Source organism: Seriola aureovittata, chromosome 17 (genome assembly GCF_021018895.1).
Source record: "Seriola aureovittata isolate HTS-2021-v1 ecotype China chromosome 17, ASM2101889v1, whole genome shotgun sequence".
NCBI lineage: Eukaryota > Metazoa > Chordata > Actinopteri > Carangiformes > Carangidae > Seriola > Seriola aureovittata.
The window spans coordinates 10,693,905-10,764,541 of NC_079380.1; the positions used below are offsets into that span (position 1 = coordinate 10,693,905).

Here is a 70,637-nt window from a genome sequence, read left to right on the forward strand (position 1 = left end):
CATAAGTTTAACAACAGAAACTACCCAAATGACCCTGATCAAAAGTTTACATACCCTGGAGATTTTGGCCTGATAACATGCACACAAGTTGACACAAACAGGTTTGAATGGCTACTTAAGGTAACCATCCTCATCTGTGATCTGTTTGCTTGTAATCAGTGTGTGTGTATAAAAGGTCAGTGAGTTTCTGGGCTCCTGACAGACCCTTTCGTCCAGTGCTGCACTGACGTTTCTGGATTCTGAGTCATGGGGAAAGCAAAAGACTTGTCAAAGGATCTGCAGGAAAAGGTAGTTGAACTGGAAAAGGATATAAAAAGATATCCAAGGACTTCAGAATGCCAATCAGCAGTGTTCAAACTCTAATTAAGAAGTGGAAAATGGGATTCTGTTGAAACCACAAAAGTCAAGCTGTCATTGATGATAAAGGGGGCAATACACGGTATTAAGAACTGGGGTATGTAAACTTTTGATCAGGGTCATTTGGGTAGTTTCTGTTGTCATTATGATTTAAAAAGAGCAAACACAGTTGTTTGATAATAAATGGCTTCACCCAACCACTAACCATGAGTGAAAGAAAAGTTTTTGTGTTATCATTCATATTCTCTGAAAAATGGCCAAGAAATCAGAAATTCTGCCAGGGTATGTAAACTTATGAGCACAACTGTATGCATGACGGTATATATACATGTGCAAGTGAGGTATTCAATATTGGATACAACTCAGTCAACTTCTGTGAAACCACAAAAAAGGAGTGGTCTGTGAAAAGTCACACTTCCACCTCATCACGGACGGGCCTTCGACTGGTGTTTACCTCCGTCAGTAGCAGATAGGATAACCACTGCAGTACCACAGATAGCCTACTCAGGCACAATGGTATTTGGGTGTGACCATCACCACTCACAGCAGTTCATGCACATTTCTTGTAAGAGCCAGATCGCAATAGTGTCACACGCAGCAGAAAAGCCATTGCAGCACATTCTGCGGGGTGAAAGGAAAGTAATCTGTGTTTGATAATGCATGAAAAGTAAAACTAACGCCTAGCGTCATACTGACGTTATACTGAAGCTTCTGCTTTTGAATTTGCTGCAGACATATGAATTTGAACTACAGTTTTGATTCACGTCCTTCATGTATTTTACTTCTACTTCACCACATTTGAGAGGCAAATATATTTCCTACTCCTTTACAAATTTTACAAATAAAAACAGATTTTTACATGTGAAAAATATCAACTTACAAAATATGATGGCTCATTATGGAATAAAGTAGCACACAGTATATAAAATCAGCTTCTCCTCAGTCGCATTATTGTATCAATATTAATATTGCAATATCATATAATACAAAATTCTGAAAGTGACAGTCCTGCCCAGTGAGTACTTCTGCTTTTGATACTTTTTGGTGATAATGCTTTTATTTCCGTTAGAATTTTGAATAGAGTAATTGCAACACAGAATGTATGAATTATGAATACTACTACTTCAACCACTGCTTTAGTCAGATAAAGCTCTGTAAATGTGATAAAAGGCTGTGGCAGGAGAGCAGGTTGATGGCAGAGGGAGTAGACATCCTGGGACTCCTGCAATGAGCACCCAGATAAACAAGTACTGGGAGGCGGTGCCATTTGGGTGGTTTGTAATTAGTGTGTCCTTCTTTAGAGATCCTGGGACAGAATTCCAGGAGAAGAGTAGGTTGTCTAGCTATTGACTAAACTTTGATGTTACTCAGTTTTTTCCTTTTTTTTTCTTAAAATTAATTTGTGACCCCAATTTCTCTGCCTGCAGCTTCGCTTAAACATTTACAGAACACCACAGACGACTTTTTATTTTTATGTAACTGTGAATGATCTATGAACATGTGATTTTTAAAATGCGTTAGCATTGACTTTACATCTGTGGGTCCTGGAGGCTGCCGCTACACTTTGGAACAGAGCAAAGACGTTCAAAACACCTTCCAGCTGCCACAGTAAGTAGTGAATGGTCTTTTTCAAAAATCTCTACTTTTAGGTAGAGTTAAATGTACTTGCACTGGTTATGGCATCCAAGTTAAATCATTATAATACATTTTGTTAATTATTCCTTTTCCTGCAAATAGTAACAGAGCAATTCTGGTTTGTTAAAAAAAATTTGATGTGGATTTCTACTGTTGGTCTGGTTTTTCAGTGAGAAAGTTATACAGGAGATTTTTGTGTAAAATGTCAATATTGACTTATTTAGGTTAATACATTTATGGTGTTGACCATGGTTGTTGTGGTAGGATGTGGCGCTGGCCCGTCTGTTGACTGTGAGATAGAGATGTGTTGATTCTGGCTGGTTTGTGTTGACTGTTGTCCCATCAGTGTTGACCTGCTAATAAATTCCAGCCAGGGGGGACTGTGTGTACTTTCAATTTGCAAGGAAACATCTGGCAAACAGTCAAAACCCACAACACACTTTTCCTTGAATACAAAGTGTATGTCTTTGTGTCAACATGTCAGAAATGCTTCTGAATTATTACTTTTAAGTCCAGGATTATCAGGTGATATATACATGTTTTTGTTGCTGTGGTAATTCTAATTATGTCCTCTCCTCCACTACCAGCGTGTCCTCAGAAGTAGAACAAATTCATGGAGAAGAGACTGACAATAGGTCTGACTCTGTTCCTAACACTCTGCCTGGACATACCAGAGGTTGGAGGGCGGAAGGATGGAGCCAATGGAGAAAACACTCAGAAACGTTCATCACGATCTTCAGATACAAAAGGAGGTCGTTGCTCCTACACCTTCATTGTTCCACAGCAAAAACTGACAGGGGCGCTGTGTTTGAACACGCAGTCTGCTAGTACCAACCACTCTGAGGTGGCAGTGCTGCGGGCGGAGCTCAGACGACAGCAGGAACAGCTGGAGAAGCTCCGGGGCCAGATGGATCAGGAGGGGGCCCTTGCCTTGGAGGTAAGAGCACTGCGCAAAGAGAGTAATAGTATGAATTCTCGCTTTGCCCAGCTCTATGCCCAGCTGCTACACGAAGTCATACAAAAAAAAGACCAGGCTTTGGAGCAGCGAAGAGTGGAGAACCTCATGCTGAATGCTACGACACAGGTGAGCAGAGAACAGTCCTTGTTGATGTTTGATTCATGTCACCGCAAAGCTACATCTTATCCTAATCATCATCAAATTCATCCCATGTCTGCTATGGGTGGTGGGACATCTCAGGCACTGCAGGTGTCCAGTAATTACAGGGAGCTGGAGAAGAAATATGGAGCCCTTACCTCCATGATGAGCTCCCAGAATCAGTTTATTGCTCGTCTGGAGAAGCAGTGCCAGTGCAGGGACTCCACCCACCAGTCCTCTGTGGTAGGGAACAAACTGCGGTCTGCATGTTGCAAGTTTATGCTGGATTTGTACAAAGGAACTGAGAATAGTGTGTTATTTTTGTGTTGGTCTGGACAGGTGATGACTGAACCAGCAAAAAGCCACTCTAATGTGCATCCTAATTACAGCTCTGAAGCCAACGAAATGACCAATGACGTTCAAAGGGACCAAAGTGTTCCTCCACAACAGCAGGAAAAAACAGGGGGAGTTCATTCCCTCCCCACCACCACAGCTAACACTCCTACAGAGCCTCCTTTCATTAGTTACCCTGTCACAAAGACTCCAGGTACATCTATGTCAAACATGTCTTTTAGCAGAAGTGCTTGATTAGACTCAAACCTGTGTGTATGAGTGTGCCAATCTTCTGTCAGGGCTATTTAATTGCTTAGATAAGCAGCAGAAGCTGAGGGAGTCAGTGACCTGATGTGGGAGCTCTATCTCTCTGGGAATGCCTAAACAATGTCAAAAACAGCTAACAGCTCTTATCAGAACAGAGAGGGCTTTATAATGAAGACACATTTGTAAGCACAGACATATGAACTACAACATTTGTTGAAGCTTTAAATGTCACTGCGGCTGTAAACCTGCACAACTGGAATGTCTCAAGTGACAAAATAGATAATTTGAGCAGTCCTTCCAACAAGTCAGCAGAACCAGAGTGTGTGACTCAACATTTCCCAAAACATCTGATGAAAGACTGCATTGCGTGGTATTCTCAGAGTTGCCACATCTTGTTGATGTGAGCGGGGACAACCAGGCATTATCACTTGAGATTTTCCTCTATGTATACATTTTCTATGTGCACATTCCTGTGGTCAGCTTATCACCGTGACATGAGACACTGAACATGTGTTGGAAAAAATGCTCCAGCTCTAAACAGATAAGCCGCAGTGATGATGAGATCTTCCTGACGCTAAAACAAACAGAATTCCAAAACCCTGTGGCACTTTTTTTGTGTGTCCAATTATCACCACTAGGATAAAGTCTGTGCAGAAGCATATGTTTCACACAAAATAAATTCTCAAATGCTGGTAACTTAATTTCAAATGTTTACAAGGAAAGAAATATGACAGTTTGCAAAGATCCAGTCTGTCTCAATTTGACTAGGTCAGAACTACAACAGACATTAGCAGCAATGGCTGTTCAGTACCACATGATGCATAATAATATGACTTGATAGTAAAACTTTTAAATTGTTATATATAATATTACATTTGTGCATATTGATTTTCTTATTATGTCTGTCTTACCCTCACTTGATTGCATATTTTCTCAGGGCCATGGCGGGACTGCCAGCATGTGCTGGAATCAGGTGAGACCACCAGCGGGATCTACCTGCTCCGCCCGCAGAGTGCTAACCGCCTAATGCAGGCTTGGTGTGATCAGAGTCAGGCTCAAGGAGGGTGGACGGTCATCCAGCGAAGACAGGATGGGTCGGTCAACTTCTTCAGGACTTGGGAGCAATATAAGGTGATTTCATGTACCTTTAAATCTGCAGAACACACTAGTGTTCATTAATCTTTTTATGGTAGAAACAAGACTAAGAGTCTGTAACTGGGCTTCAGCATCTTAGTTTAGTGTGTTAGCATGCTAACATTTGCTAATTTGCACTAAACCCAATGTATTGCTGAGGCTGATGGGAATGTCATAAGTTTTGCACATATTGAAAAGTTGACGGATCACCAAGGTGATTACAGTTCATCCTGATAGTGCCATGAATGTTTTTACCAAATTTCCTGGCAATCCATCCAATAATTGTTGAGATATTTCATGTCAACCGAGAGGAAGAATCAGAAAATCACTTAACATTCATCCGCTGGGTACCATGAATGTTTGTGCCAATCCATCCAATTGATGTTGATCACTTAAGTAAAGTAACAACAACAACTTAAGTAACAACTTTGACCTGCTGGTTGTGCCAGAGGAAAACACAGGGAATCACCAACATTAGGATAAATCCTACAGGGACCATGAATGTCAGTACAAAATTTCATGGCAGTCCATCCAGTAGATGTTGAGATATTTCAATCTGGGACAAAGTGCTGCACCGATATTACCAAGCTTATAGCCAAACCATTAATATAAAATAGAGACATTGATGCAAATGAGCAACACCAAATAAATAATTTTCCTCAGATTAAACTTGTGTGTTGGTGTCTTACAGCAAGGCTTTGGGAACCTAGATGGGGAGTATTGGCTTGGCTTGGAACATCTCTACTGGCTGACTAAACAGGCCCAATATAAGCTACGGGTTGCTCTGGAGGACTGGCAGGGCCGGCAGGTGTTTGCTGAGTATGATAGCTTCCACCTGGAACCGGAGACTGACTGGTATCGACTGCGGTTAGGACAATACCTAGGCAATGCAGGGGACTCCCTCTCATGGCACAACAACAAGGCCTTCACCACTCTGGATCGAGACAAGGATAGCTATACAGGTTTGCTCTCTCCCCACTCCTGTGTGTCAGCTCTCTGTTGGAGTGATGACTCTTTCTGTTTGTAACTTTTACTGTTCTTCTGTTGTGTTATCAGGTAATTGTGCTCATTACCAGAAAGGAGGCTGGTGGTACCACATGTGTGCCCACTCCAATCTGAATGGTGTGTGGTATCGGGGGGGACACTATCGCAGCCGCTACCAGGACGGGGTCTACTGGGCAGAGTTCCACGGAGGGTCCTACTCCCTCAAACGAGTTTCAATGATGATCAAACCTAGATAACATTTGGGTTGAGGACATGTGAGAAAGAAACATGATGTGAATGATATTAGGATATTAAACAATGTGAAAGTGTCTGTTTAAGAAAATGTGTCTCCACATATGTAACTGAGTTTTTATAGCATGTGATTGCACATGCTATAAATAAACAAACATAGTTATGCACTGCAACTCAAGAGAACACATACAAATACACAAACGCGCTGCAAATTCAGAGATTATCTTCATCAGTTTGACAACACATGCCCTGCAAATTCAGTCAACACAACGATAGTGATTCAAGGGGACACTAAAAAATGATGAACCTGGCTGGGACTTGTTGTTCAAAGCCCATTTGTGACTTTTGAAGTTTAAACCCTTAAATAACAAGTGCATCTTAGCCATGTTCGTCTCTTTTTTTCTTTTTGATTTATTCTTTGCCCTAATTCCAGTGGGGGGGGGGGGGGGGGGGGGGGGGGGGGGGGTAAGACGCAGAGCACCACGGGTTGGACTCGAACCCGGGGTGCTGCGGTTAGGATTACGCCTTCATGGGTACCTCTTAAATTGCAGTGCATGAGGGATGTGCAGGTGGGGAGTTGCCGCGTGTGTGTGTATGTACACGGTATAAACATATATGTACACTGTGATTTGTGTAAATGTTAATGAGAAGAGTAATAAGTGGGTCGCTGTACTTTTTAGGTGCTGAAATGTCGAAATAATGTCATATGACACTCTCTAAGATAGCTAGTTAGCATCTGTGCTAAAAATAACTTGCGAGAGAGAGAGAGAGAGACACCTGCAGCGAGCCAGCTGTATGACTGGCCAGTGCATGTCCTTTTCCTGTTCAGACAATAAACGGCAGCATACAAATATAAGCAAGCCTCCTGCCCCTCATTCTCCACACACAACGCAGAATCCAGGGATTGCCCTGAGCCCGCCGTTACACTGAAATGCAGACTCACTGTAAACACATGTTTATTACAGGTAATTCAGTGACGTGTATAGACTGGGAATCACTGGATGATGGCTAACAGGAATGAGGAAAGTCTGTTGTTGGCCTGTTACAATTTCGTGCCAAATTTTGATAATTTCCAATTTGCAACCTGCTTTTCAGCAAAATTCTGGCAAATTAGTTCCTGTGTGAAAAGTGAGAGACAAAGGCAACAAATGGGAGGATGTCAACGGTTTCTGCATAAGCTGTGGTTGTGGCGTTTCCGTTTTGGCAGCTTCCTGTAAATTAAGGCGTTGAGCTTCCCCTTTACAATCCACGCCACACTTGTCTGCTGTAAGCCTCTGCAGTTGTAGGTAGTAAGTCATCATCATCATCTTCATTTTCATCAGGGCAAGCTCTGATCCAGGACCTGGAGCTGGGCATCCTCTGGACCATACTGAAACACACTTCCCCTCCACCATCCACATCCTTCCTCCCGTATGCTGATCTAGCATGATGCCTCTCAGCATGTTGGGCCTCCTCATGCTCATGCCCTTACTGTGTGGTGAGTGATAATGATGCGCTACAATATCTGTATGTGTGTCTTGAATTTTATATGTAACTTTAGGGAGAGATTAAAACATATTGAAGAGATTAATCATGTTCAATTACTGGGGTAATTTCTTGCTTGCTAAAGTTTCAGTAGCTCCATGTGTTAACAGTGATGGCGACAACTAAAAATGAACTGAAAAATGTACACCAGATGATTGTTCTTGAAAAAAAAAAATGTCTTTGTTGTGAGGTGCTGTAATTTTTAGGAAATTAGAAACAATTTTGTAGCCTTCGATATTTTAACAGAATAGAAAGAAAGTAACGTTTTTGAATAAAACTTGATCTTCTAACTGGGAGACGTAGGTGTGATAATGTTTGTGGTAAAAAACATCCGTTGTATCTGTGACAGTTGTGTAAACAGAGCTGACTGCACAGAGAGATGTGGTGGATAAACGTCTTTCCGTAGCTTCTCTCTTCTTTCAGTGTGTCATTTTGTGTTAAATAACTTTTCCTTTTGGTCAGGTATCCTAAAAAGAGATGTTATTTCAACAGACTATCCCACTACATTAAATATTACAAATGTTTGTCATATATTTTTTTTAATCATTAGGCCTACTATTATATATACTATTTTCACTGAACCGTGGTGATGTTCACATGGCTAAGACACAGATCTATGATTTAGCACTGTTTTTATAAACATGAAAGCATTCCTTGAGCTACAGAACTCAGCCTTACACAGAGTGATATGCATTGGTGACATGAGCCACCAGAGTGCAGCAAAGTCAACCATTAAAGTTCTAAAAGAGCATTATTGTTTTGTCTATCAGCAGATGCAGACAGCACATGTACAGATGACGTTCTTATCCTGAATCCATCTAAGGTTATAGTCGAATATGGAGGGGAGGTCATAGTAAACTGCACCAACCCAGAAGATGATCATGATGGGATATACTGGACAAATGGGACCACAGATGTTGAGAAAGAGGAATATAGGGCTTTTGTCTCGTTGACATTGACACCGTCAGACTGGGATGCAAGGGCCCAGTGCAAATTAATGCGGACTGGCAATGTTGATTGCACGAAAGACCTTGAAATCACTGTGTACAGTAAGTGTAATTTCAAATAGATACTATGTAGTGGAAAAAAGATTTAAAAAAAGAAAGAAAAAACAATATAGTAACTCCATTATCTAATTTTGTTTTGATAGAGAATCCAGACGGGGTCGACATGTTTCCTATAAAGCATGTGGAAGCAACGGTGGAAGGGATGCAGTACCAGCTGCAGTGTGATATCTCTGAGGTTGCCCCTGTTCAGAACCTCACTGTGAGGTGGTACAAAGACAATGAAATAATCATGATAGACTCTTTCACAAATACAAACAAACTACCAGTGAGTGAGTCTTCTATTTTGACAGTCAACATCAGCAGAAAAGACAATGGAGCTCAGTTTCGATGTGAGGCTCAGCTGGACTTTGAGCCTTCTGGACCGAAACTTCCTGCTTTTGTTGCCACACACAATGTTTCTGTACGCTGTAAGTTAACATTCCGCTTTTTCCAGATTATTTTATCATTTTTATTTTAAAATTAGACTAAAAAAAGCCAAAGTTAATATGGTTCTCTATCATGTAAATATTTGATTGATTTAAAAAGACTACATTTGCCTCTTCAGATGCCCCTGTGTTCACCAACGACATTCCTGAAGTCCACATTGTCGAAGAGGATAACAATGTCACCCTGGACTGTGAAGCTGAGGGTCACCCTCCTCCTCACTTTCAATGGACCCGTGATGGGGTGAATATGATGGAGTACACAGACAAGCTCATTATTACTCAAGTAAACACCAACACAATTTACACCTGCATAGCTGCCAATGATCTGGGAAGAATAACTAAGACAATCCATGTTAATGCGATGAGATATCCCCCGACGACACCTGCTGCGGCCAGAAACATGCCTGAGGCATCACCACTAGAGGGTATACTTCTGTCCTTTACATTAGTTTAGATATGGAATATGTATCACTAATATCTTCTTTTTTTATCAACCTGTGGATATTGTTGACAACTTATTATTTATTGTGCTCCAAAATCAAATGCTAATGGAATATGTTTACTTTTGAATGACAGATTGCCCCCTAACATTGACGCCTGCTGAACTTGTGGTTAGATTTGGTGATCCAGCTTCATCTAATTGCACCACATCAGTCACAGACGCTGCAGGAATGGGCTGGGAAGCTGCATATGGAGGCACAGGGTTTGAAAAACCACCTACTGTCACCTGGGCTGTAAAAAAACTAACATACTGGCATATTCAACCAAATTGCTACATTACAAGGATTAAACAGTGTAAAGTGTCACTAGCTGTCACTCTTTATAGTGAGTATGAGTCTACACACTACTATACATTATCTTCTGTCTATATCCTACAAATATTTTGATGATGTAAAGTAATGATGCCTTGCTTACAGAATCTCTTCATAGTTCATACAGTGCCACTTCAAAAGCAAAGTAAATATGGAAAATATAGCCTGAAATAGCATAGATCCAAATGTTTTAATCTGGAAATGAAATGGGCTCAACCATAAAACAAGCTGATGTTTTATGCAATTTACAGAGACTCCAAACACTGTGTCAGTCTCTGAGTTTCATCCTGGTCCAATGGAGGAGGGCAAAGAGCACCAGCTAAAGTGTGACATCATCAGTGTGGCTCCTGTGCAGAACCTCACGGTGAAGTGGTACCGAGGCAATGAAAGTGTGATGACAGAAACATTTAATGACACCACTGCGACCCCAGTTAATGTGTCCTCTACCTTAAGAGTGACTCCTAAGAGAGATTACAATCGAATACATTTCAGCTGCAGCGCTGAGCTGCACTTAGGACCGAATGGACCAGAACCTGTCCCTACTGTAATCTCAGAACCTTACACTGCTGATGTGCGCTGTAAGTTTTCCATTTATCTGTTTATCAAATACTTCCAATAACTATTGCTAATAACAATTTTGGTCAATTTTAATCCATGCTGATGTTTATTTGTAGATAAGCCACTGATACATGATTGTCCAACCCAATACACTGGTGTGGAGCATAACTTCAGCTTGAACATGTTACCCTGTAAAGTTGATGGGAACCCTCCACCTGTTGTTAATTGGACCTCTCAAGGAAAACACATCAATGCGTCTCAGTCTCTCACCAGGGGCCAGTCAGGAGTTTACATAGTGGAAGCTGTCAATGAACTCGGCGAGAGCAGTACCTCTGTTACTATCACAATCGAATGTGAGTACATCGGACCTGCTTGATTGTATATTTCATTACAACACAGATAAACACACTTTTTGCATTATTTATTCACAAAAGTATTTTGATTCACAGATAAGCCTTCATTTGCCTGTGAAGATAGCTATGAAGTTAAAGAGAATGATGACTCCTTTGCTGGTTGTGAACCAGAGGGAAAACCTTTACCCACCGTCACCTGGTATAAAGATGGAGTAATGGTGTCCAAACCCCCCTGGACAAAGCGTGATAGTGGAAAATATGTACTTCTAGCAAAAAACAAACATGGAACAGCCAATCACACACTCAGTCTTAATGTTCAGTGTAAGTTTTGATATTTGGAATTACAAAAATACTCTTTGTATGTTGTTTTGTTGCTTGTGAAAATAAGTGATTTGAGATTATAAATACAATTTGCAACGTATTATTTCTTCCTCTCAAATTCGACCCTTTTTCTGCACAGTTGCCCCTGAGTTCAAGGAGGCAAATGAATCCAAGGAGGTGACCCTGGGTCAGAATGTGACCGTTGACTGCAGTGCTGAGGGAAACCCTGGCCCTGTGATCCAGTGGAATTACACCCATGCAGTGAATGTGAGGGAGACCACTTGGGGGCGCCAGGCGACTATCATCATCACAGGAGCCACGTCTACCAATGCCGGTGTTTACATCTGTGTTGCCACGAATGAAGTTGGGAGTGTGTCAAGATATGTCACTCTGGCGATGAAAGGTTATTATTATTGACTGAATGGAGTGGTAACTGATGTCGATGTTATAATGCATAGGTTGCAATAAAAAGAAAAACATTTATTCATGGAGAAGTGAGAAGTACACTTTCAAATGATGTTGCTTTATCTCGTTTGTCTTATAGGTAAAACCGCTGGCTTTCCCTGGACAGTTATTTTGGGGGTGTGCCTTTTCTTAATCTTGACCATCTCAGTCATCATTTTATACCTGCGTTGGAAAAAACATGGACAATATAGCTTTGTTCCTGACAAAGCCAGGGATGGTTCAGAGATCCCTATGACTACAAAGTCTGATGGGGTGAAAGCTTAGGATATTTATGACTTGCTGAATAGGTAAGATTAAATTAGCATAAATCATGTTTTCAAAACATAATCAGATATGCCATTTATCTTACATGGAGAGAATGGAATGCAAATATTTATATTAATCTCTGCTTTTGTATGGTACTGTCCCAACTTTATGCCACTAATACTGTAAAATGTCTCTTGTACAAAAGTCTTATGACGGAGAGATTTTAATTAGGACCACAGGTGCATTGTAACATTGGTTTTTACCTGAAAGGTTTAACCTACCATTGATCTTTTTCTATTCTCAATAAAGTCAACCAATGTACCTCTTCTTTGCTTACTGCCTAAACTTTTCAATGAGCAAAACCAGTTATTTAATTTATGTCATCTTCATGGTTTCCCTTTTTTGCTTTCACAATGTAGCTTCGATTATTTTCAAAGTGTATTAGAGTTTACTTTCTACTCCCCTTGAAATGTTGGGCGTGCAAAACAAAGAAAAATAAAACAAAAAAATGAAATTTTGGTCACATTGAAAAGTGACCACAGGGGTGACTAGGATGAGTATTTTTTTTTATGTTTCCTAATTTCAGATAAATAATTCACGGTTTCAGAAGTCAGTTCACATGGATGTTAAAAAGGAAGAAGAAAAAAAGAAACAGACTTCATGTCTTAATTATAAGTCATTCATGTCCATGACTTGAATAACTCAGTGTGAATTGGTAAATTTGCCAGCATCAGTCAACTTGTTATATGATCAATTGATTCATGCTGGGGAATTTTAAGATGCTCTGTCAGGGCAGCACAAAAGCTCAGTAGCTTGGTCTAGGGCACTTCAGCGGGGTGACAGTATATACCAGGATGAATATAAATAACGTTGTTTAAACAAACAAAAATCTAATTTGAAAGAACACGGAGAATCAGGATGTGGCACACTTCTCTGGCTAGTTTCGTGTGTGGTTCAGTGCACTGCCCCTTTAAGATTTAGGATTTGGGAGTGACGCGGATATGAAAGCTAGTTTATCCCTCTTTGCTTCGCTATGAAAAATATTTGGACAAACTAGACTAACGACTGCCAGCCTTGGTTAATTAGTTCATTATGATGCTGGTTTACATTATTTGTTGAATGAAGCAAAACCGGAGTGCGTAGTGGTTACGACTGATTTATCACCTCGGGATTATACTTACCCGGGCCGTCCTCCGAGCTGCTGCTGGGATAACTTTGGAGAAGTTCTTTGTATTCGGGGTGGTCAGGCGGCTTGGCCAACAAGCTGAACATGGACTGGGGCACAGAGCTTTGGGTGAGTCCATCATCTGCTTGCTCTTGCTTCGATACTAATATTGTCAGGATGGCAATAATGCAGTTCCTTGAGCAGTGTTCACGGAAGAAGCGGGCAACACTTAAATCCTGAATGTGTGGAATAAATGTCCGAAAATTAAGCGGTGAAACTTCGGCTCTGCTCGCTGTGTTTGCAAAACGGTGCATTCACGAACACGGTTCTATTTTCGGACAGTTTTCTTTAGCATGAAGGAGTTCAGACAAAGAGTGGGTCAGTAGAAGCCCCTTTAGTAACATACTGCACTTGTGGAGAGTGGAGCACATAGTTAATCTGGGATCCATGTTTGCTAGTTTTTGGTTTTTTTACTGTGTTACTCCACAGTTGTTTTTTTTTTGTTTGTTTTTTTTTACAGGAACGATGTAACGTGATGTAGTGGGATGTCTGCAGTGCCCCAGGCAAAACTGCAAAGTTACTTAAATTAAAATATTATGTTTGTATAGTAAAGAAAGGAGTCATTTCCTACCTGTATTTACCCACTTTCAGGCATATGTCATCTACTGGGTATAATTTACATATAAGCACTTAAAAAGCAACTTGAACAAGTTCATGTTGTCATGTGTCAGTATACTATCTATTCTGCAAGCCGCCTTAGGTGTGCTGAGGTGTGCTGTATGGAGTGGGCTGTTTCATTGTTTACGGTCTGGCACACCTTGCTTCCATGGAGATGAAATCAGATGCTGTCATTTGCCTTGACAACAAGTTTCATCACTGGTGAAGTGCGTCCTGTCTCCACCTGAGTGGCATGTGAATTTGTTCAACAAATACTGCACAGTTTCTTTTAGATACTGATTTTCCAAGTAAGTGTGAAGGAGTTGAGTATTGGATTTAGTGCTTATGTTAGGATCCATGATTTTTTATTTCATTAGGCTGAGTTGACCTATATTGTACCACGAAAAAGGAACTACTACAGCTGGTAATTGTTAAATATGGGGGCTGTTTACCAGGTAGAAAATAAATCAAGGTGCTGCAGTTTGTTAGAAGTAAACTGCTGGACATACCAGTAACAGTAGTGACACAGTCCAGAACTGAATCCTGTTGAAAACACCCACCATGTAACATACTGCCTTGATGACTGTCCGTGCACTGTACCACGGAGATAAAGCCACACATTTGCAAACACATGCATATTTTCAGGGAACCTGAATATGTAAAATGGAGCATTGCAAAGATCAGGATAGGGAGGTTGTGACCTCATTACAGTAGCTCCCCCTAGGCCTCTTCCCCTGTCCCTTTTCCATCGTACATGCTGATGCAACAGCCTAATTAGTTTTGCCCTACTTTGATTGAGTCAGAGAAACATCCGTACCCCAGTATTAATCAGAGGCTCTATCTTAGTATACCAGTCTTTCCTGTTCATCACATGAAGTTGCTTCACTCATTGTAGAGGAAACTCTTCACTTCAAAGCCATTATTCTGTCTTCAGTCTGTGAAATGTAAATGGAATATAAATATAAATGAAGATGGTTTGTTTTCCTTCTATAGCCTCACCTGTCTGGTTAGACAAAGCCCTGCAGGCATAATTGGTTCTGGTAATGTTTAGCCAGAGAGTCATCCTGTGGGCCAAGTCAACTCTGTGGCATCTGTCCCCTGATTGTCGTTAATCCAATGGCTATTTTAAGGCACAAGTTTGCGAGTAGAAGATCAGTGTCTAGGCATTAGCTGTGATAGCGAGTGCTACCAGGCCACTCCTGTGAACTACTATGGCAGGTCTGGCCGGGCCAGGCCCTTAATTTTCTTGAAGACAGGGTGACTCAGGGCTGAAACATCCACCTAAGCCTTGTAGGTTGGTGACTTTCAGCGTGACTCCTATACGAGTTATGTGGCATGCAGTTGATGCCAGTTTTCTCTATGAGGCTTCTAGACTTACAGGAAGATGAAAGGACACTTCGGATCCTTGCTAGGTTTAGATAAGACCTTTCATACCCCAGTTTTGAAGCATGATGTTGAAGTTATCATTTCCATGCTAGACCTACAATATTTAGTGCACCTATCAAAATGGTGAAATGAATGGAGGAGAGAACAACGCTACTGATACTAACAAATTTTCCTGAGGAACGTGTTACAATATGTAAAAATGACCCAAAATGTCTAAACTCCATGTAAAGGCATGGGCGGAGGGCTGAAGCTACAGCGAAATAGCTAGGATGCAATCCATAATTTTACATGAAACAGGGCATTTGCTGTTGAAATAAAAGCGTGACCATTTTACAGCTGTCAGGAGCAGTTTCATGTACAACCATTTATGATTTATGAAAATCAGTTCAGTACAAACCCAGCCTACAGGGACCTATAAAGATTATTTTCACTGTGGCTTTGGATGGTAATAAATTGCAGCAGTCTGACAGCCACTGGTGTTTGACTAGACACTGACTATGTCCTTGAAAGCTATTTTGATGTATTTTAAGATAGTTTTAATGAGGTTGGAGTTTCTAATTGGGGCACTCTTGTTTTGAATCAAGCAGTGACAGTTAATTTAAGAGATTATCAGACGCTACTTTTTGTGTCATTTACAAAAGAGCTCACAGTTGGAGTTCACCCAAGGGCCGTCCTTTTAAAGCAGTTCTGCACTCAACCTGAAAAACATGATATACTCTACCTATACAGAGAGAACAGTCAACATAACCTACATATAACTTTTTTGTCGGAATAAGAAGAAATATACAACCCATAATATTTTTTTAATTTTAAACTTGAATTTAGTACATGACGCAAACTCAGTAGATATTTTGTTTGCCAGTGTTTAATCTGCTGCAACCATTTCTCATAGTTTTAGAGTGTGAGAACTGGTGTTGATGCTCTGGGTAAGAAAATATGTCTTTTTAAAATTATTATAGAGATGATTTGTGTAATAGATACAGTAAAGTGGAGCCTGATCATCTTTATACAACATCTTATAAAATTACTCCAGTACTATGAGATAAGATCATGAATGAATGCTATCTTTTTTTTAAGGGGGGATATAGATAGGATGGCTAGACTGTCTTGAAGCTACTTTCATAATTCATAATCCTGAGAAATATTTTTAAAAAGCTATTTCACTATTGGAACAATAAGAGAAGAATCCAACACACAACAATAGGTGAAAAACAGTGTTTTGGTATTACAGTGGGAGTCAACTTCCTCTGCAGTGTTATGCTTTGTCGTGCTATAATAGATATGACTATTAAAACTGAAACGAAACGTGCCAGGAAACTGATTCACACTCCCAAAAAGATGTCTTTATTAATTGTAATGAATACATTTGAATGATGACAACCTATCAGAGGACAGCTATGATGCAGGGTATTTAACTGAATGCAGAAGTGTTCAATTGTCAAGCATATCTTACCTGCATCTGTTTTGCCAACATGACCAAGTGTGCATAGTGCAGTTATGTTGTTTAATATGTTAGTGTAAATACTAGATTGCAACACAGTGTTGTCCATTACTTACTGGTAGGTTTCTCTTCGAGTGTGAGACAAAATACTGGTTTGGGGATCCGCTGCCCAACCTACACGGAGACTACACTTAACACCTCCCCATCAATCTCCACAGTAGTTGACCTGTTTTGTACACTGCCACAGACTGACCGGCAGGCCAGAACCTGAATATGCAAATATTGGACTTATCTATGCAAAATGCCTGCATCAAGAGCTGAGAAAGTATATAACTTTTCATTTCTGTTATCATAGCCTTTCCATAATAGGATGCATAAACTCCTCGTAGTCATGCAATAATTTATCGACAATCAAGGATAATTGAGATATGTCAGCCTTCCCCATTGCCCTGATGCAAGGTTTGACCATTGATCTATAACTCTGGGAGTGAATGTGGCTAAAAGTTGATGGCACTGCACTTCCACATGGCTTACCTTGACTCTCCAGCTGTGCTGTGTAACCATGGCTACTCTTTTAATGTATCTAAAGTTCCCTCCGTCAGGTTCCTCATCCATCGTATGTTACGGTGGATTGTATAAAAGCTCCTGAGTGTTTGAAAACAACACTAGGTCAGGCCTCGACCTGCAGGTCATGTATGCTACCAGCTGTGCTCCTTTATGCTTATACACAATTAGTTATTCTTACTAGCTCCTTACCAGTTCAATTCTATTTAGATTCATGCTGCCTTCAATGTTGGGTTACTTTTTGGGTAAGTGGCAGCACATCAGCTTTTCTCTAGTAGTGAATCCAGTGTGTTTTGTGGCCAGTATAGATAACAGATGCAGCTTCAGTCTTCTGTTCCGTCTATGTGGTAAGGTTGAACTGGATGTAGGCAGTTACTGCTTGGGTTTAAGTCGTTCGAGGAAACAAGAAGAAAATATTTTCTTAACACAAGCACCTTAGGAAAATTGGAAGAACTGTAGCTTTAGGTTGGCTGTATTGACTATCGTTACTTCTGCTTTGTAATTAATGGAACTGAATTAAAACCCCAATGCTGCCTATTGGTTAGGTGTTATCGTGGTGATGGATTGCAGGCCTCTGTTTTAACCTTTTAACTGTGTTCTGTAATTAGGCTAAACGTTGTGTCATTCATTTGGCTTTTGTCTCTTTTGTTTTACCTGAAGGGCAGGAGGGGTACAGAAGAACATGGCCCAACTTGTCAAGAATCCCCCCACCCCCCCACCCCACCCCACCCTCAATACTTGAGGGCGGCAGCAAAGAAAGCTTGTGGGAATTGTTCTGAGTGTAGAACGAGGGAAGATTGGCGTAGATATCATCTCTCACTATTAGCGGACTTGTCTTAGCTTGTAGGTGTCATCATAAAGTGCCTGACCAGAGACGGAGCAAAAGAGGAAGAGAAACATAATATACCTCCTTCATACTGAAAAACGTGAAAAGGAAAAGTCAGCAATTTCAGTTGTACATGAAACAGACATGAAATAGGTCAAACTTCTACACTAATGAGGGCTCTGTAAAGCTCCCTTGAAGTAATTTAATACTTGACACAGTACAATGTATCAGAAGAGCACCACCGTCTTCCTGCCTGAGAATTGTGACCCCTGTTGTGACCCTGTGTCCTTCCACTGTCCTCTGTCTCGGACAACTCAGGTGCCTCATGAGTTAAAGCTGAGCGGAAGTTTAGAGACTGTTGCCAAGATTTTCTGCACATGTGGAGAGCATTTGTGGAATCCAACATGTAGGAACAAACCTTGACGTGTTTAGTTTATTGCCCTCCATTCATGATTCTTCTAGATGACCTCAAACTCAGACCAGAGGAAACATCCAAGTTATTCCGCAGAAGTTAACACATGTTCCGTATCCCACAGTGTGATGCCTTGATATCTTTTCCTTATTTGTCTCTCATGCTCCTTTCCCTAGGACCAATATGACATCATTGAGAGGCACACACAGTCTGGCCTGGAGCTGGTGGAGAAGTATGTGAAATTTGTGAAGGAGAGGACAGAGATTGAGCAAAACTATGCTAAACAACTGAGGTAGGCCTCGCTCTTGTTGTCGTTCTCCTGCGCTATCTGCCTCAAATGCCTCTGTGCGAGTGTGTTGCTCAAAGCAGCTTGCGTCTGTGTGTTTATGTGTGCGTGTGTTTGCTTGTGTTTGCATGGGTGCATGTTAAAAGGATGTGTATGAAATGTTTGTGGGGTCTTATGACTACTTTGGGACAGAATCTAACTTGTCTCTGAAACACTGGCCTCATTCTCCAGCTGCAGTGTGCTCTCTCTCTCTCTCGCTCGTTCTCTCTTCGTCCACGGTGCTCCCTCTCCCAGTTGTCCTCCCAGTCTACAGGGCCCACATCTGTTGTAGTGCTGAGCTTTGCCGGAGAGGAGAGGAAGTGGGAGCAGACTGGCACATGATAGACAGGATGTGGTCAGAGGGAGAGTGAAAGAAGGAAGAACAGCTATTTTAATATGTTCATAAGTGGACTGTTGTTTTTAATTCTATTGTATAAGAACAAGAACAGTCAGTAGATGCACACTATATGAACAGTTTCATTTAGTATTAAGTGTTTGCTGACCAATTGTTTGATGCACTTTCACTGTCCACAGGAACCTTTCAAAGAAATTTAACATAAAACGAAGCAGCAAAGATGAACCAGAGTGCAGGTGAGCCATCATGGGTTTTTGTGCAAAGGGATACATGACTGAAACCATTTGATTTTCACTTTTATTTTTTTCTTTAAAGTGGCTTTAATCAATCAACAGAATAAAATGACATTGTGAAAAACAAAATGAAAGGGGTCGCCTCAAAGTAATGATCTTACATAGAATTACCACCTGAATTTGCATCTCCCCTCGTCTTTATGGTTTAGCTTTATAGTGAGCTTCAGTTCATTGTTTAGCTAACCGGCCCGAAATTGTATTGTTTTGGTCCACTCTCATAGAGTAATTTTCAGCTGAAGCAGGCACTTTTCAAAGAAAAAGCCCCTTACCCACAAAATACTACCTCCTCACTATGAAACAGCAGTTTGGTAGAGACCAAAAATGGAGCTACTAGAAATTTAATATTGGACTTGCTCGCATCAGGTGTACACAAACACAACTCACAAATGAATCAGCGTTGCTTCGAAATTATATTCACAGGTTCACTATATCAGTGTAAAAGGTGATGATATTGTTTATGTTTCCACTGCCCTGAAAATTATGATGATTATTACAGGTTTAAGGATATACACTGACCGAGCACTTTATTAGGAACACCTTACTAATACTGGATTCCACAAGATGTTGGAAACTGCTTTGAGATTCGGGTTCACGTTGAAATGAATGCATCACATGATTACTGCACATTTGTCAGCTGCACATTCATGCTGCAAATCTCCTGTTCTACCACATCCCAGAGGTGTTCTACTGCATTCAGATCTGGTGACGGGGGAGGCCACTTAAATACACTGAACTCATTGTCATGTTCATGAAACCAATTTGAGACGACTTTTACTCTGTGATATGCTGGACTTAGCCATTAGAGGATGATAAATTGTGGCCGTAAAGGGATGCACATGGTTGGAACAACACTCGGATAGGCTGGAGCATTCAAATGATGTTTGATTTGAGTTGCCAAGAAAACATTCCCCACACCATTACACTACCACCACCAGCCTGGACTGTTGACACAAGGCAGGCATGGATTCATGCTGTTGATGCCAGGACCCGATGTGGTCTTCTGCTGTTGTAGGCCATCCACCTCAGTGTCTTATAAAGAGTGGTTATCTGAGTAACCATAGCCTTTCTATCAGCTTTAACCAATTCGGCCATTGTCATCTGACCTGAGATCTGTGCTGCAGAGATCACAGAATATCAGAAAATCTCAAACCAGCCCATCTGGCACCAACAATTATGCCACAGTAGAAGTCACTTAATCACATTTCTTTCTGATGTTTGAGGTGAACATTAACTGAAGCTCCTGACCTGTATCTGCATGGGTTTTATGTGTTGCAATGCTGCCACATGATTGGCTGATTGGATAATTGCACGGAAAGGGAGTTGTACTGGTGTTCCTAATAAAGTATTTGAGCAATATACATTGAGCCGCAAAGCAATGTCAGGTAAAATTGTAAAAACATGGTCTATTTGGATTACCACCTATCCCTAATAGTTTGTGAAGCACTCACTGAGGGAACTAACAAAACTCAGAGCTCCAAATAATATCATGCTTCAAACAGATAGGTATTGTTGTGTCGTTAGTGTGGTCCATGCCGTGGTGTGGTGTTGCTGTTGGAGCCATTTAAATGGCCCTAGAAGGAAGCAGGAATCAAACAGCTTCTTATCTTGACTTTGCCCAGTGTTGACTTCTTTTGGAGCCTGTGTATTTATCACCTTATCAGTGCCCCAATCACTTATCTCTCCACCCTTTCCTCTCTCCTCCTCTGGACGGCAGATTTTCCAGCTACCAGTCTTTTTTGGACATCCTGAATGAGATGAACGACTACGCCGGGCAGAGGGAGCTAATTGCTGAGAACATGATGATGAACATTTGCATTGATCTCACCAAGTACCTGCAGGAGCTCAAGCAGGAACGAAAGACGGTGAGTTTGATTTGGAGAAGACCAGGAGTGTACTGGGTTAGGCTGGTTAAGGTCCGTCTCTGCAGGCACCAGTACACTCCAATTGAATTGAATTTGGTGTGTTTCAACATGTATAGTGGTGTTTAAGACTAAATATTTAGTGTCGTACAGTGTTCAGGCTCCTTAGAGGAAGTTTTCCCACAGCCTTGTTGTTCGCCCTTTAATGCAGCTTCAACTGTATGTTGTTAACTATGTTGTATTGTAGAGTTTGGGCCATTTTTGCTTTATTTTAATATGTTTGGTTTTTACTAGTTTCATTGTTTACTTCTTGATTTTGAGCCATGTCTGATCTCATTGCAAGCTCCTTTACCTGGTGTGGACGAAACAATTAGATCGGACAGAGTGTACACAGTAATACACTGGTATGTGCCTGCAGCATCGTATTCAACAGCAGCCTGAGAACAAGCCAGATGGGATTTTCATTTGGAGTATACGGCACAAACTGCTGAGCTGGAGTGTAAAGGGTGGGAGGAGAAAAGTGGGAGATTTAAAGGAGGAGTGGAGATCTCACTGTTGTGGCAGGAAGGAAGCCTTACTTAGAATCTCCTGAGGGAAGCATGGTTCGAGCGTTGGTGTGCCATTTCTCTATAAAGAATGCTTTGGCTCTGTCCCACTGGATTGCAGAACACTGCAGCCATGTACAGGCTTGTGCTGCAGACGTGATGTCTCAAACAGACACACTGGTATTTGTTTTCTTGTCTGTTATGTTGTGTGACTTTAGGAGGTCATTGTTTATTCGTTGTCTGGCCCTACACATGGCTGTCACCCTCTCTGACATCTGAGCCTCCTCTCACTCTGTCTGTTTTTTATGAATGTCTGCAGTATCTCATGGAGGCCAAGAAGGCCCAGCAGAGTTTGGAGAGCACCTACAAGCAGCTTGACAGTGTAAGTCCAGAGCTAGGATTTTAAACGAATGAAAGACCTTGAAATTTCTGAAATACATTTTTCATGAAGAGGCATCCAATATGCTTGATGTACCACAACAACATTTTATATTATAATAAGCAAGACTATATTTCTTTGGTTCTTTTTTCTTTATTTTGGGTTAATTAGAGAAGTAGTATTCTTTGAAAGAGAATGACTGCACACTCAGTGTGGTCAGTCAGATGGCTATATTTGTCTATAGTAAAAACAGTTGGACAGAATGGAAAGCAGGTCTCAATTTTGGACCCGTATCATCAATCCAAGACCTATTTAGTGACAGAAATCTTATGGTCCCTAAGCCTAAAACCTCCCCTATCCATCTTTTTTAGAAAGGCAGTAAAAATAAATCTTTTGCTCAAAATAGTAGAACCTCCTCATATTTCATTCAGGCAATGGCCTCACTTAGCTGGATGAAATGAACATGGTCTCTCTATTTTTCTCTTTCATTTCTTTCTCCACACCAGAGTAAAAAGCGCTTTGAGCGGGAGTGGAGAGAAGCGGAGCGTGCAGCACAGTATGCAGAGAAGACCGATCAAGACATCAATGCCACCAAAGCAGATGTTGAAAAAGTAACAAGGAGGGGGGGATAAATAAATCTACATGATAAGGACCATTTCACACAATCAAAGTAGAATCAGATGCAACTGGCCAACCTGTGTGTGTGTGTGTGTGTGTGTGTGTGTGTGTGTGTGTGTGTGTGTGTGTGTGTGTGTGTGTGTGTGTGTGTGTGTGTGTGTGTGTGTGTGTGTGTGGCTGTAGGCCAAACAGCAGGCTCATATGAGAGCACATGTTGCAGAGGAGTGTAAGAACGACTACGCTGCTCAGCTTCAGAAGTACAACAAGGAGCAGAACCAGTTCTATTTTAATGATATGCCACTCATCTTCAACGTAAGTGAGCTAAACACTGCAACATGACAATATTCCCGCCCTCAACATTATGGTACAGTGCTAACTAACTTTTAGTTAGGCAAAAAATTGTTAAAACTGACTTTTCATGTATGATGAATGACTTGTATGGCATATTGCAAATTAATTAATGATGTTACTAACATTTTGAGATTGAATCCGGATCATATTTAGTACTTTTTATTTGAAATGCACATTGTAAAATTGAAAGTCAACAATTTTCGCTGACATTTGAAGTAATAAAAACCATTAATAAAAGTACTGGTACAAAAAGTGAACAAAAACTCACTCACTGAGTAAACGTCAGAGAAGAATCTTTAGTTCAGTCAGACACTTTTGTTTCACATATTCACATGCTTAAGTTTTGGCTTTGAAGTTTTCATCAGCGTTTCAGATTTTATTTGTATTAACAAATATATTTTATAATCATAAATAACTAAACTTCTTCAGTTACTGTGTGTTGTATTTTGCCCCAGAGGAGGTGCTGTACCATATAAATGTCATATTATGAACTTAATATTGAAATACACATTTTATTATGGGCTATGTGTAAACCTAATAATGACAGTGTCTGAGCAGCTGTTGTTGTGTGTTTACTAGAAATTGCAGGATCTGGATGAGAGGCGAGTACGGAAGTTGGCGCAAGGCTACGTCTTGTTCTCAGACACAGAGAAGCATGTGATGCCTATCATTGGCAAGTGCCTGGAAGGCATTACTAAAGCTGGCACTAATGTTAATGAGAGGAATGTAAGTCGGTCTCAACAAATGCTAAATGGATTTTAATGTGCAGCATGGCTTTATGCAGCCCACTTGTTTTATTTTTTTGCATCTGTTTGATAATAACTCTTGATTGCTCTTATCCATAATTGCATCTAATGCAGGACTCCATGGTTGTAATAGAGCAGAACAAGTCAGGCTTTGAGCGTCCTGGAGATGTGGAGTTTGAGGACTACAGTCAGGGTATCAACCGTGCCTCATCCGACAGCAGCCTGGGTACACCCAAAGGCCCCATGGACCTTCTGGGAAAGAACAAGGGCAAAAACTTTTGGCTTTTCAGCAAAAGGAGTAAGGTAGGACATTTCACGCTAGCAGAACACATTAGGCCAATTTAGCCTAATGACATGGCCTCACATTTTGCATTGTGGAAATTGTGAAATGAATGAGTTGGCGTCAATGACCAACGACGGCAGCCAGTCAGATTAGTGGGACTCCTTGCACGGCAGTGTTACTGTTTGAGCCACAGAACCAGGAGGCAGAGTCAGGAAATCCCCTCTACAGAGAGCACTCATGATCGACCTGTGGTTGTGGCTACACACACATGCAATGCACAAACACACATACACAGCCCCTCTCAGGATAATAATGCATGAACCTCTTTTATTATGTTACACATGAACTGACACACACCCCAACACTTCTAGAAAAGGCCCTTTGCATGACTCTGTCCCTGGCTGTGAGTGAATAAACCTTGCCCCCCTACACCCTCCCTCTCTGTGCAACGTGGTTTCCAATAGGTCAACTGGCAGTCAGCATTCTGCTGTGCTTGTGCTTTCATCAGCACAGGGCCCAAACAATATTGAATTTTCCTCTACAGGGATCCACAAACACACTGCTTTCATTATACTGCCCAGAACCTAGCATTATGTCTCTCATCACAATAAAATCTTTGTACCAACACTGGGATGACACCAGGTTTGCCAGGTCAGAAAAACTAGATCAGGGCCAACCACACATCCGTGCTAAAAATGTCAACATTGACATTTTTGTATTAAGCTCTTGAGTATCTACTTGGGTCAAGAAGCGCTTCTCTACAGTGTAAATCGTGGAGCACTCTTGCTGAGGTCCAAAATTAAAGTGGTGATATGAGAGGCTGACCACTAACCAGCTAATGGTCCCCCCTCCTCCAGTCCCAGCACTAAACGATCCCTTCTTCCCTCCCTGCAGTGTTTGCTTGTTCAGCGCCTCTCTTCTCTCTGCATGTCTTACTGGCTGTGCTCTGCTGTGCACTCTTCCTGTTCTGTGTATGTGTGTGGCACACTGCTCTGTGTCATCAGTCATGCTCTCCCAATTAGGCCTGTAGCAGTATGAAAAGGAGGCTGACTATATTGGCTTGAGTGAGCTTTTGGTTTATGTCTGGTCCCGAAACATTTCCATTCTTAACTGCTCTCCTGTATTTAGATCCCCATAACTCTCAAGAAAACTAGCACCTACCCACTAGATGTTCACATAATAATAGTGTTGTACTTGCAGCTCTCAGTGTTTACACAGGGGACCTTGGTGTAGGGCTGTTTTAGATATATACTGTTGGAGAATACAAGGTATCGGCCTCCTATGTAATTTAACTAATAGAGCCCACCCCCACCTTTCCACATAAACATGTAGCAGAAACAAGAGATTTTACTGTACTTCACTCCCGGCATGTTTTCAAGTTAACCTCTTTCTAAGAGGTCATAAAGGGTATTCATCAAGCCCCAAAAATCTCTAAGCACTATTCCACTATGTTAATTAAGCAGGCTATTAATAACAACTGTACTGATATATAAATTAATATTTCATCTATAATGATCAGACTGGGAGATAGCACAGATTTCAAACTGAATCCTAATGATTAACTTGCCAAATTGGCTTAGGGAAAGTTTTTTCTTTTATAATGTGGGTGTAATTTCCACAGTTTGATTCATTATACATGTCATTTATAATACTGACCATGTTCACTGTAAACCCCTCAAGACTGTTACAGCTTAAAATCTCAGAAATCTTTGCAGATATTTTTATTACAAACTTGCAGTCAGATTGAAAGAAGACCACTTTTACCCATTTTCCTTGGGCCACTTATTTGGGAGTGAAATACAGATGAATCTATCCAAACTCTCCATTCATCAATTGCTGTGTGTGCATTCTGGCTTGGTCAAACTTGAACCAAGAAGCAGCTCATAAATACAGTTTATGTTTACAGTATATAACACTTCACTTTAATATCCATTTCCACTTCCAAGTAAGTTGTGAAGTCCTATTCAATCAGTTGTGAAGTTGTGTCTTTACAGTGTCCCTGCAATGAGGCTGGGGAGTACAATATGACCTATGATGGGGAGACCTATGTGAAAGAACCAGGCTGTAAAAAATACAATTCTCTCAAACCATTTGAAGTTCAAATTTAGTTTAGTCTCGTTGGCCTGCCCCAGTTCCTCATTGTGGCTCACTCTACCCTTCAACCTGGAGTGAGTGTGACTGCAGGTGTTGGGCTGCTGTGCCGCTGGTTGGGAGCTGTGGTTGGATGCTTGCAGTGTGTTTTTTGTCATTTTAGTTTTTTTATTTTTTTATTTTTATTTTTTTTTGTTTTAACGTGCGTGTCAACGAGAGCCAAAGAGACAGATGTGTGTTTGGGCTTCCGTGCTCTCTGGGCTCGTGTGCTGGGTTTGCTCCAGTGTTGTCTTCCTGGCTTTGTGGTGTGCTTTAAGGTGTTGACGGTGTCTTTTTCTTTCCCTTGTCACCTTGTTTGTTTTTGTCTTCCCTCTTTTTTTCCATCCTTCCATCCCCTTCTCCCCCATCCCATACACCACCCTCCGCCTGCATATCTCATGCTCGGGTGCCGGTACTTTGGTCTCGCCCCACCCCAGCTCTCTCCCTCCACGCTCCCACCTTTCTCCACACCCCCCGCCCCCTCACCTTCTAACGGACCCCCTTCCCCCAAGTTTGGCCGGGACCCCCTGTCGTACTGTTTGAAGGAGATCAATAAGACAGTCAAACCCAGAATCTCTTCGTTCCGGACGCTCAGGAGATCGGTGAGTCACCAGAGGAGAAGGTTGGAGTGCCAGGAGACCTCCGCCCATCAGGGCTTGCTCATCATCCTGTGCTCCTGCCTCTGCGACACTCACTGAATTCCTCAGATGAATAAGACTATTCACATTTTTCAGACTTACACATGTGGCATAGCTCTTACTGCTCACAATGACTCTACCACTATTTTAATATTTGTGTGTGTTATGTAGTGAACACCTTTTTGGGGTTGAGAATCACTTTTAAGGATATTGTGAATTTTTCTGTACACATACTGTTTCTTTTTGTCCTCAGAAATTTACTCCAGAGAGGATCACGGTAATATTGACAACAAAACTGGTGTGGGGGGGGGGGGTCTCAGCTGTGTGACACATAAAAAAAAAAGAAAAAAAAAGGCCACCTTTCCATTACAACAACTCACCTCATTGTACTAATTCTCCCCTCACAAAACTCTGCTGAGGTTTAGATGACTGAACGCCAGCATCATGTAATGTTGCAAAATGCTTGTTTGTTTTGAAGAGGTGGCCACCTGGTGGTGGAGCAAGGGAGGAATGCTTGGTAGCACGATGATGAAACTGAACAATTCATAACCCGAATTGTAAAATGGCCCTAGTTGTTTCCGCACTCTCCTGTGTCATCTTTTCCAACCAAGACTTAATTTCTTGGATATGATATAAAACATAGGAAAATGTAGAGTTATAAGAGTGTGCTACATTTGTTGTGTCCATGGGTGGTGGTTTTGGGTTCAGCTCACTGTTGTTCGTCACTGGCTTTACATTCATTTGAAGCCCAAGCATGTCTAACCAAGAGATCTGAACGTCAGTTAAAACATTGTGCTTTGAGCTGAACCCAAACCGCACGCTTGAGTTCCTGAAATGTTTCTGTTATCGTGGTTTCTGTTGCTATGAAACTGCTGCTTTTAGTGTAAGGTTGAGATCAGTGTTAATCCACCCTTCCTGTGACCTTCCGCAGCCTACAGTGACTGAGGACTTCGCACATCTCCCTCCAGAGCAGCGCAGAAAGAGGTTGCAACAGAAACTAGAGGAAATTTGCAAGGAATTGCAAAAGGAAGTAGATCAGAGGTGTGTGTGTGTGTGTGTGTTTGTGTGTATATATGGGTATCCTTCTGCGTATTAATAACCATCTCTGTTAGAACCTCTCTGGTGGGCGGAAGTTGGTGGATATAACATTCATACAGTGCACATCAGTGTGTATAACTCTGTGTTGCCTCTGTGAGCGTTTGAATTGTTTACCCAGCCCTGAGCTCTGCAGGGAACCGATTTCTACTGAAAGTCACTTTCCCACTTCCTCTCTTGTTCTTCTCTTCTCGCTCTCTCCCCGCTCTTCAGTGAGGCCCTGGGGAAGATGAAAGATGTTTATGAGAAAAATCCTCAAATGGGAGACCCTGCTAGTCTGGCTTCCCAAATCAGCCAGACTTCCCAGAATATAGAGCGGCTCAGAGGAGAGGTGAACAAGTATGAGGTAATCATGACGTCTATCAGGAGGTCATTTACCATTATGAGGCATTATATTATGAGGTCATAAGACTCTTGGCAGTTTATTCTTACTTATATTAAAAGTCATTAGGTGTTGTTTATGTAAAATATTATGATCACATTCCTTGCTTTTGAGTAGAGCATATTATGTCATCATAACAGCCTCGGTTGTTCAATATTATGCGGTAATCAGGCGCTCAAGAAAATGTTAGGCAGAGGTTAGGCAAAGACGGTACATGACGTGAAAGGGACAGATGAAAGCTGCTGTTCTAAAAACAAGAGGAGGCAATTAAAGGACTTAAACTCTCAGTACCCAATTATTTCATTATCTGTAAACAATTCCTCCTCATAACATGACCTGGTATATCTATCAGTAAATGCATTATCTCACAGTAATCGGTATTAATGGGGTTTTCTGTTCCACCTCCTCGTCATTGTGGCTCTCTTCTCTCGTGTAGACTTGGCTGGCTGAAGCAGGAGGTCGAGGGGACACATTGCGCTATAAAAGTCACACATTCAACAATAACGGAGCTCATGATGCACAAAGGTAACACTCAGCTCTACTAATAGACATTATGTTTGACACACTGAGGTGTTATTTGCTTTGTACACTTTTCTTCTCTCTCTCTCTCTCTCTCTAGTCCTGATGGAGCTCACTCCGATGAAAGCACTCCTGATCCCTCCCAAGCCATCTACGCAGAGTTTGATGATGACTTTGAGGATGACGAACTAGCTGCTCCTATTGGGAAATGCACAGCCATGTACAACTTCCCTGGTATGTAAGCCACATGAGAAGCGAGGTTACAACAGTTCATGGGCAGAAATCATGAGTCAAAGTTTTCCTTGGGCTTACTCAACAAGGCTTGCGTAGTCTTGTATCCATATACGAGCACGGGGATATTTGCTACCATGGAGTCTGTCCTTTTCTTTTCAGGTGCCAGTGAAGGGACCATCTCTATGCAGGAGGGGGAGGTGCTGGCTGTGGTAGAGGAGGACAAGGGCGATGGCTGGACCCGTGTCCGTAGGAACAATGGAGATGAAGGCTACATACCTACATCTTACGTCACTATCACCCTAAACAAATGACAGTCAAACACTCGAGGAACAGCAGAGGAAGAGATTAACACTTCAGAAAACTGTGTGCAGTTCTTCTCCTGGGACCGATCATAAAGAAGCCACGGCACTCTGGGCGAGACCACCGGTGTATCCAGGAAGTGATCCAAATAAGGTGCTTTGATTTCTTGAGATGGGTGCCCCATATTAGAAGAGGAACGGTGCTAACAGTATGTTTCTCATCGCTCACATTACATTATTGTAATCCTCAGTTACCTAAGCCACCTAAACCACAAGGTTATTTTCATTTTGATTGCATGTCACAATAATTTTTTTGGGTTTGGTTAATTAGTGTTGCATGGATCTTAGGCACCATCATTGTACAAGTGCTTGCCTCGTTCCACAGCCTAATAAAGGCTTAGCTTCTGGATGTGAGAGGAAGAAGTCGAGAAGGGGGAGGAAGATGAGTGCTGCTGCCATCTTTACACTGAGTCTTTATACCAGGAATACTTAGGAGGGAGTTACCTCGCCAGTTTACCTATTCCAGATAAATAATTACCTGCTCTGGCCCATGATAGTCCACTCCGCCGCTTAACGTAGAGTAGAGTATAATCTGTTGCAGTTTGTTTTTGTTTTTTTTTTCTCTCAAGTGTGCCACTTTCTAGCTTTAATAGCACTTGCGGAGATGTACGGCATCGTCACTTTGCTCACGATTGGACTCGAGATCTTGAGGTTTTGCGCGCGGGGGGGGGGGACTATGTCACTCTTGGTTTTCAGCCATTTGTGAGATCAAAGGTGTGGATAGCTCTCCTGTCATGGTAAATCAGATGCACACAACAGTACAAACACTTCTAACTTTCAGACAATCACAGCCATATCATCATTTCACTTCGGTCTATAGCAGTAACAAGGATAAACAGTAGCTGTTGTTTTCTAATAGTTACAACCTGAAAATTGTTCTAAAAATAATTTATTACAAATGTGTATGTTCTATAAATAATATTTTGTTGTTGTACTTTGTATTAAGGAGGTTCTCACATTTTTCTTATCCCCTTGCACACATAGTGGACACTTTGTAGCCACAAAAGGGAGTAAATAATGCACACATAAAATGTGCTACATTAAGACTATTGTATTTATGTAATAAATAATATATATTTTAGCTATCACAACACCACTATTGTCTTATTAGCTTTTTAACCATTCAAATAAAGATAGTTACATCGTGAGAGAAAACTAAAAGTCTCTTGTTGCTGATGATGTTTTGTTTGGATTTACTTCACATCTTTTCAAGTTGATCCACGTCCTGTTTTTATGTTGTTATTGAGCCAGCAAGAAGCAGTAACTGCTCATGTGTCTTTGGTGCCTTTCTGGTTAAAAGCATTGTGTATATACCATTTTTGCATATAAGATATTTCTTTTTTTTTTTTTTTTTTCAAGACTTAATAAATGCAAAGCACATTTCAAAGTTAGAAGTGGTTATGTCATTTCTGGCCTTGGAAAATAAATATTTGAAACAAACATAGTGTGTGCTCATTCTTTTTGTGAATTTGAGCACTGACACCCATTTCAAGAGTTTCTGTCCCCTTGAACAACTGAGTCAATACATTTCCTGCTCACCGGGACAGTTTAGTCAATACCTGTGAACATGCATCACTTTAAACTGAAGCAGGAAACTGGAGAGCTTGAATTTATAGTTTCACACTAAATGATAAATATGGCCCATATACTATAAAATGAATGAGGCAGTGGACGGATGCAAGATTTGAGGATTTGCAGGACAAACACAAGGTTTACTGTAGATCCTGCCTTCATACTGCCGCGTCCATGTGACATCTGATATTTATTGGATTTCTAGTTTCATGACACAGCCATGCAGGTTTACAACCACTGACAAAAATAACAAAAATTCTAAGACCTCCACAGTTTTGATTCGGTCTAAATGCTTTCAACACACAGGAAACAATATTATATCTCTAATCATGAGACAATCCATTCACATCCACCCAAACCTGTAGCACTATAGTTTACATTTTAATTAACACATTTTGTTTAATGGCAAAACCTATCTACATTTCCACATATAAGACTTTTAGGATTTAAGCCCCACAACTCTCAACCCAATTTTTATTTTAATACGTTTTTTTGTTCAATAAAATAGGAAAAGGGCATAATTCTTTCAGGGAAACTAGAATTCATTGCTACGCCTCCAACCATCCACTGATCAAAGTGCATGCAGCTCATTCTCAGTAGGTGGCACTGTTGCATCATTTCTTAGGGAAGTGGCATAGCTCTGCCATCTACTCTTCCCTCTGCATAATTATGTTTTTAATATAGGCCATGCATTTGCATACCTGATTAAACTGTACTGGCTTCAAAACCATACTGTTTATAATGACTAATTAATTAACCCCAAATTGGCATGCGCCCCACTTTCGTAGTCACCTTATTCACAACAGCAGACAAAGACAAAGACGATGAACGTGAACTTGGTCAAAAACAAGATTTTAAGTAAATTATTTTGTCATATTTGTGAAAATTAAAAATCACTGTTGGGAGAAATGATAGAGGTCTGTTCAGCTAATGGAGCATCTAGCAGTGGCATGCTGTGGCATTGACTGACTGGTCTGATGACTGAGGAATTGGATCATCATTTGTATGCAAAGCCTTTCGTCTCAAGATGCTTTAAAGGTCAGCTTTTCAATAAGGCTACTGGATCCAGCCAACATCCTGCGCCTGCCTACAGCTGGGAGACAACATTGCATCCTGGCACCTCAGCCCAGCCTGGTGGGGACAATAAAGAGTAAATTCACACTAAATTGCATATAGCAGAAAATGAAACACCTGCTGTGCTACGTGCTATGTTCATGCATTAACCATGTTGCATTCCTGGCCACTCCCCAATCATCTGCCACTACACCTGCAGTAATGTCTCTGACAGAATATGGAAAAGCAACATGGTTGGAGGTTTGCACCCACACAGAGAGGTGCAACAGCAGTTTTTAGTCCCTTGTGAATCATTAAAGAGTTATCCTTTTAAAACAGACAACAGAGACGGGCCAATTTCACCTTGGCAGTCACTGTTTACCATAACTGTTGACAACATCTACTATCTCCCACCCAATGACAGGGATTAGACTGGAGCTGCTCCAGTGGTTTGGAACGTACATCCTGCAGAAAGATCAGGGGAGATGCTTTGGCAAGAAGATATAGCTACCGTAGTTGGTCAAGATAAGATTTACAAGATAACATCTCTCTTACTGTATCTCATACAATTTCTCCGCCTCTTACATAGGATAAAGATGTTAAACATGGCCAGAGTGTTAGTAATCTAGGTTTCACTAATCCATTTGACTCATCCATTTAAAATATTTATTTAACTTTCTTCTACTGTGTAAGAAAAAGATAAAGAATATACATTTATGGTATTGTGCCTTTGTGTAACTAGCATGAAAACTCATTATGAGGAAAGTGGGGTGAAGAAAGCTGCTCTGCTTTAACTCAAAAGTCAAACTTTCTACATATTTAGTAATGTATACTGTAATGGACATATGCTAAGGATTTCCAGTCTTATGTAAATTAAAGCATTATCTGTCACTTTGCATCAAAAGGTTACATGGCATACCAACTACAGAGTCTGAGTTTTTTCCAGTGGAGAACTAATGGTGCTCACCTCCCACTTCATTGATCTAATTTATAGGCTCTTCAACTTGTCATTATGGCTGTTTTGATAATGAGCAACAACCCGATGATCATTAGGAATCCTTTTAGATCAATTGAATGTTATGGTAAAACTGACAAAGCCGTGCTGTAAACAATCATTTTCTGATAAAAACTCAGCATCTGTATTCTGTGTCAGTTCCCATAAGAGTGTGAGTGATGTATCATATCCTCTTTTATTATAGTGGGTGCTGTTACAAAATAAGCAATTATTTCTCTGCCTACTGCACCACAGGTGATTAAAGATTTAAGAATTCGATCTTCCAGCAGTTTCTGCGGGAAAGCAGACAGAGATGGAGGGAAACCTTTAAGCTTCTCAGCAGCTCCATGCGGTCTATAGCGTATTATCTCACTATACCAGTAAGCCATTCGAAAAGACAGTTTACAAGATTAGAAGGACAATCACTGAATAATAAATATTTCAAGTTCAGAGTTTATGTAGCACCTATTCAACTGCTTTGTGGTATCTATAACGAAGATCATGAATAAACAACTAACTTTTGCAGTTGCTCTGTGAAGGCTTTTGTTGTAACTTTACTGTAGATTTATAAATAAAAGTCCCTCTGATTAATCACTGCTTCATGTTCATTCCTGCGGCACAGCTTAAGGCCAATTTTCTCTCTGTTTACTACTTCTGTCTTCTCACAGCCATGTTGCTGGAGCCTGTTCTTGCCACATTGGTGGCATTCTGCATATGTGAGTCCAAAGAGCCTGTAATAAGCTCCACCACCACTCAAAAAGTATTTTAATACTACAATCAAGCCTGTATTCAGCACCAGTGGAGCCAGGAGTAATGCAGCATTTCCACAGACTCAGTATCATGTTCATCACTCAGACATAAATCATTAGCATGAGAGTATATCCTATATAACCACTAAATAATGATCAGTGTATTGAGTCATCTAATACACAAAACCACAAACTGAATCAAATTTTCATATTAAAGTCAAATCTACAAAATCCAAGAAGAGGGAAGTAGATAACATTTTAAGCATTAAATTCACAACAGTGTGTTGCAAGCCTTCACAGTGACAATCCCCTTCTTGGTTGATACTGGCTTCGCAGGCAAGATATAAAAATAAAAAGTCCCATTTTCTTTCTTCTCCTTTGTGAAACATAAAATTGCAAGAAAACAACATGTTTCTTTTCAAATCAGTGTTTTCAGATATTCTATTAGAAAGTGGATGTTGACATAGTGCCCAAAAATCTGTTTAATATTAGGAAAGTGTAAGGAGAAGTAAACAGAAGCACTGGTTTTAGGCACACATTTAAAAGTTGTATTCTTATTTTCATGTAGGCCAACAAACAAAGGAATCAAACATGTATGTCTTGTTAAACAAAAAAGCCAGAATGATAAAACTGACAGATTTTTTTTGTTACTACAAAAACATATATATTCTTTATTTTTTTTATTATTATTATTTTTTTACATTTTTTTTTTTTTACACATAAATCATTTTGCACAGTAAAGTTCAAATATTCATCACAGTGCCGTCAGGGCAAGCAAGGCTAGCAGTGCTTGACCAGTTAAAGCTGAAATTAGACATCAATTAGAAAGATGCTGATGTAGAAGTCATATACATCTGATCTCAGAACAGTTTTCTGTCCCAGAAGTGTCTGATGCCTGTTTGCTTTCATCATGTAATTTACTGCTCAATTGTGGTGGCAGCAAGGTATTGTCCCTGGAAACTAGCTTGACTACCGGCCAGCGTACCTGACCTGTCTGTCTATTTTCGTGGGCATGGACGTGTCCCATTGATAAAGGCTGGAGCTTGGCAAGCAGAGAGGAGAGTAGCCTTTCTGGGATCATTTATGATATTGTATGTATTATACACGTGTTCATGGAGCTTTAAGAGGCAAGAGTAGCAAGTAAACGAGGCAATTATAGATTTATCATCTCTGTGCAAGATCTGCAGTAAGTTTGAGAATTTGAGAGAGAATATTGGTACAGGAGTAGCACAGCGCCTTTTCACGAATAGATCAGTACACAGTTTGTGTGTGTAGCATGCGAGAGAGAGAGAGAGAGCGAGAGAGAGAGAGCATACAATTTTTTGGTGGGGTATCATGGCCAGAGGGAGGTAGATGTGGCCGCCGTGAAATTCCTACCCTTATGGTGGCCTATTATGTTCATTTCCAGCTCTATATTTTTATTCTGGAACTGCATTTGAGTGGCTTGCATGATTCACACTGCCCCTCAGTGGAGCCTTGGACTGACCGCGTTCCCATCCTCTCCCTACTCCCTTACTTCCTGCTCAGGGAATATCAGTTAAGGGAACTTCCCTCGACAAAATTCCTTCATTCTGAACACCCTGCAACGTCCCCAACGCAGACATCCTCCTTGCTCTGTGCATCACCCTGGTAACGTAAACACCTCGGATAAGTGTTGCTGCTACTATGGACAATTTAGACTATTGAAATAAAATATTCAACATTGAATATATATTGAAACAAATACTGATAGCATTACAAAACTTATTCTATTTAAATGTATGTAACTTGTGAATAAATGCAATTTGATTGATTTACAATATGTTGTCCATTGTGCAGGAGCGAGGCACAATGACTGATGGGTAATCTTCTTGTTCTTCTTGTTCAGTTCTTCCCTGCTCAGTTCACAGTTTCCGTTGAGTGATCACCTTTGGCTCCCTAAGGTTTTCAATCTTCTGACTACCCTGTGCACTCCACTTTGCAGGGAACTACTGGGCGATCGGAACGCACCTAACTCAATATAAGCTCAGGCCGCTTTAAGATGCCGCCTTAAAGACTCCTTTACTTCTGATTGGCCGAACATCCGGAAGTCTGCCGACGGTCAGCGCGCCAATCGTTTATCTTCTAACAGGTGTAAAGGTTCTGAAAGTATACTGTAAAACTAAGTAATATATCATTGATCGTAAATGTCACCTTCTCAAATCCATCCAGCCTGAATCCGATCTGGAAGATGAGAATGGACAGCACGAACATGCGCAGCAACGAAGATTACAGCTAGACATCTCTGATAGGTAAATATTACCCCCATTACCTGCTTTTTGTGTGAAATAATGGTGGATTTAATCTTTCAATCACAATCCGTATATAAAAAAAACACGTTATTCTTCCATAGCCACACGACAGGTTAAAGCAAACTGAGGCCTGTGCTGTGTGTCTCACAGGGATTACTTTTGGTTTACTTTTACATACCTTTTTTTCATTATTTGAAACTTTGCCACAATATGGCCGACCCTAGACTATAACATTATAAACATGACAGAAAGTAATGAAAAGCATAGATCACGTAATAACTATGGATCCTGATCACAGCATTTGCTTTAATTTTAAAATTCCATGTACCAACATTAAACTATGTGATTTTTAAGTCTTTGGAAACAGCTTACATAGAAAAATTATGTTGATTGCTGAATAAATACAAATGTTGTCAAAACATGAAAGCTTTCAAAAGAGGTTGAGGTTATGCACTTGCACAGATTCTGAGAACTTTCCATTTAAACTGAAACAGAAAAGCTGAATTTTAAATAAGTAAATAGATATTTTGTTACCCTGTTTTTCAAAAGTCAAATTTGAGTGGCAACTTTAAATTATAAATATTGTGAATTCTAACCAAATAATTAAAATTCAGCCATTCTGTGGAAAACAAATCCCCACCCATGCTAGTTCATCATAAGACAAGAGCTGTGTTAAAGATTAAGCCTAAACTGGATGCATTTCATTAATACTATGATGCTACACAGCTCTGGCAGTATTTTTCAACAGCACCAATTATCTCTCAAAGCTAGAAACCAGTGAGTGCTGCAAAATTTAATTAATGGCTGACAATGCACTTTTTCCCAGATGCTTTGCTGACGAAAAGGAGGACTCAAAACAGGCATTATTGTCAGGAGCTTTATATCTTGTCCTTGAGCACTATGGCACTCAGCATCAGAAAATGAAGGACATTCAGCCATTGCTGTCATCATTTCTTAGAAATCGAGTTGAGTATCTCTTCAGTTTGAAAAAGCTTTTGATTTCAAGAAGCTCTTAATTATTGTTTCAGTAACAGTAAATCAAGTCAGGTGATTTACTCTTCTTTATTGAGTTACAGGACAAACAAAAGGGGTCGTCGGATTTCACATATTTGTAATGGAGGTGATTTAGTTTAATAGTTCCTCAGTCAAATTACAAGGTACGTCATAGATACGTGAGTGCAAAGTTCAGATTTTACATGCAAATAGGAGGGATTCATTGAGGGAGACACTTTGGCTGTGAGGACATTTGGAACTAAAACATTCGAACATTTGTACTTATTTGTAAATGGAATAGACCAAAAGTAAAAGTGGCAGACAATTTCAAAAGCATCATTTAGGTCATTTTTTATTTGGCTTTGTTTCACCACTGTTTATCATCATGAAAAGTGGTTGTGTTTTCTCTGAGTATTGCACTGTGAAATATCATAGGACGAATTCAGCACTCGCAACCAAAATTTACTGAAAATAGTGAAGCTGCGTTCACATGAACGTTTTCTCTGTGCGAAAAACCTGGAGCCCCTTCTCATTCATTTGAATTGGGGAAGTGTATTTATGCAGGGGGGTGGCACCATGGGGCGTGGGCTGCATTGTGCTGGAAAAAAGTTGAAAGCTGGTTCAACTTTTTCTGCAGTGTCATGGACGTCATCGGAGAGGGCGCTGCGTTCACCAATCATCTTGATTTCCAGGAAGGAGCTTGTTCATTGGTGCATCGTTTGTGCTTGTGTATTGCTCTGATCGTGCCTGCATTTTGCCATGTTTCCTCTATTTCACATAGGATCTGTAAAGATGGCGGACAGTACTCCTCGTCAGCTCAAGACCAAACATCGACAAACTCCTGCTAGCTACACACCAGGTTTGTCATTATAAGACATTACGGTTATGGGTTGGGCAGGGTTAGGGTATAGGCAAAAAGGCAATGCTCTTTTAAATTATATCCTTGGTATTGATCGTTTTTTGCAGCACAGTAAAGTGAAAAACTCATTATCCATTATGAAAATGAACAATATATTGTTTTAAAACCAACACAACATCTTTAGTAGTGAACTACCTATCTATTTTCAGAGGACAAGGAAATACGACTCTGTGTACTGTGCTGTGTACAACAGGTACGAGCATCCCTTTCCTTCTGACACTACATTTTCTCAACCGTTGAATTTCCGTATTCCTACACATAAACACACTTATGCCGCGCACTGTTTACACAGCAGATCAGCTGTTTGAGTCAGACAGGGCTCTTTAGTGGTTTTGACTGAGATATAGCAGTGAAAATATTCAAAATATAGTATACACTTGAAATGATATTGGTTTTTTAGGTTGGCTTTTTTTTTTTTTCAAGACGCTAAAACATATTTTTTCTTTGTCCCAATTTCACAGCAGTACATTGCTCAGCTTCTGGACCGTTACTCCTGGCTGCTTCTCTTTTCTCTTCTTCTTCCGGGAGTGCGCCGACCTGAATCTACTACAGGTAACACACTGGCTATATGGCTCATACAACCCCAAATAACCCGGACTTTCACTTTAACATGTTCTCACTGTGGTACATGGCCACAAGCATTGCTCATTGTTGCATTCTGCTGTTTATCAAGAAACTGTGAAACTGTTGCCGAAATGACCTTTCCAGAGTTGTACTTCGTTGCCGTCAAGAAGTACAAAGAAGTACATAGTTGTGCAGATGCTTGGCGTTCTGTCAGTCTTTTAAGTTGGAATTTGTGGTTGGTATTTTGGTGGTTGTGTGGTTAGCAGCATGGCTAATTAAAACATTGTGGAGACTTCTTTGTACTCACACTCAAATTTGTCAATGTGCAGTACAGATGCTACCCATGTGGCATGCCGACACAGACCCCTGGGTGATTAGCTGCACTGCATGTGTTTTTTTTTTTTCTGTGTGAAGATAAAGTTAAAGGGAAGAAACATTTTCATTTATTAACTAGTTTTATTTGATATAGGTTGGAGAAGGCCCACGTTGTGTCCATGTTAGGGTTTGGATGTCCCAATCCTGGAAAAGGAGGTGGGATTTGTATTCAGCATGAGAGGAAACTCTGTCTGGGAGGCTCAATTGAGGGCAAGAGAAGCTAATGAGCTCTTTTCACAAGGAGAAAATGCAGGCTGCCAAAATGTGTTCCCTCCCTCTATGTTCCAGAAAAATTTTACTATGATGAAATGCCTTTGTGGGCTCGGGGAAACAGATTCTGAGAGAGATACAATATTTTGCATGACACCAGCCGGTGTCTGTACATGGAAGGGGTCATACGTTCGGCTTTACTTTGGTCCTGGTTACTTTTTCTTCCATTTGTGCAGTGAGCTGAAAATAATGCATGAACCACATGTGAGTCAACCTAACAAGTGAACAGTATAGAATTTTGAGTTGAGAACACATGAATAGTGGATAAATGTACACGTCAGCGTTTTCAGTCAGCAGGGAATTTTTTTAGCAACAGATGATGATGGTGGTGTATTCCTTACATCATGAATAGAAGTGATAACACTGCAAGCAAAAATCTGTATTATACTCCATTCTTAATATATAATAGGATTTTATATAGGGGAATATAATAGAAAAAATAATAACGAGACATTCCTTTACATTTAAATCACAAACTACCTGTTTGCTTACCAGTATATATCACGAAAGGATGTTAATAATTTATTTAACTTTCTTGTTTTATCTTAATGTGAGGGCTACAGGTCGGCCTTTTACAAGCATACAAATAGTTTATTTCACATGTATTTGTGTCTTGAAACATCAAATAAATGACAGAAAATATATAGGACAAAGAAAGTGTATATTCTTTGCCAGACAGGTGCAGTTATTCTTCATGTTATGATTGTGTTATAATTGTGACAGCTGTTTACCATAGCTGTGGAGAGAAAGTAGCAATGCCAAAGGGCAGCTTAGAGAAAAGGTAAATCAGAGCAAGATGAGAAGTTTATCTTCTCCCCCGTCAACGTGCTTCCCGCCATCGGGGATGAATGGGCTTCTTTAAATAGCTCTGATTAATTAGAGGTTTTAATTGGAAGGGTGTTGGTGGCAGCCGCTGTCTCTCTCTCTTCTCAACCAGTCATTTAGGGGAGTGGTGCCCATGTCAAAAGGACACCTGGCACTGGCTGATTCAATGCCATCAGCCGCTGTGCTCAGCCTCTGCTACAGCGACGTGACAAAAGCCTGAGCCACTGCTTCGCCTTCTTTGTGTGGGTGTCAGTGACATGCAGCAGTGTTTGCTGTGAGTGCCTGCATGCCGTCTCTCAAACACTAGCTTTGCTTTTCTCCCCTTTTCTCCCCCTTTTTTTTTTTTTCCTTTTGCTCTTTCTCCTCTGTTGCATCACCGCCCCTTTCTTCTATAGAGTGAGTGATTAACGCCCCCCCCCCCCCCCCCCCCCCTATATTCTCTACTCCCTTGGGCTCTGTCTTATTGTTTCTTGCATTGTTTTGCGTCACTGTGGGCGCCGCGTACAGTACCTCCATTCACCGTTTATCAAGGATTTCTTGTTCCCCCATTAATAATATTGTCATGTGGCGATGTGCGATTTGCAAACGACTTGTATATTTGAATACTCTTTCTGGGGAACTGTAAGAGATGACAATTTGCTTCTGTGAGAACGTCGGTCTTGTTTTCAGCCAAGGCAAACACACAGCTGTGCGTCCTACCTGAGCCAACATGCACTCTCTGTCGCAACCCTCTTGTCTGTTAGCCATGATTGCAGTCTTGCTGCTTCTGCTCATTACTGATACAAATGAGCAAAATGAATAATAAGCATTCCGTAATTAACAATGATTTGTTTCTGAACATTCTTGAAAACAGCTCATAAGATCTCAATGAATTTTCCACGAATTCAAGTGTCGTGTGTCGTGTGTATGTGCATATATATACTAGGTGCTAGTATAGATGCTATACTAGATACTCAAGTAGGAAGTAATAAGGGTTTTTTGAAATTTTTATTCAATTCCAGATTCATGTATTTATTTCTCAAATGAAGTAATGTTATATTGTTTTTTCACTGCTTTAAATGTTTTGGTTTTTTTGAAACTCTGAAAGTACACACTCGGCCAAGTGAGTGACATTGCTTGGCCTTTCCCACCTTCTGTAGCCTGCTTAGGTATTCACAGTAGCCCCTGGTGATTGATGAGTGGGCAAGGGGAGAGGGAATCTATCCCCAGGTTACAGCGTGGCCCCGGTGATGGATGGCCCCTTAGAGGTCTTACCAGAACTGATGGGTCATGGGCCACAGAGAGCCCAGAGCTGGGAGTAAGGAGACCGATCAGGGATGGAGAAGGAAGATGCAGAGACATAGGTGGAAGTATGGGGGGGTGAAAAGCAAAATGTATTTGTGTGTGAATGCAGTGATTTGTTGAGCAATTTTCTTCCTTCCCCTTAAGATGAGCTCTATGAGAATCGTTATCGGGTTCATGGCCTGCTCCACATGCAGCAGTAACACATGCCAGAAATAGCTTTTTCTTATGCTCAGGTAGCTTAATTTCTTCAAGTTGAGTCTTCTAGAAGAAACTTTTCTCTTAAGCTTTATTCAAATATTCCAACTCTACAAGGATTAGCTGAACATAACCCCTAACCACGTTCAACTTTATCCATTCATAACCTTCGTTGCTGGAGAGTCAGTGGATGCAGTTCACTGATATCTGGCACAGATCATGCTTGAAATATCTAACATAAAAATATTACATTGAAACTTGAATGATGACCTCTTCTGTGTGGAGGAGAATCAAGTCACATGTCGCCATGTGATGGTGCCAAACTGTAGATGAGTACTGCTCGAATGCTGGTAGATAGGTTGGCTCCCACTTTTATTCCCCCTCACTGTTTTTGCATTCTCTCCAGGTACACTCACATCATTGAGAATAAAGTCAATGTGCTTTTTTCACTGTGTGACAGCTTGAATGTCAACATCACCCTAAACAAGGTTTTGTATGGGAGACAGACTGCTGCTCTTGTAATCTGTTGGTGTACCACCTTCCTGGGACACATATTTGATCATCCTCCTGCAGTGAATTAACTGGAAATCAATCAAGATGATGCACAGGGAGTACGGAGAAACTGACAGAAAATAATATAATCTGTGTTTTTTATTATCACAGGAGATGCGGGAGACGCTCCTGAGGGCTGGCGGTGATTTGGGGAAAATATCATGTCTGACAGGTTTAGCCCTGTGAACGTGGAAGTTAAGCTCATATTAGGCTTGGTTTTCTGATGTGGACGTTTTTCATAAACAAGTAATAAATACTTCTGCATTGGCCTTGTGCATTTAAAGCAAAAGTGATCATCAACTATTCTCTCAATGCAGCAAATATGGTAATGAATCTCTCAAGAAACTTTGTAATGCTCTTTTGCTCCCTAGGCTGTTGAAGAGATTCATTACTATATCGCTGCACAACAGCAAACTTGGCCAGCTTCCATGCAGCCATAAAAGGTGCAAACAATGGCTTCCTTTATGACTATCCCCTATTTTTTTTTTTATTTAAATATGAACAAGGCCATCACACAACCCTATGCTACACATTCAGCCTGTCACACACACACACACACACACACACACACATACACACATACACACACATACACACATACACACAAAAACACATACACACACGAAGAAGTAAAAGAAAATAAAAAAAAAAAGCACCTGTCATTTGCTCTATGTATGTGCCAGAGGGCCACACTGAGGCAATATGCCACCCAGTAGTATCCACTACGGTGGGCTGCAGTAAATTGGCATGGATTAAATGTCAACTTTAGAGCAGATTCATCCTCACTGGAGCTACAGTCGCTTTATATGAGGACAAGTCAGATAGCTCAGCACATAATCTTTATGTATGTGAAGACAATTGGACAGATATGAAGGAACACAGATGGACACTAAAGGCAAGACTTGATTAATGCAGTAGGCCTATCAGTTGAAAACAGCTCTGCTGCTGGTGTTTTGGACCATTCCAGGCAGTTTCAGTGTGCACTGAGTATTGGGGGAAATATCACCGCCTAATGAGACCCCTAAAATAGACACATCAAAATAGTACTGAGATGGTAAACTTGCCGTTTACTAGCACAATCCCAGTTGGGAATTTGCCTTTTTCAGCACTGTGAGACATGAAGTATATAACAGTCTGCACTCAAGCACAGCAGTGTGTTAAATACAATTTAGACCTCTGCTGTCAGCCGCCTGTTTTCACTTAATCGAAGCCTGCTCTTGGACTTCATTCTGCAGATGCAGTGGCCCAGATCTTTGCCTTTTGGCTAAATGTATTTTTCACATCATGTCCAATGCAGCCACCTCTCTCAGCTCTCATAATATCTCCATCATGTCCTCAGACTAGCAGGGACTGCAGTGCAGTAGTGGCATTCAGCACATAAAGGCACAATTAGATTAAACACTGTTTGGATTACAGGAATGCGTTTCCTCCCGGGCTGTGTTTCAACCAAATCAGAAAGCAGAGCGAATGGCTCACCAGCAGGAGAGCATGAGGGTGTAAGTGTGTGTGTGTATGTGTGTATGTGTGTGCGTGCTTGGGTGTGCATGTGTGAAGAATTTTGAGAACGCTGTTCCTGTTCGTTCGTTCGCCCAAGGGCTGAGTGATTTTCCCATGTGAACAGCAATTAAACAAGTCTCTAGTGAAGGAATCAGATGAAACCCCACAACGTGAGAACCTGAATCATGCTGTATCTTTATAACCCTAGGCTGGCACTGTAGGTGTCTCTTGAGGAAGACTTGGTATTCCTCTTCTTTTAAAAAGCTTTGTAAATGTTGCTTGTACTTTCTCTTGTGTGATTGCTTAAAGTGGCTACAATATGATTTACAAGCACACTGGCCCCCTTTTGGAAAGTTTGCTTTTGTATTTTAATTCAACAGAGACCTTTGCGCCGTGCCGGTTCAACAAGCAACTGCTGAAATAGCTAATTGGCTTTTCTGTTAGTATATACTGTGCTCTCCCACCTCTAGTCAGACCCCCAGACATGCTGCTGTTCCATTATCATGCTCATACATGGGTATGCAGGGACGCATGATACATACAGAAAGCACAAGATGTGTGGCTGCCCAGAGGCCCGAAGAACCATTACTGCCCTGTTCAAAAAACATTAAAACCAACTTAGCATAAGCGTGTGAGCAGTGAGCCATCAATCATTTACCTCCCTACGCAGTTCCTACTACCTCGTGCATTACAGATTTTTAATATCTTCAACCTCTCTTGTTTTTTGCTGAGCTTGGACTCCATCAAAGGTTGTGGCAGTGGCAAAAATGTCCTGATGCAGATTTAGGTTGCAGTTGTGATGACATGGAAAACAGGGTGCAGATTTTTTTTTTTTCTTTTTCTTTTTTAATCGCTGAAGAGGACAGAGCAGCATGTGTCTTGGGATTGCTGGTTTGCCTGGCAGGCAACCAGGCAAGTGATGGGGGCTTGGGATGAAGCAAGCTGGACAAAATGGTTGTACTTGTGCCCCCCTCTGTGCTTGGACGCTGATGGACGACTGCCCAGAACTAAGTTGTTTGCTGGGAATGGGGGGTTTGGAGTAAGAGCACGACACTTGTTCAAAGCAAGGGGGATGGTGGGGCTGTTTTCTTTTTTTTTTTTTTTTTTGTAATGAACACAGAGAGCAATCATAAAACACAAACTGCTTGGCAAGCTGGGCGCTGAAATGCTTCAAAACCTAATCATTACTTTTAGAAGGCAGAATGTGAAATCATTGAGCTGTGTCACACTCTGGTTCACAGACTTTTGTCAACTTTCTCTCTCGCCACTTGAGATGCCACCGGCACCTGTCAGCAGCCACTTAGTTCCTCTGGATGGGCAGCAGATTTATAATACACCTGCCTTCGCCGGCTTGACTTCTATGATGTGAACTACCCGCTGCAGTCATTTGGCAGTAAACCAGAAAAGGTACTGCAGTGGCAGAGATGTTCCATTGAGGTGGCTGGTAATTGATGTATGGCTTCAGCCATGTTAGGGCTGTGTAGCGGAGAAGAGGGAAGCAATTTGTGGCTCGGCTAGGGGCCCTCTCAGCAGCTTCAGCAAGCACTCCAATTTCCCTTTCATTCTGCCCAGGCTTTTGTCTGAGGATAAACGGCAAGCTGTGAATTTCCACTGATCACATGGGCTCTCTGTTACTCACACACACTCATGGATGGATAGGGCTTTTTGGCCTCTTCAAAAGGTTGTTTTCAAGGCAGAGTGGAATCCTTACTTGTGATGCGCGAGCAGGACGTACCATGCACACACAGCAGAGGGAGAAAAAGGGTGTGTTTGGGGTTTTTGTTTTTAGCGGCCAATTTGATTGAGGGGATGTTTGGGCTGACAGAAGAAGGGAGGAGAATGAGTTGGTTGCATTTTCGGCTTTCAGTTGCATACTGAAGTGTTCCCATGTGTACTTCTATATAAATATTCATCTTTCTCAGTGTTGTGCATCAGCGGCTGAAACACTTTCATCTATCTACATTTGCAGTTTCAGAAAATAGATCACTGTTGGGTTGTGAGCAGCGTAACAGTGTTAGCAGAAGAATTAACTTCGTTAGGATCAACTGTGAGGTGGTTATTATTTATAGAGTAGTTAGACACATGCCACTATTTATTGTAAGAAAATCCAGGGAGGCGTACAGAATGGATGACAAGTTATATCTATTTGATTTAATCAGATATGTCTTTGCTGTACAATGTTTACCAGCCATAAACATTCTTCCATATCACTGAACAGGCTATGGAAGTTACGTTTTCCAAGTGAAAATGCAGTTTTGCTTCCCATATATGTGCACAGTCGTATAGCAGCATTAAAATTAGAATTACAATTGAATTTTTATTTTCATTAAATATATTTAGAAATGCAGCCAATCACAGCTGAAAAGGAGATTGAAATTTCTCTTAGTGCTTGCAGCTGTTTATTTTGCACCCAGGGCCTCTGCTGGAGGTTAATGCAACAAGACCTGTTTTGCCTTGAGGTGACAAATTAGTGCGGTGCGGATGGCGGAGGAATACTTTAAAGCCTCCCTGCAGGAGTGTGGCTTTTTAACGTATTGGTACACACATGTACGAATAGTGCTCAGCGGTAAGCGACCGGCTTGGCAGTACGTGTCAAAAATGAACAGATCAAGATAAACATGTAAAACTGGAAACGTAATGCGTTTTCATTTATAGACTTCAGCATTATATAATCATGTGATGAAAGTAAAGAAGTTGTTAAATTATGTATTGGCATTCCGTTTCATTTTTAAATACATACAAACAAAAAAGCCAATTCAGTTTTAATTTTGGTAGAAATGACTGTTTCTTTTCAAACTGCGAATTGAAATAATGGATTACATTTCATTTTGATTTACTTCCATCCATTTTGCAATAATATGATGAAGTGCATCTTATGCATTTGAATATATACAGTAGTTGCTTTTTTCCCTACACTGCATACAGTATAGGATAATGATTTTGCTGCATCTGATGCTTCATCATAAGCACTTACTACTGATGAAAAGCCTTGTCGGTGTTTATCTTGCCTACTACCTTCACTTTTCAGTTATTGCAAGGAAATTAAACATGCCTGTCAGATTCTGTTTCCAATGAGGTCCATCATGTTATAACAAACAAGGTTGGACATTTTTCTCTCCCATGCTATTTATCTCGCACACACAAACACACACACACACGCATGCATTCTAGTTTCTGCTGTTTCTGCCTCACTGCAATTCTTCTTTGTCTTCCTCTCTACATAGACTACATCATTTCCCCCCAGACTATTCCTTGTGATAACTGTAACAATGATAAAAGTGATGATAAAAGAAAAAAAAGTTACACTGACTGAAATACTCAAAATACTCCTCAAAGCTTTACTTCCTGCAATTTCCTGTATTTTTAGTCTACTGCGATTTAGTTTCCTGCTCCTGTGGTAATACTTGCCCCTCCCAGCTGACTGTGGTTTCCGTGGTGATACTGCTCTTGCCAGTGCTTACTCAGAAATATACCGGCTAATGTTGAGTTTAGTAAAAAAAAGAAGAAAAATAAAATGGAGCCCTGAAGCCCTGGGTACTGGGACTGCTGTCTAAATAGTCCAGCTGAAATTAGGTGAATTATTGTGGCACGTCTGGAAAACCTCTTGACATTAATTAAACAACCCTCTGCTGAAAGTAACTCCTGATTATCCTGTAAATTAATCCATAAACCCATATGCAAATTTGTCTTGTCTTGTCTTGTCTTGTCGTGCCTTCATTTTCTTAACTGGCACTGCTTTTGCCGATGGTTTGGAGAGCCCTCCTCTACATCATTCATTCATAATGCATGAGCCGGATCATATCGGTTAGTGATCAAAATTCCTATTTTTCTGCTCTCTTCCTTCAAAGTCCAGATTTTCCTCTATTATTCTCATATATTCTCCCAATGGACACACACACGCACACACAGATTAAATATAGCATATGTTTTAAAATTTTTTAGTGCAGGAAGTTATCAGCTATTTTGTCAGTGCGAGTGCCCTTTTCATACTGTGCTATTGTGCCAATCTTCTATTAGATAAGACGTGCACTGACAGGATAGGCACTATGACTGTGAAAAGCAGTCACAGTTTAAATATAGAGACCATACAAGTGTTTTTCTTTAAAAGTGTCAAGGTTGCTATTAAAACAATTTTTCCGAGCCAGGGATTAAATGTTTATGTCTAGAAACAACTAATTAATATTCAAGGTTTGCAATAGTAAATGGATGTTACTGTAATTATGTCGGAGGAATGTGCTCGTGCACTCAATTTAAATATTATCTCAATTAATTCAGTCAAATCTGATGTAATATCACATAAGCAAGTGACCAGTTAAGATAAAGCCTACGTCGCAGGATATTATGTGCAGGCTTCAAATCAGTCTTGTATCTCTTGATAGAAATAAATGAAGACAAGGCGTGGTTAAGATGGATTACTTATCTCAAGCAAGGCTCGTGTCTCTGCAGTGTGTTTTGACATCACGGTTAAATGAATGGAGACCAATAGCTGTCCGGAAGGAGGATAAAACATAGGCCTACGGAAAAATCGAACAAGTTGTGATGTGCCTTGAAGACTGACCGGCAGTGATGGACAAAACACTGACGGACGAAACACTGGTGTTGTCCTTTTTTATATATATATATATATATATATATATATTATATAATTTTTTTTTTATGACGTGACTCAGTTAACAGAGACTCTGAACAACAGTCTTCACCATGTCTTGAGTTCAGGAGTCACTGCGTTGTGAGGAGGTGTTCATGACAGATTTTCCCACCCGCTGTCTGACTGCTCTTGGCCCTCCTTCATTATGGGTCTTCTGAATATGCAGGGGCTGTTAAGAAGACTTGTACCTCTTGTAACCACACAGCCCAAGAGCTGCTCAGGGAGTCATAAAGGACCGAGCGAGAGGAGACGCTGAATAGCAATGGATGAGCAAGTGCAGCAAAGGGACCTCTGAGCTAGTGAATATGTGTGCGTGTGTGTGTGGACTACTGTGATGTGAATAATAACTCTTTTTCGTTCACCAGTGGCCCTGAGTGTCGGAGAAGTCACCGCAAATCCTCATTTTTGCAGACAAAGCACAATGCCAAGGGGGGAAGAAATGAGTTTTCTTTTAAAGCTTTGTCTCATTCAAAAGAATACATTCCTCTCCATCTTAGGTGACTGCACACAGCTTGGCTATCTAGCCGCACTGACAATATGTGGAGACCGTCTCCCAGTTTTTACAGCCTGACTTATAATGCAGCGTTGTTACGGTGGCAGTTTTTACACCAACTCAGAGTTTGCGCTCAGGGTTTTGTGTACACATCGTCTGGACCAAAGTGGGTCTATATTATATCCACATTTTTATCCAGTCAACCCTAAACTTTGAAATAGCATTTCCTCAATACTGTCTCTTACTTTGACAACACATAATCCAGCTATATTTACTTCGTGTTCTCTTCTAAAAGCCAGTTGTGTGGTGTTGCTTTGAGCTGTCGCTAATTGAGATTTAAAACAATTTCAAACATGTCAGCAATTTGTGTATTTATTTAGACACATACAGTTATAGTAGCCTTATGGAAGGCAACCTGAAATGCATACATTTCCACTAGGTCTGAACTGTGATTTCTCCTGCTGTTTTCTTCCTGGAGAATATCTCAGTCTCTCCTTTTCTGCAGTAAATGAATTCTCTCACATCTCAGCACCGGTCTCTAAATTAATTGATTTTTATAAGAGGCAAGGAGGTTTCAGGATGAAATAAGACAAGGGCACAAATCCAAGAAAACGTTCAGGGGAAAAATAACAGGTCACAAACAACTGCTTAGTTTGAAATGGTGAGAATTAAACTTTACAGAGCGTGAGTGTTGGTCCCTCTGTACCCGCGATGGTCGCTTTAGGAACGAGGACATCAAGCATCCTCCAAAAAAAAAACCAAATTGCTGTGAAAAGTCTCAACCGCAGCTCAATCACAAGGCTTTCCGCGGGTGTAATTTGGTGGCGCACATGAGTCAGCAATTTAACTGACTCTCACACTGTCAACAATGTACAGTAATTCTTGTCTGCTGACCCTCTGTTTCTCCCTCTCCTCTCACCCCTCTTTCTCCATGCACATATATGAACACCTATATGAACACATACCTACTAACAAATGCACACTAACACGCACGGACACATACAGTACGGTCAGAAGGTATTCACACCCCGTCACTGTTTTCACATGTTGCAGCCTCATGCTAAAATCGTTTCAATTCATTTGTTTTCCCCTCATCAATCCACACTCAATACCTTATAATGACAAAAATGAAAACAGAATTTTAGAAATTTTAGCAAATTTATTTCAGACTCTGTGCTGTGACATTTGAAATTCAAGCTCAGGTGCCTCCATTTTCTCTTGATCGTCTTTGAGATGTTTCTAAACCTCGATTGGAGTCCACCTGTGGTAGATTCAATTGATTGGACATGATTTAGAAAGGCAAACACCTGTGTATATAAGGTCTCACAGCTGACGGTGCATAACGGAGCTAAAACCAGGCCATGAGGTGAAGGAACTGCTGCGGAGCTCAGAGACAGGATTGTGTCGAGGCACAGATCTGGGGAAAGGCTACAAAAAAAAAAATTCTGTTGAATTGAAGGTTCCCAAGAGCACAGTGGCCTCCATCAGTCTGAAATAGAAGAAATTTAGAACCATCAGGACTCTTCCTAGAGGTGGCTGCCCCTCCAAACTGAGCAATGAGAGGGGCCTTGGTAAAAGAGGTGACCAAGAACCCAATGATCACTCTGGTTGAGCTCCAGAGATCCTATGTGGAGATGGGAGAATCTTCCTGCAGCACTCCACCGATCTGGGCTAAAGGACTCTCAGACTGTGATAAACAAGATTCTCTGGTCCGATGAAAGCAAGATTGAACAGTTTGGCCTCAATTCTGAGTGTCGTCATTTCTGGAAGAAACCAGGCACACAGGCAAGACAACGGCTTAGGAACACTTCTGAATGTTCGTGAGTGGCCTCGGCCAGAGCCCTGACTTGAACCCGATCGAACATCTCTGGAGAGACCTGAAAATGTCTGTCCACTGACGATCCTCATCCAACCTGACAGAGCCTGAGAGGATCTGCAGAGACGAAAATCCCCAAATCCAGGTGTGAAAAGCTTGTTGCATCATACCCAAAAAGACTGGAGGCTGTAATCGCTGCTGAAGGTGCTTCAAATAAGCACTGAGTAAAGGGACTGAATACTTAGCTGATATTCCAGGTTTTCCTTTTTAATATATTTTCAAAAAATTCTGTTTTTGCTTTGTCATTGTGGAGTATAGAGTGTAGATCGATGAGGGAAAGATTTTAGCATAAGGCTGCGACATAACAGAACATGAAAAAGGTGAAGGGGTCTGAATACTGTCTGAATTCACTGTATGTGTAATTCGTTCTCACACACACACACAAACCCACCTAGCACAGACTTACAACACCCTTATAACACTGCACATATCCATTGTTCTCTCTGTCGCCAGCCTCCATAACGGCGTGACTCACTTCTGTGGAGAAATAAATAAACCCTCCCTTTTTCTCCTCATCCTCTAGGACAAACCTTGTAGCAGCAGAGCTTTGCCAGCTCCAGGGAGCCCAAATCCTTTTTGTTCCTTTTTCATCCTGTGTTTACCTGATATTTGTTCACATTATGCTCACTACAGACTGAAAGGACAGAAGCTGATTTTTCAGGCTTTGAATAACTTCGACAGACCCTGTGCAAAAACCCAAAATGACTTGGTTAGTGCCTTTTATTTATTTATTTTTTTTTGACATGACCGCTTGTCACACGCTGCCATTTGAGTGCTACATGGTCAGTGACGCAATCGTGGCTGGTGCGACACAGTTGAGCTGTCTACGATAACATCACAGCAGTGTCTTTCTTGGTTGCTTACTTTTGTATGAAAGCGGTTAGTTGGATTTCACCATAATGTAAACACGTATGGTGCATGGGCTTTCAGCATAAGAGTTGAGCTGTTGTAACACAGTGCACATGAGGTGGTACACCGTTCATCTTTTAGTCTCGCATTATAAGGATTGGTACAGGATAAGCATTTCTCCTTTTCTTGCAGAGGTTTCTTGGAGGAACACTTTATTTAGTGTTTGCTCTCCTGATGTGATGTAAAGCGAAATGAATCGATACTTGCTCTGCTTCAGAGCAAACAGTTAGAGAATAATTGAATGAGTGCCCCTCAGACTGAGACAAATGACTCTCATCTATGAGTGATTGGACTTGTTGCTGCCTTGCCCTGCGCTACCATACATCCCCCCCTCCCCTTTCTTATCTTCTTATTGCCTTCCTCCACGCCAAATTGAAATTCAAATGAGCCTCAGTAGCCCGACAACAAGCAATATTTGTTTGCCAAATCATGTTGTAGGCACTTCTGGAACAAACATTCTAAAAGTTAAGATGAGATAAAAATGAAAGTTTAACACTACATATCCATATTGGTTGCCGGAGGTTCCACGTTTGAACATTCAGGTGTATTTCTGCTTCATTATAAGTCTATTCCCTCATTGACATCACAGCTGATGCCGGCACAAATTGCTGCAGTGAGGGTCTGGCAGTCCAGTATTTTAGAACTGACAGAGAAATGGATACAGAGCCCAATTATAGATATAGATGTCTGGTTTTATTTTTAACAATATACCTTGAAAACTTGATAAGTGGTCTTTGCTCTGCTTCATTGCCGAGGATATCCCGTATAGTTGTCATTTTGTACTTGCAGAAACAGAACACCTTTATTTCTGTTTTATCCATGTGTGGTCTATGGTTTCATGGCCCGGAGGGAGGAACAGTCACGCAAGAGGAGCAATAGCTGGTTCTTCAGCCCTGTTTCACTATTCACCATTATTTGTGTTAATTTCAACATCATCGCACAAAAGCAGAATTTCAGAAGTTCTGTTTAGTCTATTATGCATGACTACATTTAATTAAAATGCACCTGAGTGTTTTTGTAATGGTATGACCTTGTACCTTTTATCTGTAATTACTGGTGGCTCTTCTCTCTGTTTTTGTTTTATTTTTAATGTGTATTTGTGGTGTTCTTCTGCTTTTATTATTTAAGGTGCACACTTGTTTGGATTTATGACAAAGAAAACCAAATGAGATGAAATGGTTTATGAAAATGATAAGTGATATTATCATACCAAAGTCATATAATTTCTCTTGTTGTGCTTCCATGCAAAATGTTTGGATGGATCTGATGTGCGTGAGGGAAGCAAAGGCATCTGGGAGGGTAATTAAATCTATGGAGTGCTATGGGGCACAGATGTGCAGATCACATTTACAGTAGCGCCTGCTGTCGACTTCCCTGCTTCTCTAAACCCTGCCTCATCTGGATGTGTGTGTTTCTGCATACTTGCATAAGAAACTGTATATTACATGTACAGAAAGTGGGACAAAAGCTATTTAAAGAGTCCATGTTAATCAAAAGCAGGGTTTATAATTAGAGATCAGAGTTTACAGTGTAAGTAGCTTCTGGTGGATGGTGTTGTGGATTGTTATGCAAGTGGTGGAGCACAGCTTTCAGCACCGTGCACGGAACGTAAATTAAATAAATCACTGCAAAAATCAAAGGGAAAAGGTGCGTGTTCACTTCAACCTTTTTTTTTAGGGTTCAAAATGAGTTGGCAAGCTGTGACTCTGAAAAGTTGGAGAAGAAATAATTCACAGCCACAGCCACGTTACCGGCTCGGTCTGTCCAGTTTTCCGAGCTGCGGAAATAGGATTGAAATCGTAGTAACATGCAATTTGTCAGCAACCGTCCTCCATTAATGTTGAATGATGATATTCAGAGATCAAAAACAGAGATTTTTTTTTTTTTTTTCTCCCCGCCTCATTGTGCTTCATGGGATTATTCAAGAGGGTCTTTCTTTCCAGTGATGTCTGTCCCAATAATGTCACCTCTTTTTAAACATGTGCGGGAGACAGGCTGGTGATTAAATAGCGAGCTTCACTTTATGAAGTGGCAGCCTTTGGAAAGACCTCTTCCATCACGAACAAAGATCAGGATGCAGGATGACCTCAATCTCTCACTCATTATAGGAGCTCCCCATTCAGTTTCCTCATCACTCAGATGTACCGCTCGCGCACCATATGTGATGCATTCTGCCATATACGTAAAGCAGGGCAGATGTAAAACTTTGATAGCTCTCACGTCCCTCATGATTTTCTTAACATGCGCACGTACAAACAAGCAGTCGCAGGGTGAACCGGCGTGCCGGTTTTGAAACGTTGTCAAACAAAACTTAATGCAAATTGCGTCTTAATGACAGCAGTGTTTTTAATTATGCATCGCTTTCGCGGGCCGCTATAGTCACGTCAGCAGCCGTAAACACTATTTCACGCATGGATGTGCAGATGCAAGACATATGCGCCCGAGAACATGTGCCGTGCGCCCCTCTGCACTGCCTCCTGCTGTAGAACCTGTCAGCTGCTGTCAGGTACTGGGTTTTAGTGCGATGGAAGATTGTAAAAGAGTGGAGAACCCGCTGCGGTTGTGTATGAGTATTCTCCTACTGGCTGTCTCTCTTTTTCTCTTTGTGAAGACCTCAGAATGGCAGGTCTTCTGTGAGACTCACAGCTCGTCTCCCCCTCCTCTGCCCCAACGTTCCCTCCGTCTTTCCCTCCTGTTGGGCATGAAAGAGCCCCCGTTTCTTTCTGTACATCCCATTTTGACTTTCTTCCTCCCTTCTGTCAGGCACTGAGACACGAATTCAGCCTCAAAAGCAGTGACCCACAGAAGGGTTGCTGCATTCTGGATAACACTGGAGAGCAAATAAGGCAGTCAGTCAGAATGCTGGCCGAGCAGGGGTGAGGGAGGGTGTCAGGAGTCACCTATATGGGAGAGGAGAAGATGACAGGGAGGGCAGGGAGGATGAGGGTGCGGGGTGAAAAGGGAGGCAGACGAGAAAAACCTGTACAGCAAGTTTTGCTTCCACACAGTTGAGTCGTTGCTGTTGATAATAAAACTCCAGAGATTCTTTTCAGAGTGACACCGTTAGAGTTTGTTGGCTGTCTCGCATCTTCCTCATCTGTCTCTCCCTCTCTGTTTTTTTTTTTTCTCTCCTCTAGCAAGAACTAGGAACACACTGCGCTGCATACTCATTATCATTTGGTGTCCTACATACTTCAGAGTGGTGTTACTAGTGAGCGGGAGGATCTGTAGGCCAATGGGAAGTATGAGAAAAAGCCAAACTTTGACCCTTGTGTGTCTGCGCTTGTCATCTTTGCCACATTATCTGTGTAGCATTTCTGTGGTAACAGCGGGCCCTGAGCTCCCCTCTGCTCTCTCCCTGACATTGGTGTTAGATGTTGCATAAACATTCAACCAGCCAAAAATGTTGTTTTTGAAATGGAGAGAAGGACTCAGAATGTGAAACCACGGATGAACGGAAAATGTTCAGAGAAATGTCCCTCACAGATTTCTGCCACTAAAGGCTGAGTTTTTCAATCAATGTAAATAAGCAGGCATATACTGTATGATTGCATTTGGTTCCATGGCCTTTGATTATGAGCCCAGATCTTGGCTTTCTCCTCTTCTAAACACTCTAATCATTTCATCAGCTGCTCTTCTTTTTGCTCAGCTGCTCATCACAACCTCTTCATCCCCTCTCATCTCTGGATCCGCATTTTCAAGGTTGATGAATTTGCCACCGCAACAAAGGACTTGTTTGCACTTCGCTCAGCATCTGGTTCCTACGTTCCAACTTTCATTTCAGCCACCCACTTGCGTGAACTTCTTGTCTGCACCGTCTGAGAAAATCCCACAGACTATTGATTTACCAAGCACAGAATTAGCTATAAGTGCATGATTTATGAAATGACAAATGGCCAGAGGAGCATCCGCTCAGGGGAATCCAATTTATTTGCATTTTCAGTTCATTTTGTTTGTGTGTTATAAGCAATAACTCTCATTTTTATATTTACCTGTAGATTGTTGATCAAATTTTACTTCACCACATGTCCTGTTCCTGCCCATTCACACACAAATACACACAACCCATAATCACACATATATATATGCTTTTTTCTTCTACTGTTGTGAATGTGTGTTGCTTCGATGCAAATACAATGTTTTATAACATATATTTACAAAAAAAACCCCCACATATAGTAAGCCTTCAGGAAGTACATGAAGGCACATTATGAAATGGATCTTTTACTGACTCTACTGTTACATAGACCATTTTTGTGTGTTTATTTTTCTTGTGCTGCTTTTTGCTGTTAAGGGTGGAGCACTCATATTGAATGTGGGCGTTAGTATGTGGTTTGCTGCTTGTAGGGAACTTTGAAGTGGTGTTTAACAATTTATGTTTGTGCTTTAATCTGCCTGTTGTATCATGTGACAATTACCTCTTTTAGGCATAATATTTAAAACAGTGTGGGGCAAGTCCAGTCTTTTTTTTTTTAATTCTTTTTTATTATAGTCTCTTTAATTTTACTGCATTGTAAATAAAACTTTTACTGTGGTGGAGCAGCGTCTGGTTTCAGTTAATTCGGGGTCTTATGTAATTGCGTGTCCCGTGGTAATCCATGCACACACATGTAAACAAAAAGCTGAGAATGAGGCAGTGAAAAGAAATCTCCACACTTTTCCCTTTTTCCCTATCCAGAATAATGACAATGCATTCATCACGCGGAATACCAGCTGTGTCGCATCATTTCTGTGCCATCTGTGGTAAACATGAAAAAGTTTGACCGCTTTCATAACCTCTTCTGTGAAACGCGATGGGTCAGGCAAGGAATAGTTTGAGTGACATTTTCTTTGTTCACAATAAATCTACATCGATAAATGTGCTTTGCTAAATTACAGTTTCCCACAGCGCATCAAGGTCCATTCTGCGAGATCAGGGCCCCCATTGTTTGCTCAATCAGCGCCTATGTAACATCATAGACTGAACAACTGGAGGTTTTCAACAGTTTAATCATGTTACTCTCACTTTGTGCGGCTGCTGCTAAAGCTTTGACTTAATTGAGTCATAATAGTAGCCCCGATAATAATCTCATCCGAAGGATCATTAGAGGGATCGAATCAATGTGAAATGGTTGAACTTTGTGCGACCATCTGCTGGCGTTAAGAATTCAAGTGAAGTTAGTCTAAAATTAGGAGTTGCCAAAACAAGGCCGCATATGACTGTTGCTTTGAGCCAGCAAAGGATGCAAACTTTAAATCTTTTATTTTCTTCCAGGTCTGTGGGTGTCCACAGGCGGCCGAAAGTCTCCAGTCAATATTGGATTGTGGCTTTTGTATACTCCATCCTTCCCTGAGCTCCTCCTCTTCATCTTCAGCTCTTTCTTTTTTATCCATCAGAGGGTGGTTCGGTGACTTTGTCGCTAGATCCTCTGTTGCAGTCGCCATGGTGTTTGATCCACTGGGTGGCCTGTATGTGTACTGCTCCGCTCTCTTCTCAAAGTCAAGCACACACTGATATGAATAATTAAAGCGCTGGGGAGAGGCTGATTCTTCTCTTTTACAGAGCCCGACAGTGTTAGCCTGTTTGTCTGAGTGCTAAAGCTTTACTGAATCTGTTTGTGAATGTGTTCTCTGATGTTCCTCCCCTCGTTTCCTCTTGAGATCAGTTGGAGCTTAATCACTGGTTACAATAACACTGCGAGGAAATTAAGATTTTCTAGGCCGTTGCAGTAACCTCCAAAGTTCCTACCCCCGCCTTTTAACTATTGCCTGCCTCTCCCTCTTTTTTTTTGTCCTTCCCTTCTTTCACTCCCTCCTTTACCTTTCTCCGATGAGATTGGGAAAAGGGCAAGAGGAGCCTCGCCGAGATATGAAATGTTCTGATTGCGGTTTGGACTCCTGTGTCCTTAAGGAAATTGAATTGACCGGCGGTTATGTCTCAATACAGTGCGCTCAGTGACCTCCTCCACCTCGCTCTTATCAGCCGAGCCCCAGACTCGGCCTGGCCATGTCGCCAGGCCATTGTCACCGCTCACATCTGCCAGTGTGGGCAGCTACAGTGGGTACACGGAGCCATTTGAAATTTATGCCTCAGAGGACCGAAGTGCTGTATTAGAAATACAAGTTTATCACCGTGGCAGAAAATGCAATCTCCGGAGACTTGAGAGGAGCTATCGGCTATTTTGTTCCTCCACTTTTCCCCACTAGTGTTCACTCAATTACACTTTCAAGTCCACTTCTCCGCCATTGAAATCCCTCTTCTTTCCTGCTCTCCTCTTGTCCTCTCACAAACTTGACTTTCGACACGCTCATCTGCCGCCTCTGCCGATATCCCAACCTGCTCTTTCTTTGTCTGCTCTCCTCATCCTGCACTCTCGCTCCACTTTCTCACACTTGCCTAAAGCTCAATATTTTCGATGTCTGCTCCGCTTCATCTTTTCACCCATCACTCTCCTATGCAGGATTGTAAAGGCAAAGCACATAATTGCTCCCTGTGGCCCCACGATTTCCTGGTAATTGCTATAACGATGCTTGCTGGTTTGCTAATGTCGCCCTGATCTAGTCTTTGCCTAAGGTCACTTTGGATACAAATAAAAGAAGGCAAGTAAAACAAACAATCCAATTGCTCCCAAACAGCACCCAGGCAGAAACCTTCATTTTGCCTCTTCTCTTTGACTCTTTGTTTTTTTCAGTCAGTTTTTTTTCTTATTGAGGAAAGTGGATTTAATGGTTGACCGTGTGTGTGTGTGTGTGTGTGTGTCTGTGTCTGTGTGTGTGTGTGTGTGTGTGTGTGTGTGTGTGTGTGTGTGTGTGTGTGTATGTATGTATGCGTGTTTTGGGGGATGTGTGCATTTGTCACAAAAAACAGCAATATATAACAATAGCCTGACATTTTCATTTTCTTTTGCAAAGTGTCTTCGCCCCAGTGGGACTTCTTTTTATTGTGTGTGTCAGCGTCCATTCACATACTGTGTTGATGAAAACCTCCACTGTGTGTGTGTGTGTGTGTGTGTGTGTGTGTGTGTGTGTGTGTACAATTCACCCTGACTTGCGGTGTGCTCCTCTCGCCAGTGAATTCAGTGGTTTGACAGTGCTGCTCCTCAGAGACTGCAGCATTTTGGCAGCTGTGTGACATCACCTGTTGCTGTCACTGCAACAACTTGATCATGCCATCCTGGCGCTTAGCTGTGCTTGCAGCACCAGGCCGAGAAGAGAGAGGACAGCAAGATGAGACGGAGACCCTGCTCCCTCTGCGTCCCTGGGTTGCTCCGGTGATGGACGACCCTGTGAATGGCTGTGACTGCAGAGTGGGGTGGCCCACAAGGGTGGCGGTTCCAGCGTGCTCTGTCCCCTCCATCTCCCCACTGTGATGAATGTAAAATTGATAAAGGCTCATTAATATGTGTGGATAGATTTTGGCATTGACTACCTCAGCAGCTCCTGCTGCTTGTTTTGGGGAAATTAATTTAATAACTGGATCAGTAAAGCGCCGTGATCACAGCCCTAGCTTCAATTTGCATATTAATGTAGCATAGTGTGTGCAGCCTGCAATGTTTATGGACGGGTGGGGCTGAAGCGACTGTTTTTAATTACCTTTACTTTGTGTAACTCTGGAGGTGACAGGGGTGGGGTCCTGTTGCATCACAGCGGAGGCAAGAAAAGGCAGTATTTCCCCAGTGGAAACTTCCTAATGCTTCTGCATATTTATTAAAAAGGTATTTTGGTGTCCCTGCTCACCCAGAAGACCAGTGGTGGGATTTTTCTTCCTAATGCAAGTTGAAGAAAAATAATCACACCAATATGAATCCACCCTCATGGATTTCTTTCTTCAGTGATTTCACTTTGAGCCTTTTGTGCGTCCCCACATAAATGAATACCTAAACTCTTATTAAATGTCAAGCCTCAATATGTTTTAATGCGTGTGTGAGGTGTGGTGAAATCATTTTATGAATGTGTGGGCTTGATGAAGATTTATGCGATGTTTAAAACGGAATATATATTCTATAGGCATGAATTATACAGCAGCATTATGGGAGGAATGTGAACTCGCATGTCTCAACCTGGAGCAAAAATCAGCACACATTAGAGAGGGGGGGAGAGGGGGAGGGGGAGAGGGGGAGAGAGAGAGAGAGAGAGAGAGAGAGAGAGAGAGAGAGGGGGAGAGGGGGAGAGGGGGAGAGGGGGGGAGAGAGGGGGGGAGAGGGGGAGAGAGAGGGGGGGAGAGGGGGAGAGGGGGGGGAGAGGGGGGGAGAGAGGGGGAGAGAGGGAGAGAGAGGGAGAGAGAGAGAGGAGAGAGGGAGAGAGAGGGAGAGAGGGGGAGAGAGGGAGAGAGAGAGAGAGAGAGAGAGAGAGAGAGAGAGAGAGAGAGAGAGAGAGAGAGAGAGAGAGAGAGAGAGAGAGAGAGAGAGAGATATATGAAGCTTCCTGAAACAGTACTTGAGCTTAAGTTTGGGGGTGGGGGTTCATAAGATGTTAAAATTAATTTACCATATATTTCATTAAGAGTAACACTTCTACTACTACACCGGTGAAGTGAGATAGAAAAAAAATTTAATCAAACTCCTGCCCACATCTCTATTTTGAGCTTAGCAACAATGATATTACAAACAAGCAGATGCATACTGCATAAACAGCTACCACAGCAGATGGACCTCAGACACGCAGAAGCACTGAATAATTTTAAAAAAAGGAACAGAAAATAATATTGTTATTGAGCAAAAATATGCACAAAAGACAAAATGCATATAGTCACTCTGGACAGCCTGTACACCCACACACACAATAACATGTCAGGACAGAGGTCCGTTCTAGCTTATAGGCTGAAACTTAATCCTGATTTATGGAGTGAAATGAAAAGTGCAAACTATGAAATGTAACTAAAGTGTCTATGTTTCAGGCCATGAGCTTATGTAAAAATGGTTTACATTACGTTTGTTGTGTTTACCACATTTTTCCATACTGGTGACTGGCAGACTCAATAAGGTCAAAATGTCAAGGGATGAACTCACCCATATTTCTAAGCTTTAATTGTGGCCATTGAAAATCAGTGTGCTAGTTTTCCTATAAATCCAGGGTGTGTTTTAAGTATAGTATAATCATTATATTGTACAGTTTCATTCTCCGCCTGTGTGTAATTACTGTGTTACTGCGCTGCTGTTCTGACGGGAAGCCATCCGTAATCATCTGGTGAGGCAGATGTGAATTACCGACAGCGGGTTCTGTTGACAGTTCGTATCACCTCACAGTATGCGAGTGCGCTCACGGTTTCCATTGTAGAGCAGCTGTCGTCTACCTCTGGATGTGATAGCCCTCGTGAATGTCTGATAAGCTGTGATGTGTAAGAAGTACGCCACGAGTCAGTTTTGACGCGACTATCCACAGTACAAAGTCTGCGCAGTCCATCTCAGCAGAGCAAGCCTGTAATTTGAACGCTGTAGAGGTGTCCTTGGAGATTTGGCCTTTTGATCTTGGTGCAATTAGTTCTGTGTTTTAGTCACATAGTAGTTCAGGTCTGTGAAATGGCTTCCCTCCTGTTGCCATTGGTCAGTGCCCCTGGTGTATTCTGACAGAGCACTTTTTTTCCTCTTCTGAAAAGAGGAACGACCTCATTTGTCGCAGAATAGAGGGAGGACAGAGGAAGAGGAATGAGTTCTCTCTCTCTCTATCTCTCTTTTCAGAGAGCCCCCCTCATCTCTTTTGATCTTTTGGAGGAGAGAACAGCATCTTGTCTCACTGACGTACAGTGGAGAAGGTCTGTGATCTGACAGCCTTCTCACCTAACCTGGATTTCACTTTGCCTGTCGCTCTGCCTCTCTCCCTCACAACCCCTAAATTCTCTTGTCTGAACTTTCTCATGTAGAGTTCCTCATGATAATGCTTATATTCCTTTGCTGCTCATGAGCCACCCAGTATTTCTAGTGCTGGGTGTGTTCAGTTTCATGCACCCTGCCTGAAAAACAAACTCCTTTGAGTGAAGTTTTTTTGAAGTTTGAATTTTAGCCTGAAATCTATGAGAAACACTAATAACATGCATTGAACAACTTCATTGTACTTTGTCCATGATAATGAATACTGCCTACACTTTATTTGAAGCCATTATGTGTTACGTTGAAGTTATAGTCAAAATCTGGGAGGCTTCTCCATTTTAGCAGGCTAAGTGGTGCTTAACCTCTGTTAAATGAGAAAAATATATAAAATATGTAAGTGATTCACCTGTTTCTGATAGTTAGTCCTTGATAATAGCTTTAGGTCTGTGCTGATGCATTGTGAAACAGATATATCTTTTATTGATTTGTGCTATTTGTGCAACCAGTTAAAGATGTCCTGTGGGGTTTTTGACCTCCGGAGGCCCTTTAGAGCAATTCTGACCCAATACACTGTTTGCATATAGTTTTATTTATTTGTTTTTTCCATAGATTTAATTCACAGACCCCACCTCCAGCATCTACATGTAAGATCTGGGGAGTTAATTATAATCACTCCCCAATCTCTGCTATGTTAAGTGTGGTCTACACTTGGGGAGTGACGGAGCCGAGATGTCAAATATCAACTCTGTATAGACTAATGATGATCCATAACAATAACCCATTCCATGCAAATTGCCTGACTAAGCTGTTTAAGGTGGGTGTTATCTGAAATAAAATATAATTTTGCACAAAGTATCCTGACTACAAACCAGTTCCACGGTGAGTCCATGCGCACACTGCAGGCGTGTGTGTGCTGTTGTGGGACCAGTGTAAGAGCTGTGATAGGCCGAGGGGAAAACATACAGTGCGTCCCAGTCTACAGAAAGTCCAGCAGCGTAGACACACAGTCAGTTTGGCCAATTGGAATTAAGGTCGTAATACTTCCATTGCATTCTGTGAGAAGGGCAGCTGTGGATTTCGGCGCACCAGACTTAATGCACAGTACATAACACTGTGGATTTGCTCTACACAGAACATAGAAGCTCTCTCTGAGCCTGGCTTTAGGCCTTCAGGCTTTTGTTGCTTAAAATCAACCCCACTAGAAAATCTGGATGCGAAGCCAGTCCGTGTTGTCAAAGTCCTGTGCTTTGTGCTCCCTTCCACCTTAACCACCACAGTGCTGTACATAAATGTAGCGCCACATTCACACACACAAACACACACACACACACACACACACGCACAAAAATGTTGCCCAGAGCTCAGCCGTTCCTTTGGAAGTCAACAGAAAGCTGTGCTATTGGCTGGCACTGTCAATTTCTGCCTAAAATTCATCAAATTTAAACTCAACACAGCAGTGTCACTCGGATTTGCTTGCTGCCATGAGCAAATTCACTGTTTGTGATGATTCTATTCAGATAGTTTGATCTCAGGAAATATCGCTGTCATAAACACAACAACCTCGAATGCAGAGATGATTCTCACAAGTCTTGTCTTCTGCCGTGAGAAGTATGAACTTTTGATTGTCCCCATCATCGTATCTGGCTTGTATTATCACTTGAAGGGGAACCCAAATGCCTCATGCAATCTGTTTCACATGGTATATTTTCCTTGAAAAATACACTTTCAATGGGAATGACAAGCCGGCTGTTGTCACACATTACAATCACAGCGAATCTCATACAGTGCAAATTGTCCATCGCAGATGAACAACCCCATTCTTGCTAAGCCAAGCGGCTGCTGCTCATCTGCTCAGGTCAGTTCAGCCTGTACAGGGTTCTGATTGGGAGGTTTCAGTAGATGTTCCACATATTTACAGCTCTTGCTTGTACTTGCACGGAGCTTCTGGAACATATAAATACCTTTAAACATAACTGCATAGTGTGACTCTAAAGAAAGTGTTCCTGTTGCTGAAATACAATAAGAACAAAGACAAAGGACAAATCATTAAGGAAATTAATTCATTTACCTTTCAAAAAGCTGTGTGTTGCAACTGCTGCCTATGAAAGAGAAGGACGTCTCCTATTATATGTTGCAGCATTTTTTTTTACAACACCGACTGACTATGCTGAATGCCGATTTCTGCTGAGCCTTCAAATACTGTTAAAAGGTTCCCTCACCTAATTAACTAATGTGAAAAAAATTTGTTGTACTCCATTGGTCTGACAGTGTTCTGTAATAATTTACTTTGCATTTTGGTCCATAACCCCTGAATAGAAAGCTGATGGAACCGGTTTATCACGCATCTATGGTTTTATCTGCATGGGCACTCCCCATTTTCATTACTCCATTTTTCTTTTTTCTTTTTTTTTTTTTTTTAACTTGTTAGAGTTTTCTTTTTCCAGAATCATGAAATCTTGTACAGAGCAAGGCTGAACTGGCCCTAAAACATTTTCTTCAAATTCAAAACTATTAAGGATTGAAAGAAAAACTGCCACACCTGTGCGAAGATATTAACATTCACCGCCAAATGGACATCAAATTATAATTTTTTTTGTTCTAAAATGAAAAACAGGTCCATGACACAAATGTATTTTTTTGTTGAAATTTAGCCAAAAACTGATTTTTACTGAGGTTCTGCCACAAAACATGTCTGTTTTACACCAGATTTGTTCCACAAAACATCTGGATTTAATTAAAAAAAAAAAAAAAAAAATCCCTGTTTCACATTCAGTACTAATTGGCTGAAAAAAATAAAATGCAGTACACAAAATTGCTGTTTTATAAACCAGTGTGGTGGACTTGACAGGTAAGCTCCCTCTTGCCTTTTGGCTGCATTTAGCCACACAGGTGCAGGTGGTAGAATCTGTAGTCCAGTTTTGGTTTTTATTGATGAGAATGATTTATAACAACCCAATTTCTCATTCAAGCCTCTATTCTATATAGGTTAGTTATGTCAGTAAAGCCTTATCTACTTCCAAGGCATTTGTTGCTGCATATTTCTACCATCTTGCAGCAGTGTATGAGCTCAAAAGTGTTTTTTTTTTTTCTCTTCCTCAATATTCTTTTTCTAAAAGTCATTTTCAGTGATATTGACTTATTGCACTTATTCTTCTCGTATTGCTCATATCTGCTTGTGGCTATATTGTGATGTTTGTATTTATATATCCTGACCCCTTTGGCACATCAGAACTAAACCATTATGTCTTTTCTCCAGCTGCATCGTACTGTAATTACAGTAAGAGAGCAGGGATCCAGGAGACGCTGCAGTTCAGTCTTTCATGGAGAATCTTTTACTGCCTCACTGAAGTGTACAATGTCAGGACATAGGGCTTATAAAACTGAATCACCCATGGTTGCAGGCCAGAATGATTCCACTTTAACGTCCTCCACAAAATAGAACCTAATGAGATTAGGGATGTGAGTGCTGAATCAATGAAAGCTCAAAACACAATTAAAGAGCCAATTAATGAGCAAGGTTCTCTGAGGAGTTAAGTGGAGTAGAAGTACCTCCTCTCTCACTAACCCGTCGTTCCATCTCCACGCTCCAGCACCTTCACATTCTTTTTTTTTTTTTAGCTCAAACATGAATATGAAATGTTGGGGTGGGGGGGGAACTGAGCGCAGGTTATGTTTAATCATGAGGAAACAAACGTTCAAAGCTCCGCTCAGAGTGCTTGTGTGTCACCTCGAGGGGTGGGGAGTTGAGGAAAAGTTTGTTTATTGTGAATGTGGAGGAGAGGAAGTGTTGTTCCAAGTGCAGCTGAGGGTACAGTTAATGAGGAAGCTGGCGAAGAACGGCGCAGCGAAAGAGAGTGTGAATTCGCAGACATGGGGAACAAGCGCGTAACCGTGTGTGAGTCTTGCTGTGAGAGGATAAATGGACTTGTATGGACTGTATGAACTGCAGCGACAGAAAGCAAATGTAGTTGACATGCATGCTACAATTTAATCAAAGAGGAGTATCTCCAGAGCAGCTGCACACACACACACACACACACACACACACACACACACACACACACACATACACACACACACAGATGATTGTTTCCATCAAAATAAAGCCTTCTTCCCAAGCACAGCAGCACGATTAAAATGGGAACTAGGTTTGCTTCTTAATTCTCGAATTGCGGTCTGTATCTCCGCTCCTGCATATCAAGCTCACCCCTGTGCACTCTATTAAACCAGTTGTATCGCTGCCATGCCTGCGCTCAATCAGCTCGAGTGCATGTGAGAATGCATGCTTACAGCCACTTTAAGTAACTCGTAGTGTCTGTGTTTGTCACGGGTTTTGAGTTTCAGTCTGCTCATCCATCCTTTCATTCATTCAGTCCAGTTGTTTGTGCATCTAATTCTGCGATCTGTATAATTCTGCCAATAGAATCACCCGACCTACTGCTCCTCATCCTCCTCGCCACTCACCTGCTCCATCCCCTCATCAGCTGCCCAGTAACTATACCAGTCCGTTTCCAGTCGCTCTCAGCCAGATTGAGTTTGTGCTTTGTGCGCTCTTTCTGCCTGTGTGTGTTTTTGATCCCGATCGTGTTTTTTTAACCCCCCCTGTGTTTTTTGACTTTTGCCTCAGCTCGACCCTTTGTACTTTGTTTCCCTTTCTTGGATTTTCGTATCCTTGTTTTTTTCTTTTCAAAGTAAAGACTCTTGGCTTTTTTTCATCTGCCTCCTGAGTTGTGCTCTTGGGTCCCTTTACTGAGAAGCTTGACAGTGGTGGTCTGCGGTCTATTGTTGCTTTTGAATTTCTGCTCTGCATTAATGCAGGCGGCTCACACAGAGTGATTTGTGAAGGTTAATGCATCGTCTAAATAAAAGTTTGGTTATTTATTATTCAGGCTGACTTTAATTTTAAAGTTGGTTCTTTTGTTTTCCCCCCAGAGCCCTGTGCAATACGGAAATTTTCTGGCAAAGTCAATGCTGACCCCCACACCAGTGAAGAATTTAACTGAAGAAATGGCTGAGGGTCTTTAAAGGTTAACTAGATGCAGTTTCTTCCACCTTTTGGCCATGCATGACAAACAGCTTGGCTCCAAACTTTTTCTCTACTATTTTACACAGAACTATGTCATGTAGTACACCATGCTGTTTCACAGTTTACCAAAAATAGATATTTATTACCTATCAACTATTTTCTGCAATTGTGGGTAACTAAGTAAAAAAGATTACTGCTGTCTTGGCAACAGGAGCTTAGATACGCATGGACTGAATTTTTAATTACACAATCAAAGTTACCTGCTTTACAGTATTGTGTGTGTGTGTTTGACTGTGCGCCTGCCTCCAGATGCCACATTCATTACGATATTCTCCTTTGCATCAAAGACAGTAATTGTTCTCCTCCATTCTCTCACAGAATGAACCTGCTTATAACCTGAGATGTGAATATTTGTCTTTCTGCACCACTGTGGGCTCTCTAATTTTGTATTTAAATTATCCACCCACCCTTTTTTTTTTCTTCTTCAAAAGCATAGTTTTATGGATCCATATACATCAGTTACTGTCTGGCAGCCAGCTCATGTGTAAACGCTTGATTCACTTTGCTCCTGCAAGATTCCTGTAAAACTTGCCTAGAATACCTCATTTTCCTCCTGCTGTTATGATTGTATCTTGAAATAGTTTGTGTCAATCTCAAGAATCTTACCTTCCAATGATATGTTGCATTAGTACACACACACACACACACACACACACACACACACACACACACACACATACACACACTGGATTTGTGTACACAGTTGTGTACTTTGCAGTTGGAGATTGTTCATTTATTACTGAAGCTGAGTGATGACATCATCATGTAAAACTTCAAGTCCAACATTCAGGTCCAGACTTTCCTACTTTACTTTCTCCTCTTCAGAATTGTCCCAGTGGGTTTGAACATAAATCAGGTGCTAGGTGACATAAAACCAATAACTAATCATTGCTATCTTATATTAGCAACCTTTTTGTGCTTCAACTGTTGCTTCATATTGAGTTTTACGTCACATTTTTCATTCATCCACTCAGACTGCTGGCTCATACTAATTGGCTCCAGTAGTAGTTATTTCATTGTATATACACAAATTTGTGAATTGTCAATGTCTCCATCACTGAAATTTGTAAAGATTAATTAAAACTAAATGCTATACAGTATGTTATTATTTAAGAATTAACATTTTTATGTTCTTGCATCCATAAAATCTTATCCCTAAGGAGCTTTCTACCGAAAATGGTTTAATTTAGATAAAATAGAAGAAATAGAAGGAAACTCTAAACCTTGCACACGTTACAGCTTGAAAAACATCACAGCAAGAGCTGTGATGAATAGACAAGCTTGAAGTCTGCTGTACTTCAGGCTTCACAGATAAATCCTCACTCTACGTGAATCTCGGCTTTGAGAGATTTACACTCTGTGTGACTCGGCTTAGTGGTTTTTTAGGCCCTTGAATCACAACCTTCACCATTTTCCATTCACTTTTTCTCTTACCCTCAAGATGATCCTGAGCAAAGAAGACACATAAGTGCCGATGCGCCACAGCAAGGGTCGTGTACTGACAAGTAGACCTTAACCCGAGATGATCTGTCCTGGCACAGATACAATGACACAATACTGAAATGGGGCCACCCATAATGACTTGATTCTGTTGGCCATGCCCCTGATGTTTATCATTATTATCAGTACATTTACTGGCCCTTGGTTCTGAGCATTACTTAGCACAACTGCACTCACTGGTGCTCATGGAGCTGATGTTTGCCTCACAAGTGCTGGAGGCAGTGTTTATACTGACTGCTGGCAGCAAACACTCACAGTAATTGATTTTTTGATGAAAAAAGTTGTCTACAAAACTTTTTTTTTTTTTTTTTGTGCTGCACTACTTGGTAATAGTATACTTTTTTTTATTTCCCTCGCACCAACACATGAATTTTGAAGAAAAAAATGATTAAAAGTGAAGAGAAATTTGACTGAGTGGGAGAGTGGCAATAACTTATTTCTTTTTATTGTAACTAAATGCATTGAGGGTTTTTTTTCATTCGTTTCTATTGTGGAGCCCATTTAGCTGCAGGTCTTACATGAGTAGAATATAGACATGAATGGATAGATGGTCCTTTCACATTTCTTATGAGTGGCTCTTTCCAGTCTGCTGACTTTATTTTTCAGTTTGTTTGATCATAGAGATTGCATTATCTGTGTGCACTCATTATGTCCTTCCCTGCTCTCTGTTAAGGGGAAAAGTTTGTTGGCTGGAAAGTGTAGGCGTATTTTAACCAGCCATGCCTAACATTAAATACCTTTGTGTATTGGTGAAACTGTCAGCAGCACACATTACTAAAAGATGATCTGTGAAACACTTCTATTTACAATGAGTAACCTTCTGCCCTGTTTTATAATTGCCTGCACATTCAGGACGAGCTTTGCTTTTTTTTTTTTTTTTTTTTCTCTGCAGCTGACTGTGCAGTGGAGTCACCTTTTCTTTTTTTTATTTAGACAGTGAGAGAGGAGAGAGAGGATGCTGTGGTGAGGCTGATATCAGGACAGTACGACCCAGTCTTCCACTTGCCTCAGCTGGATATGCACAGTACTGATTAATGTTCCCTTCAGCCTTTGTTAACCATTTAAAGGTTATTAACCAATTACATCAATATCTACATTTTTAGCTGGAGTCCTTAACGTGAGTGTCTGTGACTGACTGAGTGAGTGATGGACTTACACCATTGGTCAGCTGAATGTCACATGACATGAGTGATAAGGTTACACCATTGGTCGGCAGGCCGAGTGTTGGAGTTTCCTCATTGCTCGTTTGAAATAATTTAGCACGAACAAGCAGTGTTGCAGTTCTGATTTCATACAGGAGATATGAAGAGGAAAGAAGGACCATGGTAAAGGGGCTAGAGAGTCAAGGCCAAGCGGAGACCAGGATTAAAGATGTGCTTCAGTGTGGGGACACGGTGGAGGCAACCGGACCAATTGCAAGATTATAATTGATCATTAAAACCAGAAGGAGGCAGCAGTGCAACATAATGGATGCCAATTCCTGTAAAACAGGCTTTCCCTCCACAGACATACCTCTCTGTGCTGACTGCATGGCGTTTGATGTGAATGACTTTCTAATTTTCTCTCGGAGTGATCATTTTACAAACACATTTAGCCGAAAACACAGCAGTACCATTGACTTTGACTCCTGTATGGTGATTTTGTCAGTTGACATCACAGTTATAATAGTGCTGAGCAGCGGCTTGGAAATGGCTCGGAGGTGAACATGTAGTATTAATGGGTGTTTCAGTCACTATTTCACACTTTTTCACTGTCTAACAACAGAAACAGAAAAAAACATGTAAATGAGAACAGCTTTATGGGGAATTCAGTATATATATCTATATGTATGTATGTATGTATGTATGTATATGTGTATATATACATATATATATATATATACTATACTATACTATAGTTGACCTAGTGTTGTTGTAGATATAACTCTATAACATTTATTTTCCCTCACACAGTGTAGTCCATACTATTTTTAGCTGAGGCTGTAAGATGCTCTGTATTGTTGTCTATTACATTGTGCGTTAAATGTCAGCCAGTGTATGAACTCATCAGGGTTCTCTTCAGCACAGCACTTTATTGATAGAAAGGTCATCCAGGATGAATAAGATCACCATGGTTACGCAGGAAAAGAAAAGTGGAAGCTCCTATTTTATTTTATGTCTTCTTTGTCCACCACAGTCTCTGCAAAGACTGGATGCAGCCTCACAAGCCTTGTAAATGAAAGGAATAAAATGACAACACAGTGGGTTGTTGTCTTTTTTGCCAAAGTGTCCTCTAGACAGCAGAGGATGCCAGTGTGGCTTCAGGATTATTTTCAGTAGAAAATAATAATAATAAGAAGAAAAAAGAAAAAAAGATGCAATGAAAGGTCTGCAGTTTGAGGCTTTGATGTGAGCGGCATCCCACTGTGTGCCTTGTGCTTGAACATTTCTCTGCAGAAAGCACCTGAGAAGAGCTGTGTGACTAACAAGATTAAAGCAGATTGGAGCTTGACAAGCAACAATAAATGTACAGGCTGATTTCTCTACTCAGATGTAAGTGCTCTTTGAATTCCCTTTACATCTAGTCTCCTCTTCCCTGGTTGTGCCTCCTGACCCTTCGCACTGCCACCTGCTCCTTTTACCAGATGCTTTGCTTTCACCTTCAGTTCACCTTTGAAATACAAAATATAAGCCATGGATATATATATGTATATGTGTGTGTGTATGTATGGAACCATGCTGTGTCATCATACAGAGCTCTGTGCCCTGTCTTTTTTAGATGGAACGAATTTGATGTAATGTTTTCCAAGATATGGTTTAATGCAGCCGTAGAGATTGCCTTGTCAGTATTCACACGCT

The 70,637-nt window shown here is 41.2% G+C and overlaps 3 protein-coding genes and 1 long non-coding RNA gene across 7 annotated transcripts; all 4 read left to right on the forward strand.

The window, feature by feature from the left end:
• Positions 1-1,557: 1,557 nt before the first annotated feature.
• On the forward strand, positions 1,558-6,486 carry angptl6 (angiopoietin-like 6). The gene is made up of 7 exons (XM_056401850.1): positions 1,558-1,965; positions 2,580-3,076; positions 3,191-3,331; positions 3,428-3,635; positions 4,626-4,819; positions 5,514-5,784; positions 5,879-6,486. The coding sequence occupies exons 2-7, from the start codon at positions 2,606-2,608 to the stop codon at positions 6,061-6,063; spliced, it is 1,470 nt and encodes a 489-aa protein (XP_056257825.1). The 5' UTR covers positions 1,558-1,965; positions 2,580-2,605; the 3' UTR covers positions 6,064-6,486.
• Positions 6,487-6,527: 41 nt separating this feature from the next.
• icam5 (intercellular adhesion molecule 5) lies at positions 6,528-12,150 on the forward strand. 3 transcript variants are annotated; one of them, XM_056400447.1, is made up of 11 exons: positions 6,528-7,023; positions 7,381-7,535; positions 8,353-8,631; positions 8,733-9,056; positions 9,194-9,499; positions 9,651-9,899; positions 10,138-10,464; positions 10,561-10,797; positions 10,894-11,118; positions 11,258-11,521; positions 11,663-12,150. In XM_056400447.1, the coding sequence occupies exons 2-11, from the start codon at positions 7,484-7,486 to the stop codon at positions 11,845-11,847; spliced, it is 2,448 nt and encodes an 815-aa protein (XP_056256422.1). In that variant the 5' UTR covers positions 6,528-7,023; positions 7,381-7,483; the 3' UTR covers positions 11,848-12,150. The 3 variants fall into 3 exon arrangements, with proteins under 3 accessions (XP_056256422.1, XP_056256421.1, XP_056256423.1); XM_056400446.1 differs by lacking the exon at positions 6,528-7,023 and having other exon boundaries at positions 7,276-7,535; XM_056400448.1 differs by lacking the exon at positions 6,528-7,023 and having other exon boundaries at positions 7,276-7,535; positions 8,356-8,631.
• A 677-nt stretch (positions 12,151-12,827) lies between these two features.
• On the forward strand, positions 12,828-30,825 carry trip10a (thyroid hormone receptor interactor 10a). 2 transcript variants are annotated; one of them, XM_056402232.1, is made up of 15 exons: positions 12,828-13,123; positions 18,457-18,572; positions 19,140-19,196; positions 20,968-21,115; positions 21,977-22,039; positions 22,543-22,647; positions 22,838-22,966; positions 23,585-23,731; positions 23,866-24,054; positions 26,602-26,766; positions 27,734-27,843; positions 28,111-28,243; positions 28,716-28,804; positions 28,899-29,032; positions 29,192-30,825. In XM_056402232.1, exons 1-15 carry the CDS (start codon positions 13,100-13,102, stop codon positions 29,341-29,343), a joined length of 1,761 nt encoding a protein of 586 aa, XP_056258207.1. In that variant the 5' UTR covers positions 12,828-13,099; the 3' UTR covers positions 29,344-30,825. The 2 variants fall into 2 exon arrangements, with proteins under 2 accessions (XP_056258207.1, XP_056258209.1); XM_056402234.1 differs by lacking the exon at positions 26,602-26,766.
• A 5,067-nt stretch (positions 30,826-35,892) lies between these two features.
• LOC130184581 (uncharacterized) lies at positions 35,893-38,528 on the forward strand. The gene is made up of 3 exons (XR_008830023.1): positions 35,893-36,029; positions 37,804-37,881; positions 38,403-38,528. It is a non-coding gene; the product is annotated as an uncharacterized LOC130184581 (long non-coding RNA).
• The last annotated feature ends 32,109 nt before the right edge of the window (positions 38,529-70,637 follow it).

What these genes read in the sequence shown, in the direction of transcription:
- trip10a (XM_056402232.1), top strand. Translation starts at nt 13,100, where the DNA reads ATGGACTGGGGCACAGAGCTTTGG. An exon ending in CTAATGTTAATGAGAGGAAT is followed by an intron (nt 23,732 to 23,865) that starts GTAAGTCGGTCT and finishes CATCTAATGCAG; the next exon opens with GACTCCATGGTTGTAATAGA. An exon ending in AGCCATGTACAACTTCCCTG is followed by an intron (nt 29,033 to 29,191) that starts GTATGTAAGCCA and finishes TTTTCTTTTCAG; the next exon opens with GTGCCAGTGAAGGGACCATC.
- icam5 (XM_056400447.1), top strand. Translation starts at nt 7,484, where the DNA reads ATGATGCCTCTCAGCATGTTGGGCCTCCTCATGCTCATGCCCTTACTG. An exon ending in ACTAGCTGTCACTCTTTATA is followed by an intron (nt 9,900 to 10,137) that starts GTGAGTATGAGT and finishes TGCAATTTACAG; the next exon opens with AGACTCCAAACACTGTGTCA. An exon ending in TTACACTGCTGATGTGCGCT is followed by an intron (nt 10,465 to 10,560) that starts GTAAGTTTTCCA and finishes GTTTATTTGTAG; the next exon opens with ATAAGCCACTGATACATGAT.
- angptl6 (XM_056401850.1), top strand. Translation starts at nt 2,606, where the DNA reads ATGGAGAAGAGACTGACAATAGGTCTGACTCTGTTCCTAACACTCTGC. An exon ending in CCCTGTCACAAAGACTCCAG is followed by an intron (nt 3,636 to 4,625) that starts GTACATCTATGT and finishes ATATTTTCTCAG; the next exon opens with GGCCATGGCGGGACTGCCAG. An exon ending in GGACTTGGGAGCAATATAAG is followed by an intron (nt 4,820 to 5,513) that starts GTGATTTCATGT and finishes GGTGTCTTACAG; the next exon opens with CAAGGCTTTGGGAACCTAGA.